Here is a 72089-nt window from a genome sequence, read left to right as displayed (position 1 = left end):
AGGTTATATTCAGTTTTCGCGAAGTTTAGGTGGCATGTTTCGGAGTCATTGCTTATTAAATTCTACTCTACGAAATCAAGTTCGTGGTACATTTTAATGGACATAGATACTGGAAAACGAAAACCACCTTCGCTTCCATGCACTCCAGGCACGCGGTACGAGCCTAAGACAGGGTTTCCAGTACGTGGAGCTGGAACAACGGTTCTACTCGCGTGGTCCGCTGTATTGTGAAGACAAAAATAAATAAATAAAGGAAACCGCGGAAGAGAAGACTTGATGTGGCGTCAAGGCTGTTTAATAGAACGACTCACTTAGTGGCGTACCAACAAATTCTTTGGCAGGGGGGGGGGGGGGGGAGATCAAGCAAACCCCATTTGCTGATTTCGTCTTTCAGCCAAACCGTTAAGAATACATAGATACCGACCGTGTGGGAAGGTGTTAGCTACGCAGCGCTCGTCTACAGAAACAACTCGTTAATAATAATAATAATAATAATAATATGGACGAGATTTTAAGGTTAGTCATCTGTAAAATTGTCTCGTTGCATTAATTTTTATAAGGCGTTTATCTGGAAAGACATTGGTCCAAATTCGTTTTAAGACCTTTTACGAAAAGGAATACCTATTTATTATATTATAGACGTGGATAACAATCGTGTAGAGAAATCTTTGATTAGTGTTATTATTTTAGAGATACTGTGCATCACATCATAATAGAAAAAGAAAAACGTAATTTGAAATGAGGCATTTGTTTTGTTTTTATTTAGACTACAAATATTTAGGTACAATTTCCAAATGTACAGTTCTGGAAACAAATTTTTTCATGACATCGACAAGATTAATTTTTCCAGTCGTGTCTTGATGAATATGGAAGACGAGTAATGGGGTGAGTCATCGCTGATGTGAAGCAAGTTTTAAATCGTATCAAAGCGCTGTATGACCTCTGATGATGATGACGGTACTGGAACTGTCAGAACCAGAATGATGAGGCAAATAACTTCCTGGAGGAGTTGTTTAACCCTAACAGGTTCAGCGATAAGTTTTCTTCCAATAGAGGGTACGTTACATGGTTGTATACCAGTCGCAATGGTTCGCCTCATTTCGAGCTGTGCAGAAAACCTGTCCAGTTTGAAGTCTGTTGTATTTACTCAAAGCAATATTGCCAAACGTCGTGTATATAGTGGACTGGACATCTTTGGGAGAACTTAATAACCATCGCTTCAAGATGGGATAGTCTCTCTAAATCCTCTTGGTTGCCCCTCGATAATTTTTTCAGAATGAGATCAAGAATTTCGAACGAATCCTTTCTAAAATTTCGTTCTGAAGACAATGTTTTGGGAACAGATGGTGTTTCTGTGTGCTGCAATTTCGTCGGAATTTTTCTTGGCTTCGAGATATTTGTGTGTTTCATATTTTGGTCTTTAGAATAATTTTTTGGTTTTCTCTAACAGCACGTCATATGGTTCTGTAGTTGGACTTGCAGGAGCCAGTTTCAGAACCTCTACAAAATGTTTCACTCTGGCTGCATTAAAATTTGTATTCCGTGGGGATCTGACCAGTTCTCACACAATCCAGACGCTTCAGTTGCTACTGTTACACAGCGTGATTAAAAATACCTTGACACCTGCCTGAAAAGGACTTTAAAGTTCGTGGGGTCCTCCATCGGTAATGGTGGAATTCAGTGTAGTGTTGGCTCAGCCTTAGCCTTGATGACAGCTTCCACTCCCGTAGCCATAAGTTCAGTCAGGTGCTAGAAGGTTTTTTGGGGAATGGTTGCCCATTCTTCACGGAGTGCTGCACTGAAGAGGTGTATCGATGTGGGTCGGTGAGGCCTGGCACGAAGTCGGCGTTCCAAAACGTCCCAGAGGTGTTCTGTAGGATTCAGGTCAGGACTCTGTGCAGGCCAGTCCATAACAGGGATGTTATTGTCGTGTAACAACTCCGCCACCGGCCGTGTTCGATCGTGTTGAAAGATGCAATCGCCATCCCCGAATTGCCCTTCAATAGTGGGAGGCAAGAAGGTGCTCAAAAGACAATGTAGGGGTGTTCTGTGATAGCGCCACGCAAAACAAGGGGTGCGAGCCCCCTCCATGAGAAACACGACCACACAACACCACCGCCTCCGAATTTCACTGTCGGCACTACACACGCTGGCAGATGACGTCCACCGGGCGTTCGCCATACCCACACCCTGCTATCGGAACGCCTCATAGTGTACCGTGATTCGTCACTCCGCACAACGTTTTACCCCTGTTAAATCGTCCAATGTTTACACTCCTCAACACCAAGCGAGGCGTCGTTTAGCATTTACCGGTGTCATGCGTGGCCTATGAGCAGCAGCTCGACCGTGAAATCCTAGTTCTCTCACCTCCCGCCTGTCATAGTACTTGCAGTGGATCCTGATGCAGTTCGGAATTCCTTTGTGATGGTCTGATAGATGTCTGCCTGTTACACATTATGACCCTCTACAACTGTCGGCGGTCTGTCAGTCGACAGAAGAGGTCGGCCTGTACGCTTTTGTGCTGTCTGTCCCTTCACGTTTCCACTTCACAATCGCACCGGAAACAGTGGACCTAGGGAGTGTAGAAATCTCGCGTGCAGACGTATGAGACAAGTGGTAACCAATCCCCTGACCACGTTCGAAGTCCGTGAGTTCCTCGGAGCGCGCATTCTGCTCTCACAATGTCTGATGACGACTGAGGTCGCTGATACGGAGTACCTGGCGGTAGGTGGCAGCACAGTGCGCCTAACATGAACGACGTATGTTTTGGGTGTGTCCGGATGCTTCTGATCATTGTGTATATAAAAAATAGTTTCAAACTCTTCGGGCCGCTTCGCATAGCCCCGCAGGACTGATCTTTTGTCTCTTAAGTGAGCTCGGTACATTCAATATTTCGGTCACTGTCTTCTGGACTCGCTGATAGTTTTCCCTCAAATATGTGAAAAATTTGACTCTTACAGCCCATTGGGTGGGACACATGGGAATCAGACGTTGACAACATGTGCATACACGTCTTTCGGCTTTGCTGATTTTAGAATTGTATTTGAGGCGTCTTTCACAGTTACCGGTACATGACACAATGGACGACAACTTCTTCAAACAATGAATGCTGCAGTGGATGTAACAACGCTTTGGCCGGTCTTGAAGGGTTTTCTTCACCCCTTGTTCCGCCCAGACATATTAGCTGCACAATCGTAGCAGTGGGCGCGTAAAAACTCAATTTTAGTGACAGCCCTAGAAGGATGTCTGTAATCGTAGTTACCAGCGTTTTTGCCTTGGAGTCCGACGGAGTGCATAAACCCAGGAAAAGTTTTTATTTCAAGCGTCTCAGGGTCAACACTATGTACACGAAGAGTGCCAGCCAAGTTCGTCGTTGAATGTTCTAATTGTGTAGAAAGGCGAATTTTTTATTTGCTGCACATTTCCTCGCTGGATTGTGTGATCCATAATTTCCACTACTTCGTTTTGTACCGCCGGCGGCAACCAAGGGTTATGACGTTTTCAGAAATATCTTCAGTTCTGGCACATCGTTCTTCTTATCAAGAAATGTCGTGAAGTTTCCCAGAGACTGTTTCAAGACCTCTGTGTGTTTCCCATTCGACCCAGGAACCTGAGTGAGCTGATAATTACTAGCAGAGCGGTTCTAGCTTCATCCTGATCGGTCAGCAGACATCTGACACGACCAGTAACAGGTGTCCTGTTTTCATGTTGCCGAGTAATTGCTCGAGACCCTCGGTGGAAAAGACTCTTTTCGTGTATCTCGAATTTTTCTCCGGTTTTTTCCAGTTACAGAAGACTAAGAAGTTTTTAAGAAAAGCTCTCCCTTTCTTTGGTCTTCTATTGTTGACTAAGTGGATGGACCGAATGCAGTCATAGCAGATACCACTGCCACTATTTTCTTTGTAATGTAGCCACGGATAAGCCACAGACCATTCCGATTTACAGTATCTTTTATTGCTTCGTGCAAACTTACGCTTGTTTGCTGGGTGAAATTTTGTTTAAAGAACAGGTATACTTGAAGCAGAACCCACTGTTTCCATGTGAGAGTGCATGTTTGGCAGTCCTGCGCCACAACTGTAATGTCCATCGCCTCTACCTCGTTGTATGTGTCACAAGTAAGAGGGATCATTGTAAACGTTATTCAACATCTTCACTAGTGTCCAAAATCAAAGCAAGGAACGGAAATTTTTCAAGGTTGCGTTTATTTTGCCACAAAGCTGTGAAAAAAGACAGTAAAATGGAAACAGTGCAAAGAACGCAGGACGTAGTCAACTGCAACATGCGTAGTAGAGAGAAATGATTTTCGTTTTTTCCAACTTGACGGATTTGCTCACATTCTGACAACTGGTTAGCGTGCTCGGTAGGGCGTGTGACCTCCTGTGGCACAAATACGGGCCTCACAACGACGGACCTCTGTGAATGACGTCACCAATCTCGTGTTGAGGCGACAACGCCCTTTCTGCCTGCAGAGCTGCTCCCGAGTCTCCCAGAGCGGCCAGTGGACGCAGCCTGTTTCCTTACTGCGTCCCAGACTCGAGTCGGGAGAGCGAACTGGCCGCGGCACGCGTGCAGCATCTTCAGTTTCCGTGAGGAACTCCAACCGCGTGTGCTCAGAGAGGTCGGCCATCACCGCTCACCGAGACAGTCTGGGCACACCGCAGCTCGCAGCAGCCGCGCCTGAGATTCCGAGCTCTCCTCACAGCAGTTAAGCCGTGCTGGTTCAGCCGTACGAGTTCCTGAAGACGTGCTGGAATGGTCAACACAGTCCCTGCCCACACCACCAGGGATCTCTCTCCGCAAGGTTTGGGCCCCAGCACCGTGTCCCACGCGCCCCCCACATGCGAATCCGCCGAGAATCTCTCTCCACCAAATCGGGACTCGTGTGTGAAAAGAACATTGGCCCACTGTTCTACGTCTAGGTGGCGTGTTGACGGCTCCACTCTAGACGTTCCCTTCTGTGAAGACACGCAGGAGGAAACTCACGCGGTAAATAACATGTTTTCTGTGTGTTCAATGAGGAACTGCCGAGTAAAGCACTGTATTTGTGTGTTTCACATTCAGCTTTCAGTTGTTAAATCAATTCAAGATAAACTGGACAATGTTCGTACCGTTAAATGTAACGTTTGTCATGAAACGGGTATGAAATTACAGAGAACTCAAATCTCGGCTTCTATGTACGAATGCTTCTCAATGGCTGTTGAACGTGCAAGAATGAAGCCGCTTCGCAGTGTGTTAGGACTTCTTGCAGGAAGCGACTGTATATTAATTGCTTCTGTTTTTGCGACAAGTTTTATTGTCAACTTTGACTTGCATTACAGCAAAAAACTTTCTCATCAACATCGTTTGGTTGCAGATGACAAGCTACCAGTAGTAATTAACACAAATGTGATCCAGACAGTTCGTGCACACCAAACGTAAAGGTATCTACAAAAAGAAATGATCTGTTGTTTGGACTAAAAACGCACACAATTTTATAATCATTAAACAAAAATGTTCACGTAGCAGAATAAATAAAAACGAAAACCCACTGATGATGGCCCAGTGATGCCGAAACATGTTTGGGTACTGAGAAAAACGGTGTTTTGCTTAACTGGCGGACCTCACAGCCAAAAAATTTTACGACACTTTCACTGCTCATGCCTTCAACCTTGGCATCAGTCATGGCGTTTTACTGCTTCATTAGTACCGACGCTATTGGCAACACAGTTTGCAGTTAGTACCCACAGACACCATTGAAAGTATCGGCCAAATTATATCATTGTACGCCAAACGCGTCGGGAGATATGACGTCATAAACATTTACACGCGCGGAAAACCAGTTTTTGCTTAAAACGGAGCGCAAATTAACCAGACCGTACTCACACAGCGTTTCATGGCCAGAGCACTTGGAGGCTTCGAAGGCACGTCAGGAATAATTCCAAACCGTTCTGAATCTTTCTCTCGCTTGCGCGTTTGACGTCAGATATTACACACGTCAGCTCACTTGTAAAGTAATGAGACGTCGAAAGTTGTTCCTGTGACCGACTCGTGGCGCCATGCCGACGTGCTTGCGTGTGTTTCAGTATTTTTACAATTTCCTGGAATCGGGGCTGTGGTGGACGAGAAATCTGTTGCGTTCCCCAATATCTTAGTTAGACTGAGGCGACGATTTGGTTAGAAGTTGGCGAACGTCCGTGCCTCGTAAAATAAAACCTTTCGCATTCTTTAGTATCGTTGTGTGACGTCACGTCTCCTCTTTTGAGATTTGCTGATGAAACGGAAGCAGTCACACGCCACACTTTTCTTGTTCTGTTCCACGCTGCAGCGCTTCGTTTGGCTGTTCTCGTGTTAAAAATTTGCGTGATGAGAGAGCATATGATGTGCTGAGAGAGCAAAGCATCAGAGATCTCTTGCAGACGCGTCGAGTTGTGTGCGGCTTGTTGTGCAGAAAAGTTGTTGCAGTCGTGTCTCAAGAAAGAGTGAATCTTACCGGGTCTGACGCAGCCACTGGCCAACTTCTTTACTCGAGGTTCAGTAGACGAGATTAAATAGCGGCGTAAATTTTTACATGCAGCCTATAACGACGGTAGAATATAGATTTAAATTCTGTCATTTCCACTGCAATAACTGCGAGAGTCGAGGTGATTTGTTACTAGTTTGCGCCAGAGGACTGAATCATGTCAGAATGATAACATTTGTGGAGACATACTAATTATGTTTGACAGACAGGTATGGCACATTTTATTTCGTTTGGCCACATACTGCTACAGAAGACTTACCCGTTGTTGACGGTAAGCCACTGCTTTGCAGACATGGCAGTCTCTGACATCACATTTACCGACACTTAAGCGAGACAAAAATTACTGACAATGGCCCCGTTTTGAAGAGGTCAGAAGTGTCGTGATCAGACAAACTGCACGTCGTCATAACTGGCAAGTGTGAGAACCGAAACTATAGAATTACTGATGAGTATATTAGTGAGTACGAACGGCAATCACAAATAGAAGTGCAACAAATGGTACATGTAATGAGAAACTACGCGAAATCGGAGGGAACTGCTGTACAGATTGCAGAATACAACCAGATTCCCATTTCTGAAATTAATAAGTGCACAATAGTAATTAGAAAATAATTATAAGGAAGCCCAGTGTGTCATACATAGTCTAAACTGAATTACATAGGAAAGTGTAAGGTGTGAAGAGAGCATTAAGCTGTCAGTGCGCCCGAGAGCCGCCATCAGCACTGAGGATGGAAAAGAAAAGAAAACTGCATCTGACGCAATGCAGCTGGACTGGTGGAGGGGGGGCCTCGCTGGCCCGAGTACCCTCCACCACACACCGCCAAGTGGCCGGGAGCAGCCGCTTTTATTTGTAGAGCGCAGTCTGGCTCAGTACTAATTGTGTGCTACTAGGTTTAGCACACCTTATCGGAATCAAAGTTAATCGTTAAATCGTGTTCGTCCTCAGTGATAGTGAAACAATAACAATATTACGAGGAGGAAAGTAACTACTCACCATACAGTGGAGATGCTGAGTCACAGATAGGAACAATAAAAGGATTATTTTCACAGTTAAAGCTTTCGGCCAATGGCCATTCTCTAAACACACACACACACACACACACACACACACACACACACACAGGCCGGCCCGAGTGGCCGAGCGGTTAAAGGCGCCACAGTCTGGAACCGCACGACCACTACGGTCGCAGGTTCGAATCTTGCCTCGGGCATGGATGTGTGTGATGTCCTTAGGTTAGTTAGGTTTAAGTAGTTCTAAGTTCTAGGGGTCTTATGACCACAGCAGTTGAGTCCAATACTGCTCGGAGCCAGAGCTACACACACACACACACACACACACACACACACAAGACTGCAGTCTCAGGCAACTGAAACCACACTGCAATTCGCCGAAAGCTTTAAGTGTGGAAATCTTTTTGTTGTGCCTGTCTGCGTCTCAGCTATATGCTGAGTAGCTACTTTGCCTCTCTTAATATTGTTACATTCGATCTTGCACTTTCCATTGTTTGATTGAATAAAATTGTGACTGTTTAAGGGGGGGGGGGGGGGGGGCAGTACGACAAACGGGCCGATTTGGAGTACGAGAGACACCGCAGGACATTTTAATTTCCACTGCCTTTACTTTTACAAATTTATCAAACTTTCTCAGCATCGCCAGGAAGGATTCAGGATTCACACTTGTAGCAGTGGAAGTTCAAAAACATAACAAAATAATTTTTTATATGTGAAATTTTATCGTTTTTTCACTTACTGTTGGTTGCGTTTGTTGCTATAGGTACACTCTGCTTCATAAGACACTCTCTTTGATGAATTTTGCACAGCATACAAACCATACTCGATGGTGTATGAAACTCTAGAATATTCCAGATCTATTAAACTGTGGTAAAAATTGAGGTAATGAACTATACTGCAGCAATGTGTGAATGCTCACAATCTTGATAACCCACTGAATGTGCTATTCCAACTTTAGCCAAAGATTCAAATCCCACTGGAAAAGTATACTTCAACTCAGATGGTCTTTTTCCTCCTCTACTGTCATTGAAAACGATGACAACGAAATTAAGTACAGGAATCCAACGAAACCCTCGAGTTCATGCTGCAGTGCTGTGCAAATGAAAAAAATTAGTTTTCCACAATTATCAGATGCCAGATGGAGTTTGCAGATCGCACTAATTATGACTGGTTCACAGACGCTTTTCTGATGCTTACTGTAACTATTTTTTGAATGTAAGCGCTGCAAGAATAGAAAAATCAGATTTTCGCCGTTCGGAATATTCGAATTCACCTCGAGTCTTCACGTTTCGAGCAACGGCAGAATATCCGTGCAAGGAGAGCTGGCGACACAGAAGCCACGTCACGCCTGCCTTACGGCGGCTTCGTCAGAGACAGTCACCTCGGTAACAGTGTAGTACAGCGAAGATACGTTGCCAACCGAACCGCTGGAGAAGCTCCAAAGTTGTGAATAGCGTGTGGTGAACACGGGTTCAAGGTTTTGGTCCGATTAAGGCAGTAAAACACAAATAATTGTCGCAGTTATTAATGTACGACGTTTCGTTCGCACTCGGTGCATCGATGTATTGCAAGTAATTACACTCCAGATCCTAAACCTAGCTTCAGAAATGCGATTAAGACATCTAATGAGGATATTCCGGCCCTTGCCAAACACAACTTGGAGACGAAGCTGTAGTCACTTCACTCACAGAACAAGCCAGCTGGTATCCTTCCTGGAACTTGGCAACAACGCAGAATGGTTGGCAACTCTGCGACCGACGAGTTACTTCCTTGACGGCACAGAACTATACTGCTACATTCACTCGATGTTTTCGTGTCGTGTTTCAGTTGAATAATGCGAGTGATTTTCTCTTGAGGTGTCATATAAGGATATCAGTTAATGCTTTCCACACGGGAAATACGCCCACCCACGCCTCTTAACGTAGCGATTTCCTGTCACAGCGGCCACTGGGCCAGTCAGTAAGGCACACACGCCGCACCTCTGAGGTAGCGTGCGCGCCTGCCAGCTGCAAAGCTGCATTCGTTAGCCATTCGAGAATCGCTGAAAGCCACATTTTTAATTGTTTTGTGGCGGAGCTGCAAGCAGGCAGACGGAAACTAAATAAGGCAATCGTAAGACAACGCTCGACCAAAATTCGTCTTGCTACTTTCCGTACCCCACAGTGTCAGAGCGAAAACCTTAACGGTACTGAGAAATTCATAACGCCACTTTTCTGCCGACGTATTTTTTGTTATGCATACATAATTTCGTCTATGAACTGCCACATTCTCATAATACTTGAGTATGATACAGGACATGAAGTAAATACAGACTAATTCGCGTTAAAATAGGCATAATGGTCTTACAGACACTTGATGCTTCATTAAGATAGACTGCAGTCGTGATGTTTCTGGTAGCAAGTTCAACTTAATTTGTATTAGTACAGTCAGTATTTTGAGTTTTCCATTCGTTTATTGAACACAAGACTAATCGGTAAGAGAAATTAATCAGCAACAGAATATTCTTTCACAATATCTGAAACAATCTGACAATGTTAAAGTAGTTTACAAATTGTACGCCTGCAGAAATCTACTGGTCCTAACGATGTCATTAAACCAGTGTAGTTTGAAGAGCATTTTCGTCCAGAAATGAATAACCTTGACTGTTGATCGATCAAGAGCGGGAACGGTAAAAGTTTACGCGTACACTATGAAGGACAGGCGCCTGAGAGATGACTTCCCTATCAATCTCCTGGATAGTTTTGTTCCTCAGATCAACAGAATGCGTTATCATGTAGCAGCACGTGTGATGTAGTTTCGTCGGTCGACTTTCTTACACGGCGACCGAAAGGTGTCTCAATTCTCGGCAACAAATTCCAGCTGTGATGGACACACCCTTGGGGGAAGAATTCGTAGTGCAAAACACACAGTTGGAGCTATCAGATGGAAAATATTATGTTCACACTACTCTTTGCTCGAGTTTACGCCGTTTGGTAGGGCTCAGCCCTTCATAGGAAGTTCACGTTACCAGGAGTATTGCTTAGGAATGCTCATTGAACGACCTGATGATGTTGAAGCAAAACTGCAATAATTGTCACTGTGTTGATTTTTGTTGTTTCTCGAATTAGAGCATGCAGCACCCCTACACGAGAGTGCTGAACTTTGCCTGTTGAATGGAAACGTCGAATGACAGTTAAATAGTAATCCGTCTCATCAGTATTCGAGACTTGCCTGATTTGGAAAATCATTCATGTCAGAACGATCTTTGTTGTAACAAGAAAGTATTATTCTGTCGTATTTTGCCGGCCTGGGTGGCCGTGCGGTTCTAGGCGCTACAGTCTGGAGCCGAGCGAACGCTACGGTCGCAGGTTCGAATCCTGCCTCGGCCATGGATGTGTGTGATGTCCTTAGGTTAGTTACGTTTAATTAGTTCTAAGTTCTAAGCGACTGATGACCTCAGAAGTTAAGTCCCATTGTGATCAGGGCCATTTGAACCATTTTTTTCTGGCGTATTTTCCCCCAAAAACAGTCTCTCCACATACAGTTCAAATCTTTCGAGTTGCCTCCTCTGCATTCACCCATCTATTATACCAAAAGTAAATATTGTTGCAGATGACTTTTTCCACTTCCGACCCAATTGTGCAATGGACGCGAACACGGGCCTATAAGTTCAGAATGCACGACGATTACACCTAGCCCACGGTCTCGCACAACACATCACGGAAGCAGACAAAACTTCCTCCTGAGACTTCGGCATCTTACAGTGTTAACAGATTGTGCAGATCGCTGAACTCCGCGTTCTTAGGGACGGTCGGTTTTATTGGTCACCTTAAGTGAGAGAGACTGACTTCGTCTTAGTTTTTATGTCCAAGACTGTGTACGTACATGTAACCGAACGCAATTTCGCATCTGATTGTCGTATACATAGACAAAGACACACGCCCTTATAGGTTGCAGGTAAGTGTTTGAATTGTGAAATTAGGCTAAATCTAGAAGTTCATTCTGTGGAGACTCCAGTACTACTAAAAGCCAATACACTAACGACTTTATTCTTCCTGCAAAATAATGCTGAAAAATTGATCGATGTTATTGTCCAGTATCGTCGTCGTTGTTGTTGTTGTTGTCTTCAGTCCAGAGACTTGTTTTATGCAGCTCTCCATGATACTCTATCCTGTGCAAGCTTCATCTGCAGTGCGTACTGCAACCTACATCCTTCTGAATCTGCTTAATGTATTCATCTCTCGGTCTCCCACTACGATTTTTATCCTCCACGCCGCCCTCCAATACTAAATTACCGATACATTGATGTCTCTGAACGTATCCCACCAACCGATCCCTTCTTCTAGTCACGTTGTGCCACAAATTCCTCATCTTCCCAATTCTGTTCAATACCTCCTTATTAGTTATGTGATCTACCCATCTGTTCTTAACCATTCTACTGTAGCACTACATATCGAAAGCTTTTGTTCTATTCTTGTCAAAACTATTTATCGTCAGTTTCACTTCCATACATGGCTAAACTCGGTACACATACTTCCAGAACAGACTTCCTGACCCATATATACTCGATGTTAACGAATTTCTCTTTTTCAGAAACGCTTTCCTTCCCATTGCCAGTCTGCATTTTATATCCTCTCTACTTCGACCATCATCAGTTATTTTGCTCCCCAGATAGCAAAACTCTTTTACTACTTTGTCTCATTTCCTAATCTAATTCCCTCAGCATCACCTGATTTAATTCGACTACATTTCATTATCTTCATTTTGCTTTTGTTGATGTTCATCTTATATCCTCCTCTCAAGACACTGTCCATTCCATTCAACTGCTCTTCCAGGCCCTTTGCTGTCTGTGACAGAATTACAATGTCATCGGCGAACCTCAAAGTTTTCATTTTTGCTTCATGGATTTTAATCCCTACGCCAAATTTTTCTTTTGTTTCCTTTTCTGCAAACTCAGTATACAGATTAACATTACCCTGTCTCACTCCTTTCCCAACCACTGCTTCCCTTTAATGATGCTCAACTCTTACAACTGCCATCTGGTTTCTGTACAAATTGTGAATTTCCTTTCGCTCCCTGAATTTGACTCCCGCCACATTGAGAATTTGTGAGAGAGTATGCCAGTGAACATTGTCAAAAGCTTTCTCTAAGTCTACAGATGCTAGAAACATAGGTTAGCCTTTCCTTGATCTATCTTCTAAGATAATTCGTAGGGTCAGTATTGCCTCACGTGTTCCAGCATTTCTACGGAATCCGGACGGGTCTTTCCCAAGGTCGGCATGTACCAGTTTTTCCTTTCGTCTGTAAAGAATTCGTGTCAGGATATTGCAGCCGGGACTTCAGCTAATAATTCCGTAATTTTCACACCTGTCAACACCTGCTTTCTTTGGGATTGGAATTATTATATTCTTCTTGAAGTCTTGGGGGTATTTAGCCCGTCTCTTAAATCTTGCTCTTAAATCTGGCTCTCCCAAGGTTATCAGTAGTTCTAATGGAATGTTGTCTGCTACCGCGGCCTTGTTTCGAAGTAGGTGTTTCACTGCTCTGTCAAACTCTTCATGCAGTATCGTATCTCCCATTTCATCTTCACCTGCGTCCTCTTCCATTTCTATAATATTGCTCTCGAGTACGTCGTCCTTGTATAGACCCTCTACATACTCCTGCCACCTTTCTGCATTCCCTTCTTTGTTTAGAACTGGTTTTCGATCTGAGCTCTTGATATTCCTACAAGTGGTTCTCTTTCCTCCAAAGATCTCTTTAATTTTCCTGTAGGCAGTATATTAACCCTTAGTGAAATATGCCTCTACATACTTACTTCTTTCTCCTCTAGCCGTCCCTGGTTAGCCATTTTGCACTTCCTGTCGATCTCATTTTTGAGACGTTGTTATTCCTTTTTGCCTGTTTCATTTATTGCATTTTTATATTTTCTCTCATCAGTTAAATTCAATATCTGTTCTGTTACCCAAGGATTTCTCAGCATATTTCATAATAATTTTAATGCTCTGAAAACTCAAATACCCTGCAGTCTAATTTTTTCTGTTGGCTATATACTACTGGCCATTAAAATTGCTACACCACGAAGATGACATGCTACAGACGCGAAATTTAACCGACAGGAAGATGCTGTGATATGCAAATGATAGCTTTTCAGAGCATTCACACAAGGTTGGCGCCGGTAGCGACACCTACAACGTGCTGACCCAAGGAAAGGTCCCAACCGATTTCTCATACACAAACAGCAGTTGACCGGCGTTACCTGGTGAAACGTTGTTGTGATGCCTCGTGTAAGGAGGAGAAATGCGTATCCTCGCGCTTCCGACTTTGATAAAGGGCGGATTGTAGCCTATCGCGATTGCGGTTTATCGTATCGCGACATGGCTGCTCGCGTTGGTCGTCATCCAATGACTGTTAGCAGAATATTAAATCGGTGGGTTCAGGAGGGTAATACGAAACGCCGTGCTGGATCCCAACGGCCTCGTATCACTAGCAGTCGAGATGACAGGCATCTTATCCGCGTCGCTGTAACGGATCGTGCAGCCACGTCTCGATCCCTGAGTCAACAGATGGGGACGTTTGCAAGACGACAACCGTCTGCAAGAACAGTTCGACGACGTTTGCAGCAGCACAGACTATCATCTCAGAGACCATGGCTGCGGTAACCCTTGTCGCTGCATCAAATACAGGAGCGCCTGCGGTGGTGTACTCAACGACGAACCTGGGTGCACGAATAGCAAAACGTCTTTTTTTTTCGGATGAATCCAGGTTCTGTTTACAGCATCGTGATGGTCGCATCCGTGTTTGGCGACATCGCGGTGAACGGACATTGGAAGCGTGCATTCGTCATCGCCATACTGGCGTATCACCCGGCGTGATGGTAAGGGGTGCCATTGGTTACACGTCTCGGTCACCTCTTGTTCGCATTGACGGCACTTTGAACAGTGGACGTTACATTTCAGATGTGTTACGACCCGTGGCTCTACCCTTCATTCGATTCCCGCGAAACCCTACATTTCAGCAGGATAATGCACGACCGCATGTTGCAGGTCCTGTACGGGCCTTTCTGGATAAGGAAAGTCCTGGCCAGCTCATTCTTCAGATCTCTCACCAATTGAAAACGTCTGGTGGCCGAGCAACTGGCTCGTCACAATACGTGACTCACTATTCTTGATGAACTGTGGTATCGTGTTGAAGCTGCATGGGCAGCTGTACCTGTACACGCCATCCAAGCTCTGTTTGAGTCAATGCCTAGGCGTATCAAGGCCGTTATTACGGCCATAGGTGGTTGTTGTGGGTACTGACTTCTCAGGATCTATGCACCCAAATTGCGTGAGAGTGTAATCACATGTGAGTTCTAGTATAATATATTTGTCCAATGAGTACCCGTTTATCATCTGCATTTCTTCTTGGTGTAGCAATTTTAATGGCCAGTATCGTTTTTTATCATCATGTAACAAGACATTAAAAACCTTATTAACATTAAAAAACTACACTACTAATTAACAGGTTTTAATTTTCTTCTCAGAGGTTTCCTGTGGACTAGCTGGAATTTTTTCGGAGAAATCTAGCTAGAGTGGCTTCTTGCAGCAATGGCAAACATAAGAATCTTTCTCTTCTTTTTTGGGTGGCAGATGGAGCGTGTTTTGCGTTTCTCCAACCGTTGTACCACTACTTCTACCTCCGGTTCTGGTAGGCGCAAAACAAGATGAATCGACCCACAAAGTTCGCGGGCTATGCGGTAATGGTTGACTCGCTCTTTATTGTGCCGTGAGCAACGAGTTTGCAGGATTCATCAAAAAATCAAAGCGGCTCATCTGAGTATAGTTTCTGTAGGAATTGTGAAGGACAAACGTGTTCACACCACTTACGCCCAACACGCGGAAAAGTATTATCGTCTGCCATCGCTGGAAGAGGCTTCGGTCACCTTCGACATTTGTTTCAATGCAGGACCTTTAGCTAAAGATGGGGCTCTACCACGTCGATAACTGTCATCATTTAAGGATGTCCCAGGTGGCGAAACAAATTCGTCTGCGCTGTTCCTCTAGCGAAATATATCTTCCCTTTCAATTTCGTTGTGACTATCTAATCAAACACGATAAAACAGTATTCTCAAAGTGAAGGAGCGTAACACGGACAGCAGAGGGAGACTCGGCCACTGAATCCGTAGCGCAGAGTCCACAGGGGTGGCCTCGGAGAGCGCTGGCACGAAAGCAGCAGCGGTGGTGTAGCTTCAGGTCAGACTGCAGACAACAGCCCCGCCCGTACGCATCAGCAGCAGAGTGGCGGCAAACGCTGGGACGTTACGGCGTAGCTGTCAAAATGGTGGTGAGAGGGGCTGAGCGGACGTACAGGGAGTTGGTTTATTCGGAATGCAGTGTTCTGTCGCGGGAAGCGTGGAGGCTGCTCCGTTCTTGGAGAGAGAGAGAGAGAGAGAGAGAGAATAGTGCACGAGGGGCGGACGTGACTGCTCCCTGCGTCAGCTGATGGAGTTAAGGGGGGGGGTCACGTGACGTCGCAGCCGCCGCCCCTCCTCTTCTAGAACAGTCTCCTGCGAGGCGGCGCTCAGTCGCTTTCCTACAGCAGGGCAGGCGTGTTCGTGGACGCAACAGGTAGGACTAGTTACGTAAACATCGATAAACTAACGATCAATTATTAGCCTCTGCACTATCGTCATTATCGGGTCGTTTATAATGAAATCGTTTTCTATAGACGCGCGAATGTTTTCGGATGTTGTTTTACTGGATTCCTGATATTCACGGTACACTCGTGAAATTGTCGTTCGGGGAAAACCCCACTTGATCGCTACCTCGGAGATGCTTTGTCCCGTGGCTACTCCGACGACTGTCACACCACGTTCCAACTTACTTGACTGTTGTTAACCTGCCGTTGTAGCAGCAGTGACCGATGTGAGGCTAAGCGCAAAGTGACTTCCTGTTTTTTCACTCCAGTCACTAATTTTTTAAGAGTTATCGACAGCCATATTGCGCGTCAGAAAACTTTATCAACTCACACAAAGACTGCCAATTCTGTTGGAATTTTGGTTGAATCCCCATAACCCATCGGTATTTTTGACACTGAGCGACTGGAATGGATACTTGCCAAAGGATTTTATTCCTTCTCTTGATCTGAGCATGATTTAAATTAATCACGAGCGTTCTTTCAGGCGGAATGATAGGAACATGCCAGATGCTGGTTACTCACATCCGGCTTGCAAAACTCACAATGTGCAGTTCGCGAATAAAATAGTTCTTACTGAGAAAAATAAAAAAAATGATCTGTCGCACAACACAATGGTCAGTGCATTGTCAGCAGTTGAGCATAATGCGTACGAAAGTAATGCGGGAGGTAGCCATTTGTGCCTTGTGAGCGATAGTTCGAAAAACATGTCATGAAAGTAGAGGTGCCTTAGTCAGCAATACATTTCAACAAATTAAATATACTTAATTACCACACTCTTTCAGGAAACTCCTACTTTCGTAATAACACCGACATTTTTTTTATTTGTGTAGCCTGTTGCATAATTAGTTTATTAATGCTCACACTGTGTATGCAACAATTGAAATCGTTTCTCTCAACATGGCGAGCCAATTAAAACATGATTATTTGTGACTGTTTTTCGACTGTTTCTAGCTTACAATGGAAATGTGATGTCCACCTGTACATAGTGTAATGTCTCGTATTACATCAATATCCAAATAACGATAGTGAAACTTGCGAACTACATTCCTTTGGACGATTTTTTCCAGATGCACAAAGGGATCATATCTGTGGAAATTCCACGTTTTCGGCTTTTTGCAACAGATCGTAGAGATACGTCAGCATAACAGGCAACAAGTAGATAACCGTGTTTTACTTTCCTGCCTTGCCGCTAAATCACGTGATTTTATAATATTCCTTACTTTCTTAATTACCACATTCACGATGAATCGTCTGTCCGTTCTTCCGATCTGAAAACATTGTGGAGGCAGAAAATATAATCAGAATTGCTAATGGCCCACCAGTTATTGAACTGTGCATTGTTCTTGACGAAAGAATAAACAAAAGGAAAGAACTGTACAGATATATGTAACTGAAAACTATTATGTACTAACGAAAATAGATGGAGCGCTTAAGTGGCGAAAAACGAAACATAACTCAGTGGCAGTAAAATACAGTATACAGCAAGGCCGTATTTTTCGGATGGGCAGTACTTTCTCTGGCCATATGCGCCACGCCAAGTGGACATACGGCAGGACTGCCTCCCCGCCCCATCCCTGCCTCAGTGCTCGCGCGGCGCGAGAAACTGTGCCGCAACCAGAGCGCCGCGCGACCTGGCGCAGACGCGCGTCGCGTCGCAGTTTGAGCGGTCCCATTTGAACCTGTGGAGTTACGAAAACGCGCGCTGCACTGGGTCGCGCTATACGCGTCTTAATTTGCGTCTAGCCTAACAACTGCGCCACACTTGTGTTATATAGGCGTTGCCTACCGCAGCGCCATATTCTGCATGTTTATATCTGTGTCTGCGGCTGTGGCCGGCCCGCCTCCCCCACTTCCGCCCCCGCCGCTCACACAGCGGCAGGGCGGCGCGCCTCCCACGCTGGCCTTCTGCCCTAGTGTGAACCACTGCAGACGTGACCGCGTGCGTGAATTACGTCACCCGGTCGCGACTGACGTGAGATGGCCATTCCGTGCCGCCACAGAGTCGAGGACAACTTTTCCGCTACTGGAGACCTGCCAGTTCAGCAGTGCGGAAGTACACTACTCGTCGAATTGCTCTGACGAATTCTTCCGAGAAAGTCTGCCGAGTAATGTGTGTCACGTCGCCAGAAGACGGCGTACAAGTGTTGCCGGAACATCGCTCCGAGACGAACGCATTACTCTGGGACTTCCACGTCGAGAAGCCGTGAGAGTCTGTTCCTTACTTTCTGTCGCCCAGTGTTTTCAGCCAACGTGCAAAGTACGCTAGATGGCGCTGCCATTGGTCAAACGGATATCAATTGCGTTTTTTAAATAGGAACACTCATTTTTATTACGTATTCGTGTAGTACATAGAGAAATTTGAATGTTTTAGTTGGACCACTTTTTCCGCTTTCTGATTCATGGCGCTATAATGGTCACAAACGTGTAAGTGGTATCACGTAACAGTCCGCCAGTGCGGACGGTATTTGCTTCGTGATACATTACCCGTGTTAAAATGGACCGTTTACCAATTGCGGAAAAGGTCGATATCGTGTTGATGTATGGCTATTGTCATCAAAATGCCCAACGGGCGTGTCTTAAGTATGCTGCACGGTATCCTGGACGACATCATCCAAGTGTCCGGGCCGTTCGCCGGATAATTACGTTATTTAAGGAAGCAGGAAGTTTTGAGCCACATGTGAAACGTCAACCACAACCAGCAACAAATGATGATGCCCAAGTAGATGTTGCAGCTGCTGTCGCGGCTAATCCGCACGTCAGTAACAAATTGCGCGGGAATCGGGAATCTCAAAAACGTCGGTGTTGAGAATGTTACATCAACATCGATTGCAAAAAAATGGCTCTGAGCACTATCGGACTCAACTGCTGAGGTCATAAGTCCCCTAGAACTACTTAAACCTAACTAACCTAAGGACATCACACACATCCATGCCCGAAGCAGGATTCGAACTTCAGACTGTAGCGCTTAGAACCGCACGGCCACTCCGGCCGGCAACATCAATTGCACCCGTACCATATTTCTGCGCACCGGGAATTGCATGGCGATGACTTTGAACGTCATGTACAGATCTGCCACTGGGCACAAGAGAAATTACGGGACGATGACAGATTTTTTGCACGCGTTCTACTTAGCGTCATTCACCGACAGCGGTAACGTAAACCGGCATAGTATGCACTACTGGGCAACGGAAAATCCACGATGGCTGCTACAAGTGGAACATGAGCGACCTTGGCGGGTTAATGTACGGTGCGGCATTATGGGAGGAAGGATAATTGGCCCCCATTTTATGGATGGCAATCTAAATTGTGCGATGTATACTGATTTCCTACGTGATATTCTACCGATGTTACTACAAGATATTTCACTGCATGACAGAATGGCGATGCACTTCCAACACGATGGATGTCCGGCACATAGCTCAGCGTGCGGTTGAAGCGGTATTGAATAGCATATTTCATGACAGGTGGATTGGTCGTCGAAGCACCATACCGTGGCCCGCACGTTCACCGGATCTGACGTCCCCGGATTTATTTCTGTTGGGAAAGTTGAAGGATATTTGCTATCGTGATCCACCGACAACGCCTGACAACATGCGTCAGTGGATTGTCAATGCATGTGCGAACATTGCGGAAGGCGAACTACTCGCTGTTGAGAGGAATGTCCTTACACGTGTTGCCAAATGCATTGAGGTTGACGGACATGATTTTGAGCATTAATTGCATTCATGTAGTATTTACAGGTAATCACACTGTACCAGCATGCATTCTCAGAAATAAGTTCACAAAGGTAGATGTATCACATTAGAACAACCGAAATAAAATGTTCAAACGTACATACGTTCTGTATTTTAATTTAAAAATCCTACCTGTTACGAACTTTTCGCCTCAAATTGTGAGCCATATGTTTGTGGCTATTACAGCGCCATCTATCACAGAGCGAGAAAAGTGGTACAACTGAAACATTCATATCTCTTTACGTACTACACGAATATGTAATAAGAATGGGGGTTCCTTTTTAGAAAAAGCAGTAGATATCAGTTTGACCTATGGCAGCGCCATCTGTTTTCCTCCTTCAGGCTAGACGAGTTTCGTTTTTTTTTGTGGTTTTTTTCCTTTGTCACTTATTTCGTGAGATATTTGGCCCGGTCTCGATCAATGGACCACTCTCTCTGTCTGTCTGTCTGTCTGTGTGTGTGTGTGTCGCAATCACAGTTACCTTTTAATTATTTTCCTTAGTTATGCTTCGCATTTTCGTAATACATGCAACGTAATTCGTGGAATTTGGGTCTAAGAATGTAGGCGCCGTCTGACGTACGTCATGCACACCTTAGGCCGTAAAATGCTGCGTAATGTGCCGCTGAGGTGTCGAAATCTTTCTTAACGCTGAAGATACCGTCGTGTTGTATTTACAGTCTAGTCTAAACGTGCTCGGAGCTGCAGACACGGAATATCGGCTATCCGGTGACACAGTGACTCCGCAAAGTGTTCGTCTAATACGTGATCGTATGTTTAAGGGTGTATAAAGGGCCGAAAACTGGCGGATTGAAACGAAGCAGGTACAAGCACGTCCTTATTGATCAGTGAAAATGAGTATGCTATAAAGAAACACAGGTCGCTATGTGAATAAACACGGTTAAGCATTCAGAAATACAGATAGGCAATGTAAGACGCAAAATCAGTATTCGTCTGCAGTACTGTAGATCACACTTTGAACATAGAATGTTGTTAGTAGGGCCTCCTTTCCTCCTATAATCGCTGGCATTCTTGCTTGGAGTGGATTTCACCAGAGATTCTGTTGCTTGCACTGTAATTTTACGGCATTCCTCTTGGAGAGCGGTCTGTCGATCAATTCTATTGGATATCTGACGTGATGATTTCGTCGAGCAAACGCCACAAATTGTCGATAGGATTAGTGTCTGGGCTGTCTCCATGCAGTGGGGCCTGTCATACAACAGCCACAGTTGGAGCTGTACGTTTTGAATGAATGTCTTGTGTGAAAATATAATACCCATATGATTCACAGTACTGTTTTTAGGGTATTTATGGTACATCTTGTGGTCCATAATGCCATCAATGAGCACCCTCACACATGTACTGAAACCATGTGTAACTGGGGCCGTTACATTTCTCTGTTCAAATTCAGAATTCTTTTTTCTCCACGCTGTTACGCGCCCTTTACACGTAAACAGCTCACATCCATTCTCGCCAGTAAATACAACCTTCCTGCAGAAATCAAACGCACCTGATTTACGTTCCCTTTGAAATGCAACTCGCTTTCTTCTATTCACTTTACTGACGTACGGTTTTCTGCGGGCTGTTCGTGCAGAAACAGGCCTTCCTGTACGCACACGAAAACCAGTAGCGAGGTGTGGGGCGCACAGTTTCGAATTTTTGATGACTTCTCTCGAAGTAGCTGTCGTTTCTCCATCTCGGACAGAACTGCAGCACGACCGCTTCGCGATTTGTTTTCGTACTTTCTGCTCCGATTGAACCTGTGTATAATACTCGTAACTGTACTGCTGTGTGTACCGGCGGTTTCTCCAAAACATTTTCCCCGTCGAAACAACCTGAGGCACGTCTCTCTTCGTTTATAGTGTAGCAACGCTCTCGACCTACATGGTGTGAGTATGACTGAACGGCTCCCAGACCGGAGGGGCGGCTGTTCGCTGGGCTGCAGGGAACACGGACGAGCGCGGGAGGCCGTGTGTCGGCCCAGGGGGGGGGGGACTCGTCTGGCGGTCTTACGTAGCGTGTATGTGGTCGCAAATAGAGGTGAAGACCGGTTTATTGCCAAGTGTAGAAATCAGCCGACGTAAGGAAATAGTTACTATTCGTTTCGCAGCAATATTTGTATGGCTGTGTTACAGTCTATGCGCCACGGTCGGTCGAATAGTTTGTGGAGTGACTGTACTTGTGGTCGCAACACGTTCCACGAACGACGCCCTGTTCTCCGAACTGTGGTACCTTTGTTTACAAAAAGATGTTGCAACTTTTCCCGGTAGCAATACGTCACATTCAGTGTAAAGAGCGGTGAAGTGCATACTATTCTAATTACCAATATGTGCTCAGTTTACTCTGAAAAAAAAAGTTGCTCTAGTGACCCGAAAAGGCGGCAACGTGTATCTCACACTGTTACTCGGGCTATGCAGGCAGAATAGATCCAGCTTGCTACTAAATGGCCGAATAGAAATGAAAGAAAATTAAGAGTTCGCTCAGAAGTGCTCAGTTACGAAACAAATGTTACTCCTGTTTAGAAGTGAAACCGTGAAAGAAAGTACAGCCGAAGAAATAGGTAGCATACTTCGGACTTGGTCTTCTTCTCAATAAAATTGCCTCGTGTTTAATGTACGGAGCCCTGGAATGCAACCGATGTGATACTGTCCTAATTACCGACGGATGGTACCGCGGAGGACATTAGTATCAACTAAAATACCATGCTCAACACGATGTTTCGGCTCTTATGCAGTTTATAGTGTCCATGCGCTGATCACCAGAAAAGTGCCTATTTTTGAAGGGAACGCGTATTTCTCAAGATATAAGCATAAATATGCACGGAATACCAAAAAAGTACTTATTTTCATATGAATGCAAAAAAAAGATCAATTAACTGTCTGATTTGACCAACTTACCAATATGCTGCAGACTCTTCAATATATTTCTTCACAGACTTTACCCATAGGTAAAGCTTATAGTTTCATACATCCTAACCATGATAGCTGTAGTTGGCTTTGCATATTGTTGCATATGGTATATGTCCCTGTTGCTCACAGTTATATATCTTGATCAGCGCGCCCAACAACCTATATTTTTCTGTTGAGGCTGTCTGTTTTGAAGTATCATATATCACTGTGTGTGCCAAAATGGCGAGAAATTTTCGAGATGTGACTTTGTAATGGAAGATTTATACCATGTTACGGAGAACACCTAAAGCTCTATACAATGGGCTAGGCAACAAGGTCTTTCGAAGAACGATATGGTGTGTGAAAATGGGAATTGTGTTGGATACACAGGAGAAAACTATAGGGAAAGATGGCGAAATTTGGCGCTGCTCCGTTGGCAGGGCCTGCAGAATGAAATGTTCTGTCAGAAAAATGTCATTTTTTGCTGGCAGTCATTTAGACATTTCTAAAGTTTTGCGACTGTCTTACATGTGGGCTTTCGAACTCAATAAGCAAAAATTTTTAATGAGGGAGCTCAAAATTGGCAGTGAGCAGACTGTGGTCGATTGGTGCCAATTTTGTAGGGATATCTGCCATGAATATTTCGTAATTGAGCCAATAGTTTTGGGCGGCCCTGGCCGTACTGTTGAAATAGACGAGAGCTGCTTCTTCAGGAGAAAGTAAAGGTCATAGTGTGCGGGAGCAATGGGTCGACGTTGAGGGAAAGCAAAGCTTTATGGTTGCTGTGCCACGTCGTGATGCTACCCATTTGCTGCAACAGTATGTTTTGCCCGGAACCACAGTAGTTTCCGATTTGTGGCAAGCTCACACCACCGCAGGGAACATGGGCTTAGAATCATCTGTCAATCTTTCGCTTTATTTTGTCGATCCCTTTACAAACGATACCACAAATCACGTGGAGTCAGTCTGGCAAAAAGCTGAAGAAAAAAATAAAAGTCAGTTTCGGAACTGACCGTGCTCTGCTGAGTAAGTACCCGGCGGAATTTCTCTGGCGTCAACGTTTTGGGGAAAATCCATTCCACAGTCTCATTGAGCGTGTTCGAAAAATCTGTCGCAATGTCGCAAATTAACTTGAGGTAGCTGTTTTTATCTAATCTGTGATTCGAGCTTTAATGTATACCTGTGCAAAATAAACAAATACGATTTTTTGAGAATTTTGTTATTAATTCCATCTTTTTTGCAAAAAAACAATACATCATTTCTGATAAAAAAAAAGTTTTTGAGACAGTTAATTGATCTATATAAACGCATCAGATATGATTGTAACACACAATTTTTGAAATAAAAAAATGTTTTGGTATTCCGTGCATATATGTGCAGATACGCGTTTCCTCGAAAAATAGGTACTTTGCTCGTGATCAGCGCATGTACCCCCTAAACTGCAGAAGTGCCTATTTTTCTTCATAATACTACCCGTTTATGCCTGTTCCGCTCGCGAATGGCGAATGGGTAAGGTGGTGGTCTGTAAGCGTCTGTATTGGCTGCAGTTTCCGGATTTCGTGCTCGCGCTCATTTCGCTGCAAGCCCGCAAGTCTGGAGGAGGCGCGCTGGCGCTGCGAAGCAGCAGTCTGGCCGCAGGAAGCGGGCGTCCGTGTCCGCGCACCGCGGGTCAGGTAACTGCGTGTCGGCAGCTCAGGGTCAGCCGGTGACGTCAGCGGCCGCGCCGGCAGAGAAGTGCGCAGCGGCGAGGCCGAGAGTGCGCCAAGTACCCTCCTCCACACACCGCAACGTGATGCAGGCGGTTACTCAGTTTTACTGCACTCCCCATCACAGTATTAATTCGGTACCACTTCCCGTTTAGATTTGGTTGTTGCACGAGACATGTGTTGCAATAGAGCAATTAACGAATTACGGTTGCGCGGATGAGAGTATACTATTGGATTCACAATGGTAGATTCCGTACGCTTCATATCTTCGAGAGCGATGTTTCACACTGGTGCGGAAAACACCGGGCCATAAAAAAATGTGTAAGCCACATGAAGTTTTCAGGTGGAAGAATGTTTCCTTCAGCTCATATGAAAGATGTGATTGTTCGTATGTTGGCATAGTTTGACAACACAAATTGTATCGTTTTTCGTTCCGGTTATAAAAGTGGTTCGTCGATTGCGAGTCAGCCTCTCCTCTCCTTCCCTGTCCTGCACTGCTCCCTCGCCACTGAGTTCACGACGCTCCCAGTAAAGTCCCCCCCCCCCCCGGTGGAGATGAGCTGAGGTGACCAAGAGAAGCAAGTAGCAGACTCGGCCGGGAATCGAACCCGGCTACGCCGACCGCGAGAGCACGGGCTGGTGCGCGCTGCTCGCTGCTGGCCCTGCGCTGCGCCCCCCCCCCCCCCCCCCCCGTGCTGCACGTACTCACCCTCCCGGGATTCTAGTTCGTTACTCGTGTAGCGATGTCTGGACGAACGCCGGACATTTGCCACTCCTGCCCCTTCGCCAGGTAGCGACCCCTCAGGTTAAGGGTCGCCCTTCCTCGTACTTCTTCTGTTCGCTTTCAAACCGCCGTCTCCACATCTTACTCGATTCAACCAGTACGTAAGGGACCTTCTTCTTCGACATCTTGGCCGAATACAGAGCTTCTTTTCCGAAATCGAAATGTTTATAACTTTTGGGAAACGAAGGCAATTCCGACGCTTATGTAGTATGTAATTCGTTCTGCCAAGTATAAATACAGATTCCTCCGTCTGTACGGTAGCTTCCTTTCGCGCTTACCGATTGCGATAGAAACAGTGCGTCGCCATGGGAGCAACAAGAAAGGAACGACGTAATGTAAGGTCAGTATTGCCTCACGTGTTCCAATATTTCTACGGAAATACTACTACACACGTAGTAACTAGAGCTATAACAAACTTCCCGCAGTTCAGCTGCCTATCTGTCTCCTCAACGCAATTTTGGGCCAAGAACTTGAGAAGGATGTGGAACGAATGCGCCGCTGTCGGGCAGCAGTTGGGACCCCGCGGCTGTGCGCCCTGCACACGCCGCAGTCACGTCTCGCCGCCCGTCGCCAGCTCAGCGTTACACTGCGTGGCGTGCGGCGGACTCCTGGGAAACTTCCCTGACGTAGCCGCTGCCAAGAACGGACGACGTGTCCGGTCAGCGGTCTGGAATGGCGATTTGGTAACTGGCGTTTCTGTCCGGTAACACCTCGACCTGTGTACATCAGTATACTTTCACAGGAGAACATGGAATACACAGCCTTTACGTGATGAAATCGCGCAGTTTTTTATAACTTGCTGAAACACTTCATTACAGTGCCAAGTACAGCTTTTCTCTGGCGAAATCTCTGGTCCAGGCGTAAAAGAACCTCGCGTCATGTCCTCCCAGTTGATCGTTTTGTGCGGCAATCCGCAGTCTCGAACACCGTGTGGTTAGCGGCAGCTGCAAAAGCTAAGCTCGGAAGTTTGCCAGCGCTAACTGATACTTGCAGAGGTAACGCTCTCGTATGCCGCCATGACATTTTGCGCCATTACATTACGGCACATCGAACAGACAAGTGCGACTTTTCACGAATATTTTTTGTTCGCACGTAATTTCAAACGCAAACCCGCCACATCCGACACAGCTTGTTCGGGAAGGTGAGAGTAAACGCCGTCCACTCCTGTGTTTCCTCTCTGTTAAGCCAGCCGAGCTGACTGCCACTTGGCAGAGACGATTACAGGTTCGTGCCATTGAGGAACGAGACCTGTCGTAAAGCCGCCACAGAGCAGCTGTTTCGACCCCCTCGGCACGGCTGGAAACCCGCAGCGCTGGCCGCGCCACGAGGGAACCGACCCAGAATTCAGAGCGCTGTCAGCAGCGGGCAGCAGGCGCTCCGAGCCACCGCTACATAGGGATCCGTTACAGTACTCAGCTGCATAGTTGTTTGCAAGGTTTTAATTCGAGTTAAAAGTACTTGTGGAAGGAAATCCAAATCCTTTAACGATACCTTCTAACACGAAGATATTATCGAACACGGCAGCCCTATTCCGTCTTCGTGTGTGATGTTACACAGAAATTTTTATATGGAAGAAAAGGGAGAGGTAAATATTACATCCTTCCCCTCGAAGTGCAAGGCGGCTGTCGAGAATTGCGGTAAGCTTTCTTGCCCGGGCGAGGGGGGGGGATTGAAAGTGCTGGCAGGAGGGGGGGGGTCACGTGACGTCAGAGCCGCGTCCGGTTCTGGAACAGTGGCTGGATCATGGGGGCGGAATGAGTGGAGACGGACGGCGCTGCAGACTGACGCTGTAAGTTGTTCGAAGTCAGTGGGCGGGGCTGCCGCCATCTTGGATCCCACAAAACGTTAGCAGACGTTCACAATTGCTTCTTGTTCGTCATTTCTGTCTTGTACACGCGATATTTATTTTGTGCAGTAAATGTTACACTGTTTTAGTGAACGACACAGCATAAGATACGCAACCTCAAACGTTTTTTGGTCTTAAATGCGTATTCGATACAGTAATACGACACGAAAATATTACGCTTCTGGCCGCAGTACTGTAATTCCTTTTTGTTTATACACTTCGAATAACCGAGAAGACAAGTATGTGCTCTGAAAAGCGTGCTTTTGTAATCCATTTCTATTCACTTTCATTGTGTTTGTGTCGATAATTGATAAAACGAGAACTCCGAAAGCAATGATTGATAGTTTAGAGATACCGATTTGTATTCGTTGCATTTTCAAGTCAAATGCAAATTTTAAATGTTCAAGTTTGCAAGAAACTTAGCTTATTTCCTTTGGTGTGCCATAGATGTATGCAAGGATGATTGAAACAAGCCAGCTGTCGTGTCAACAGAGTGAAAGATTCGTTAAATTGCGAAGGCAGTGAACGGAATTAAAGATTGTCAGGCCCATTGTAATTTACACGTCTGCTTTGTTCTTAAATTGTACGTACCAACTGACATTCCGTGTGGCGAATAACAGCAATTTACAGGGTAACACGACAGCACAGTGCTTAATGTAATGACCTAAGTAGCCTGGACTTAGATAGGGAACTTTGCTGTAACAAATATCCAACCCTTTAAATACTTATAATTCAACCACTGTAACAGGTGTTCCACACATTTCACTGAAGATTCAATTAACTACTTGTAGTTACATTACTTTAGTATTAAACTATCCCATTTAAAACATTGGTGTCTATTTTCAGGATATTTCCTGCCAGCACTTTCCAGTTACTTGGGAGTAAGCAAACACTGAAGACCAAGTGCATCGCTCACTTCCAGAGCTGTTCGCGTTGGATTGACAGGAAGTCTAAAGTCAAATCACGGAAATAAAACCATACTGTAAAACTTTACAGTTCATCAGAATTTCAGGTATATATAAGAAAATAGCACTTAAATAAGTCCACTTACGAATGAAATGTGATTTGTTTAGACTTTAGACTACAATCAGAACGATGCAAGCCGGCATTTTTCCTCTTATTTTTACCTCCATGGGCAGCGGCAAGTGCCCTCTCCACAGCAGAGCAGGTTGTGTGTGTGTGTGTGTGTGTGTGTGTGTGTGTGTGTGTGTGTGTGTGTGTGAGCGCACGCAGCAGCAAGGAACGTACCTCTGTCGTGGACACAGATTTTTGTAAGACGTGAAATTATTAACCTGCTACAATAGGTTTTAAAATCTTTTAATGCGTATCTATTTCAGATGATGGTTTCCAGCCTGAGATCAGTTTGAAACTGTAATGTTTGCAAGATACAGGTTGGCTGGTTGGTTTGCGGGAGGGACCAGACGAGGTCATCGCTCCCATCTGATTTGCGGAGGAAGGGGAACGAAGTCGGCCGCGCCCTTTCAAAGGAACCGTCCCGACATTTGCCTGAAGCGATTTAGGGGAATGGCGGAAAACCTCAATCAGGATGGCCGTGCGCGGGTTTGAACCGTCGTCCTTCCGAATACGAGAACATACAGGGCGTCCGGAAGTGCGCAGCTTAATACACTATTTCTCTCTTCTGAAGCATAACAAACAGTCGTTGAAACGTGGACAATGAAAGAAACGTAAACTCAATTTGAAGAAACTGGCGTCCAAATTCTCTATTTACCCTTCGATTTAATAACTGAGTAATACATTTTTGCCAGCGACGAAAAGTTTCACAAACAGTAATGAAAACATAGCACAAATGTAGGTTACGGTATATTTATAACTGTCGAGAAACTGTCTTCAATCGTAGAGAATACTGTCGTTTTCAGATGACACTTTTCCCTTGCACACAGGAGCACTTACTCAGAATTTCTCTTGCACAGATGGTAACCGTAGCTTCCACACGTTAAGTCGCTTTCTGTGGTCTTTATCCCTGGCTCTCTGCTTAACTGCGTTCTTGAAGCATGTGTGGCATCTGGCTTTCTCCTAGCTGGTTCTTCGTTTGGAACAGGAGTAACTTGAATAACCTCTAGCTTCTTTGCAGGTGTGCCTCTTACAGCGTAAATGTTCGGCAAATGCAGTCCTTTCAAGTCCTCGAATCGTTCTTCGAAAGCTAGAATCCTGATTCGCGCGTCTGCAGTTCTCTGCCGTTCGTTGCGCCGAGGCACACCCACGCTGGGCGTTGTGTTAAGAGCTGAGCGCAGCCACGGCAAGCAGACTGCAGAACACACGCCTCCCGTCCCTGGCGTTTGGTCTGCAGCACCCACTCCTCCCTAAGGTTTTACCGGGTTTCCTTCTTCCGTGCGTCAAGTTGTCATTCCTGGCAGCAAATTTTTCTTCACTTTCTCCTTTGTGATTCAAGTATAACTCTTACTGGAGGCTTACTGGTCGGTAAATCTGCGAATGCAAACCTGGAGGAATACACCTCTTTGCCTGCTGCCGTCTAAGCTCTTTCGGTGTGCGTTTCGTGTTGCATTAGGAAGTCCCAGCTGAGAGAAGCCTGTAGTCGTGTGACAGAGACGGTGGGTTGTGGTGTCGCAGCCTGTATTCCTTTCCTTGCCGGCTCCACCGGTGCCTCCAAACTCTCTCTCAGCACGGCGTCCGCAGGCGCGCCCGCTCTCCCTTCGTTTCTGTTGTGTATCACTCAGCTGCACTACCGAACGTGCTAACGTGTGCGCCAGGTTTGCCTTTGGGGAAAGCGTTAAATGGCAAGACACAACATCCCGTCAATTGTATTGTGACGCCCACCTTGCGAATATACCGTTCACTTCTTCGAAGACTGTGGCAAATATCCAGGTAAGCTCTCATTTTAATTAAAATTCAGAACAAAGCGTCTATTTCAGAATCGGTAACGGGAGATTCATTTCCTCATTCAGATTCTTCTGTTGTAGGACCGCAGTTTTCCTAACAATTTCGAGAGTGAAATTTTTTTGAATGGTTCACACACACATTCCTCTCGCAGCTGTAGTTACTCGCTGAGGTTCGTGGACCAAGTTGACAAACTCACTTTTCACAGACTCCGGGATGCTTCTTCGGGATGCGCTCTACCAGAGCTTGTAGCGTATTTGGAGTGTTACCTGTGTGAATTGTTTCTTCGTTGTCCTCCATTTCTTTTTCATTTGCATTCTATCCAACTTGTATGTAATGTGACTCGTAATCTCGTAACGCTCATAATTTTTCGACTGCTGAAAAGTTAAGCGTGAATTTCTGCCTCATCGAGGCAAATCTATCTTAGAAGAAACACGTTTGGTTTATTGTGACAAACTGCTGCTATTAATGGTCAGTAATAAATCAGGTACGAAAATGAAAGTAAACAATTACATGTTCAAAAAGGCGTTGCAGAACTTAGATTTTAGGTTGCCGAATGAAATTAAGACCTAATTGGAGTTGTCACAGGTGCAAACACTGTGCAAAATACGTCCTTGAGCACAACTTACGTTTTTGTCGTTGTTATTCGACATTGTCAAATCGGAAGGCAGGGTGATATGTTAAAATGTGTCTTTAAGAACCGTAGTTCAAGGTCGTTAAAACTCCTTCATTCACTAATAGTTTCAGAACATTGACCAACCATCGTCAGATCTAAAATGCAGAAAATAGCATAAGAGGTGAAGAATAACATACACATTTTATGTTTAAACTTCCATTGTTTCATACGTACAAAAAAAAAAAAATTGCTGCTTAAGGCCTGGCCACACAGAATCCGTCAGCGGCCAGGGACGTTGGTCAGCTGTTACAGGGTGGAAGGGGCCGAACCCCATTATTAAGCTTGCATGCGTAGCGCGATTGTCTTGGCGTTAAGACGGTTTGGTATCTTCACGCGGGACACGTTATCTCTGTGCGAGGAAATGAGTAGCTCGCACTAGCGATACGAAATGGCACCAAGAAGACGAGATGTTGAGTGCACGACATTCATAGCGAGAGAGAAAGCTTAGGAGAATAGCATCATCTGTGTGTTAATCTAGAGTCTGACGAAGATAGGTTCTTCAAATATTTTCGTACGTCGCGAGGATGTTTCGAGGAAATGCATCGCCTGATAAAAAGGTAGCACCTAGAAGTGCTCAACGAACTGAAGAAAGCCAATTGATACAAGGCACAGACTAGCCATTTGTTTGAGGTAAGTTTTACCATTTGTGACCTCTTTGTGCTTCAAACAGAAATCATATAATTTATTCCATTTCAGTTTTGCTGTATGATATGAAATGTTCGGCGGAAGAAATTGCTGTCCCACAACGTAGTTACGAGTGGAGTGATAAATTTATCTGCAGTGTTTACGAATACAGCAAACGATAGTAACATCTGGTTCCATATGTGCCGCTAGAGAGAACTTTCTACTTAATAAATTGCTTTGTTTCATTGTATTCATAACATTGTCATTGAATTTAAACGAACATATCTTTGGTCGGTAACTTATCTATTCGTTCTATCGGCATAATTTATTTTAATCTTTTCAACATACTCGACTACAGGCGACAGTCACCAGACTGTAGCTTTTTCTTCTCAGTTAGGACGTTCGACAGTCTCAGAAATTGTGAAACAAGTGAGCCAGGCAATATGGACTGTTCTACAACCCAAGTATTTACCGACTCCTACAACAGAGATGTGCAAGATCGGGTATTCTGTGTATGATAAATTTATTAAAAGTGCGTAACTGTGTTTTATTCTGACGGTGTATCAATTCTGTAAATATTAGTAGTTACTGTAATATATTGACATATTTTGACAATCTCCTGACAAATGATGAGGATAATAATTATTATATTCAACTGTATTATGTTATACTTTCTGACGTGTTATTTGTCATTCGCGATGGCCAGCAGCTATTTCCGAAGAAGTACGTAACGTAAATATTTGTTAGCTCCAGTAACTATCGTCTCTGAAATGTCACCGGTGTCTAAGACTGGAGTCACTGTGCCAGGAACACGGACACACAGTTATTTTCCGTTACCAACTTCCAGGTTACCTGTAGTGGTAGCCCGATAACTGCCGGAGGTGAATACCGATCTCTGACAGTTATTTCCATAGTTGCTCGAATTCCTTATGGTAACTCTCCTTGTACTACCCGTGCAAACTAAATTAACACATAAGGCGGTGGCTCAAGGGATCGACTGTGCTTGTTGATGCCTGTACTGCAGCTCCTATCAGCCGCCGCTCGGACATTAACTTTATTTGTTTGTGCTAAAAGTAACGAAGGCCCACGAAATAGTACACAGTTCTTATCAACAGATGGCGTGCAGTCTCACAGTTATATAATTCCCATGGCCTATAGAACGCCTTCCAAAAGCGCAGTACGATCTTCGGTCAACAGATGGCGCGAGGCACTGTTGACAGTAGACAGTTACTGAAATAACTGCCAAAATCAAGAGGAACGGTTATCGCAGTAACCGTTACTTTGCAGTAACCGTTACTTTGCAGTAACTGTTACTTTGCAGTAACCGTTACTTTGCAGTGACCGTTACTTTGCAGTGACCGTTACTTTGCAGTGACCGTTACTTTGCAGTGACCGTTACTTTGCAGTGACCGTTACTTTGCCGTTACTTTGCAGTGACCGTTACTTCTCAGTGACCGTTACTTCTCAGTGACCGGTTACTTCTCAGTGACCGGTTACTTCTCAGTGACCGGTTACTTCTATCAGTTGCGTTATTTTTTGCCACCTCTATGCAGTGAAAGGCAGAGGGGCAGGCGGCGCTGGTGGGCAATGGAGCCGTGGCTCTGTAGGAACACTAAGGACTGCAACGTAACCAACTCCCTACCAGGTCTGCCTTACAAGGGGTGCGAGAAACTGGCCGGTTTCCACAATCTGTAGTAACCAATTCACCGAAGCTGTTTGTAAATTTGTACAAAACAAGGACGTTATAAAAAAGGAAATTTATACAGTCACAGTGGAAAGCAGTGCAATATTTTAAGATACAGGAAAAGTAGAATGAGGGCTATCGACAAAGTACATTACGTTTTGGAATAAAAAATAAATAATGTATTTGAATTTTTTAATTATATACATATGAAAGCCACACTGAAATACTACTTTTCTACATAGTTGCCATTTAAATTAAGGCACTTACCGTAGCGATGGACGAGCTTGGAAATTCCTTCGTCGTAAATTTCGGCCGCCTGCGCCTTCAACCATGTGGTGATCACCTCTTCTCGGAGCTGTGCGTCGTCATCAAAACGCTGCATAGCCAACCACTCAGCAAGATCTTTGAGCCCAACTTTTCCCTGCACTTGTTTTGTATCGCTCTTCTGAGGTTGTGCAGAGTTTGGCAATACCTTTGAGAGTTTATTGTAGTGCCTCTTTCCAGGAAATCCACAAAAATCACACCGTTTCTGTCTCAAAAGAAGAGGTAACCACGTGGTTGAAGGCGCAGGCGGCCGAATTTTACGACGAAGGAATTTCCAAGCTCGTCCATCGCTACGCTAAGTGCCTTAATTTAAATGGCAACCATGTAGAAAAGTAGTATTTAAGTGTGGCTTTCATCTCTATATAATAAAAAAAATTCCAATACTTTATTTATTTTTAATTCCAAAACGTAATGTACTTTGTGGATAGCCCTCGTATATGCAATACTACTGGTAAAAAATTTTCATCCACAACTTGAGTATTAAAGCGAGTATTAACATAACCTGAAGTTTAGATGCCAGTTACAATCTGCGTTGTAAATGGCTTCAATCAGAAGCGAGTAAACAGATGGATAAAGCCTCATGGCTAAAATTGAGACATTATACGATGCATTTATGACGGTTACCACTTCATGAATGTAATCATGCTACCTCACATCTAGGTATTTGCTATAAATTATACACCAAAACCGAGACATACATTGCGTGTCAAAAACACTAGTCAACTGATAAACTATAAGCCTTTTCTGTTGGTCATGCAGAGGACGAACGCGTGTGTATAACCCAAATGAGTCTTAAGGTCCAGGTGTTGAGTCCACAGTACTTACATGTCGAGTTTCAGTGTTCCACACACAAACGAACAGCTCGAGTTGGGTGGTGGTGTGAGCTGAGGTGCAGCAGCCGTGTGCTTTGTATGCGGCTGACGTCACGAAGCCCGACACACGTCGCCTCCTGCCAGCCAGTGATGGGACGGCGGGGTGCGGCGACTCGAGCGCACCGAGAATATCTCGAGCCTCTAGTTCTCGAGCAATTCTCGAGAAGCTCACGAGAAACGGATCGGCGGCGTGCGCCGCTGCGCGCCAGTTGGCTGCGATAACATTCGCCGCGCCGTTTTATGAATTGAACGCCGCCGCTAGACTTCGTTTCTTTGGCAACGTGTAGATATACAAACCAAATTAGAAGAGACAAATTGAACACACAACGGTTACGACTCTAGATCACTTTTTACCAAAATATGCGTAGCTGTTGACACAAGAATAATTGTGCTGTACACCAATTAGCGCAAGGAACATTAAAATTGTGAAGTAAAAAGTTTCTAACGTGAAAATGTGCTTATGTCTTGCGATTTTATAGTGCGATCTGCAGCCCGCGACCAAGTGAGAGGAAACGCAAATGCCAGCCAAACATTCGAATAATTAAGTGGCCACTTGTTCAGGCAAAAAAGATGATGATGTGTTTCATAACTTACAATTGAGAGTCCACTGGGAGTGCCTTCAAGTAAAAGGCGAAAAGCGTCTTTGACAAATAAAATAAATCACACAAAGAAAATGGCGTTTGTTATTTACAAAACGAATATTTCTGTGCTTGCTGCAGGTGATGGCCACGTTAACAAACTACTTGTTAATTATTTCGTTTTGCCTTAAGACATTTTATTTGCAACGTTTAGTATTTATAATTACCTATAATATCACCAGATTGCCAATTACTCTTTCCAGCATCGCTAAAATTGTCTTCACAGGCAGGCTGTATACGCTGTAATTAGTCGATTTCTTTTACCGAAAGATTTTACATCCCTGATCGAATCTTTGTGTCAAACACCTTGGGACAAAGTACCAAATACACTACTGGCCATTAAAAGTGCTACGCCAAGAAGAAATGCAGAAGATAAAAATGGATATTCATTGGACAAATATATTATGCTAGAACTGACACGTGAGTACATTTTCACGCAGTTTAGGTGCATAGATCCTGAGAGATCAGTATCCAGAACCACCACCTCTGGCCGTAGTAGCGGCCTTGATACGCCTGGGCATTGAGTCAAACAGAGCTTGGATGGCGTGTACAGGTACAGCTGCCCATGCAGCTTCAACACGATACCACAGTTCATCAAGAGTAGTGACTGACGTATTGTGACGAGCCAGTTGCTCGGCCACCATCGACCAGGCGTTTTCAGTTGGTGAGAGATCTGGAGAATGTGCTGGCCAGGGCAGCAGTCGAACATTTTCTGTATCCAGAAAGGCCCGTACAGGACCTGCAACATGCGGTCATGTATTGTCCTGCTGAAATGTGGGATTTCACAGGGATCGAATGAAGGGTAGGGCCACGGGTCGTAACACATCTGAAATGTAACGTCCACTGTCAAAGTGCCGTCAAAGCGAACAAGAGGTGGCAGAGATGTGTAACCAATGGCACCCCAAACCGTCACGCCGGGTGATACGCCAGTATGGCGATGACGAATACACGCTTTCAATGTGCGTTCACCGCGATGTCGCCAAACACAGATGCGACCATCACGATGCTGTAAACAGAACCTGGATTCATCCGTAAAAACGAGCTGTTCACCAGTGTCAGCTATCTCGGTGTCGTAATTGACACGCATGGACAGGTTTCGCAAACTGTCGACCGATGCAGGTACACTCGTCGACGGTGCTGCGTAACGATAAAGAGCTGCGCCGTAACGCCGTGTTTCAGAATCGACTACGATGGCGGCCGGCAACGAAGCTCAGCAAAGCACACCGGTGTACCTGGGCGCCCTGCTGGATGACGGGGAGGGCGCCACCGTGACTCTGGTGGCGGGGCAGACGCGGCTGGTGGTGCACAGGGCGGTCCTCGTGGCCGGGAGCCCCGTGTTCGCGGCAATGTTCCGCCACGACACGGCGGAGTCGCGCGGCGGCCTCGTCGACGTCGCAGACGTGGACGGGCTGGTGCTGAGGGAGCTGCTGACGTACCTGTACACCCTCCGTGCCCCGCAGCTGGCGAGCCTGGCCCCCCGTCTGCTCGCCGCCGCTGACAAGTACGGCATGGCGAGCCTGAAGGCGCAGTGTGAGCAGCAGCTGGCCGCTGGGCTGACGGTGGACAACGCGGTGGCCACAGCTGTTCTCGCGGTGCGACACTGCTGCCCCGGCCTCCGGCAGACAGCCGTCTCCTACATAAAGGGCCACACACACCGAGTGATGGCGACGCAGGCCTGGGCTGACGCAGTGCGCACCCAGCCAGAAGACGTCGTCGAACTCGGCAAGATGCTGGCGGAGACGCCACCGGAATCCAGGTGAGCACGAGGTGATCACCGATGATCCACTGTGTGTGAAACTTCCTGGCAGATTAAAACTGTGTGCCGGACTGAGACTCGAAATCGGGACCTTTGCAGATTTCCCGAGTTTGAGTGTCGGTCCGGCACGCAGTTTTAATCTGCCAGGAAGTTTCGTGTCAGCGCACACTCTGCTGCAGAGTGAAAGTCTCGTTCAACTTGTGTGTGTGTGTGTGTGTGTGTGTGTGTGTACAGGTATACTTTATTATAATTTGAAGAAGATGAAATAGTTTACTTTGCAGAACAATGAATTTATTGTTGTCAGTTTGCTAAAGATATTTGGCTTCATTAATCTTTCCCACTGAGGCAGTCAATTTATTTGAAACAAAGTGTTTCATTCCACAGTTGTTCGTTGAATGTAAAATGCATATCTTATGCCATGTGTGAGATTATGTGATAATGAAGAACCAGACATGAGATAGTACAGTACAGTACTAATATTCCAGGAAAATTTACGCTCAAAAAACCGTACTGAAAAGCTTAATGTCAGGTGGGACATACTTCATTGTAAATCTGCACAAACCAATGTGCACTTCAGGCCGAATTATGCATTTTAGTATAGTTTACGAAATTCCTATGCTCACGGAGTATCCTCTCGTGTCCTGTTTCTTTTATGCCGTAATCTAAGCTCTCTTTATGCTGTATACACACAAACATGCGGCCTTCCTACATCACTGCAGCTGTGCACGCACAGTAATGCCTGTTTTGTGGCGCTCTGGCTACTGCTAAGCCGAAGATATTTCTGACAGTCTCGGGGTAGTACTGCGAATGGTGGTTTGAAAAGTGTTACTTTCAAAGTAAATTTGCTTCTACGCAAGATGAATTGTTACGTGTGAGAAAGTGGGTTGGATTTCTTAAATAACAGAGTGTTTGACTCTCGTTTAAAAGTGAACACTTTCAGGACCAGCCACATAGAATAATTTCTAGCCCAGAAAACGAGACATTCACGTCAATGTTTTAAATGTACTGGCACATTTGTGTGAAGTACCTTAAGTGTAACACACGCAAAAAAGATCAATATTAGATGTGAAAGCTTAGCTTCCCTTGTATGTTATTAATCTCAGGGACCAATATTATATGTGAAAGGTTAGCTTTTTTTTTTTTTTTTTTTTTTTTTTTTTTTTTTTTTTTTTTTTTTTTTTTTTGTTGCGACGCTATGCATATTAATGTAAACCATTAACTTTTCCTCTTTGTGTCCGTGCGCTATGTAAGTAATGTTGCTATTGGCTTACCACATCACATGTCCTATGCTCTGAATATCTGCTGCCATCGGCTGGTGAGATCACGTGACATGGGATAAGATTGGCTGATAAAAGGACATCGCAGTCTCGATTTCGAAGCTCCGGAAACTGAGGTGCTGTGTATATTCGGTGCAATTTGAATTTACACTTTCGTAATACGAAAATATGCAGCGTACATATTGCTGACATCAAAGGTCTTTCCAAAACTTCTCTCCCTTGTTCCCTTTTTTTCCGCGAACTTCTGCTCCAGTGTACAAAATGTTAACCGTTCAAAGCATTGATAAGTTTTACACTTGGGAGCTAAAATCTATGGATAACTGTCACTTAGCACGGAAAAAGTGTATTTTCGCCCGGGTAAGAGTGCATTCTTTAAGCGGGATATCTGGGAAAATCCGGGAATTTTTTCCTTGTCTGTTTATACACCCTGATTTCAGGAATTGCGACTGCCTCACAGCAAGTGCATTCTACAATGCGGTGTTTTGCAGACATTTTATTTATTCTAGTACATTTTGGGACTCGGAAAGTAATTTATGTATTAGCTGTGTTGCTGTGAGACATGTGACTGACTCCACACTTGTCGTACATTTATGGTATCACTAAGAAGCCAAAAGTTTGTTTTATTGGTACTACTTTACATTTATGTAAGGGTTGTGCCATCTGCAATGGTTCACTTGGGTTGCAGTCATTAAAGATGTTCAGTGACACATCCTGCACGTGGCATGTACTGTTGTGTGATTGATGTACAACTACGTACAAACAGCATGTATCTCTCTGTGCGGCCCTTTGACAGCCATTAATTTTGTTTACTCTGGCCGGTGGTCATCGGCATTTCGTCGCCGTTATGTGCACTGTATTACTGTCAAAAGCTCAATGAAGCACATACGAATAAACCGTGTCTCTGTTTATATTGCGGGTGACTGGACATCTGGATGTTTCCCAGGCCGCGTACTAACAGTGTACACAGCAGTACATAAATACAGCGTTGGTTGTATTGTAGTACATCAATCACATTGCAATTTCGAGCTGCGTGCAGGTCAATCTTGTATCGCAAAAACTACAATAATGTCGTGTTCCACCCATTTCACATGCCAAATTCGTGTACGAATTTCTCGGGATGTAACTGACATATTGCGATGCAGTCAGTCCCATTACTACGAGTATTATGATTTCTCATGTTACTGTGTATGGAATAATATGGTGTGTCCTTTTTGAAAAATCTTAAGATCGTGCTGAAACCAGTATTTGCACACGGTTCAGAATGTCTCGCAGTTCTGGCTTCCGTGAGCCCCTGCCGTACATTCGTACCCGTGAAAGCTGAGAGTCAGTATCTGTTGGTGGTTCCAGAGATTTTGATGGTGAAATGTAGGTTGACACCCGTTATCAGTAGAATTCTGCAAGTCGTCAACATTTTGACAGTTCACTTGTATACTTCGACACACAAAAATGTTGTTAGAAATAATTTACAGAAGCTGCAGTTTTCCAGGTAAAAGTTTTTAAGTCATTTTATGTTCTTTTCAACACGTGAAAACCCTCCCGAGGCCATTTTTGCCTCTGTAGTACCACTTCGCTTGTATTTGTATACACGTGAAGTGCCTGTTATACAAAGGTAGCGCCTCATAGGGTTTTATTCATGGAAAAATGCTGGCTAAAAGCGATGTTTGGTGATTTCAGAACCTATGCAATGGCCCTAAAACCCTTGGCATGTTTTCATTACATCAGTTAAAACTATATTAATACTTTGCCTGCATATACAGGGTGTAAATTTTCAGTTGACAAAGCAGCATAACTCGAAACATAAGCTTCACATGAAATAATGTGTAAAATGCAAAGTTGATTATTTTTGAGGGGGATATCTGCTGGTGCTAAAATTAGCCCGCCTGCGGGTGGGGCGTAAGCCAACTTTAAAATTTCAAATGGTAACCACCATTTTTTACTGCAGAACCAGATTCTACATAAAAAACTACGTACATTTTGTCTTAAACATGTGTTTTGATTCTTGGTAGTTGGCACTGTTATTCAAGAAAATCCATGTTCTCATGTTTACATGGAAAATGGTTACGGATAAATAAAAAGTAGGATGTTTGGTTAGTTAGTTAGTTAGATAGTCAGATGATTTGTTTGATAATTAAAAGTTGTGTGGCCTCATGACCACGAAACAAACAAAACTTACCAGAATCTGCAGAAAAATTAATACAGTATTTCGGTCAACATTTCCTCTCTCAAACCCCACCCTATGGGGGGAGAGGGAGAGTTTTAGTTTCAGTGAATAAAAATTTATGAAGTAAAGTGTTTTTTATTTATCTGTAACCATTTTACACGCAAAAATGAGAATATGGGATTTCTTGATTTACTGCGACAACTAATAAGAATCAAAACAAATGTTCAAGAAAAATGTACATAGTTATTATGTAGAATCTGAAGCTTATTTTTAGAGTTATTCTGGTTTGCCAGCTAAAAAGTTACACCCTGTATATGCCAAACATGAACATGATATCGAAAAAAAAAAAATCAGTTATGCAAGAATGTAGTCTTAAGAAGACATGGCAAAGACGATTTCATGACTAGAAATGACCGTCCGCACTTGGCCTACCTAAAAATCGTCTTTGTCCTTGGCTTTCACAGGAACCGCCCATGAACAATTAGTGCTTTTATAAGCCGCCTAAGGTGCTGCGTTGGCCACACCTTACGCGAAAGAACCAGCCGATTTGCTCAGTTTGCCTGGGCCCTAGGAAGTGTGAGGTGTTCAAGCTTTGACCGTGTACTGAAGGATAGCTACAGTATGGCATCTCTCGCGACAGGTGTACAGATGGTCTTCAGGCTAAGGGCAATCTGAAACACTAGACGCCTTGTTTCTGCCACCAGCAGAACGCAGTTTGTGACCCCCCCTGAAAAACTGCATTTGTGGGCGCAGCGTAACGGTACCTTGCAGTGTGGTCAACGGGCCAACTGAAACACAGTGTCCTACTCGCTCAGAAGTGTGATACGTCAGTGAGTGTAAAGACCAGCTGGCGTTCCGTACGCTCTTGCCACTGAATGCTTCTGCTGTAGTGCAGACAGTACCGGGTGACCAAAAAGTCAGTATACATTTGAAAACTTAATAAACAACGGAATAATGTAGATAGAGAGGTAAAAATTGACACACGTGCTTAGAATGACATGGGATTTTATTAGAACCAAAAGAAAGAGAAAAAAAAAACACACACCCCATATTCCTAGAGGCGTGAAAGATCTCTTGTGCGCGTCGTTTGGTGATGATCGTGTGCTCAGCCGCCACTTTCGCCGTGCTTGGCCTGCCAGGTCCCCAGACCTCAGTCCTTGTGATTATTGGCTTTGGGGTTACCTGAAGTCGCAAGTGTATCGTGATTGACCGACATCTCTAGGGATGCTGAAAGACGACATCCGACGCCAATGCCTCACCCTAACTCCGGACATGCTTTACAGTGCTGTTCACAACATTATTCCTCGACTACAGCTATTGTTGAGGAATTATGGTGGACATATTGAGCATTTTCTTTATAGAACATCATCTTTGCTTTGTTTTACTTTGTTATGCTAATTATTGCTATTCTGATCAGATGAAGCGCCATCTGTTGGACATTTTTTGAACGTTTGTATTTTTTTGGTTCTGATAAAACCCCATGTCATTCCAAGCATGTGTGTCAATTTGTACCTCTCTGTCTACATTATTCCGTGATTTATTCAGTTCTCAAATTTATACTGACATTTTGATCACCCGGTACTTTGTGTAATTTGCTTTAATTTCCTTGGCACTTGTATCCATTATGCCAGCAGTTTCTGTAGCCAACGTATTTTATTACCCCCAAGCAGCAACAAATCTTGTTACTCTGATATTCAGTACATGTAAATATAGTTCTGATTGCCGTTCAGCAATTAGCTTCCTAAACTCCTCAAAGCCTAAAGTCACAGCCAGCTGATGTTACAACTAGTTCCTTGATTATTTTAGGTAACATTTTAGGAAATCAGCGATATTTCACTTCAGAAAATTTGTAAAAAACAGTGTCGATCACTCACTTGTATATTAAAGATATGACCATTTTCCAACTCTAGAAGTAGGCCATTTCCACATAATGCTGTGTAGAGGTAAGTACCAAAAATTCTCATTTGCACAGGGAAGTCTGCAAACATTGAGCAGAGTGTGCGTTAAAACCACGTATCGTTAACCACGGGGCTGGCAGGGAGGTCGCTGGCAACAGCTGTGCTCGCCTCAGCTGAGGAACTACAGCCGCGCGTCAGACAGCGTGCAAGAGGGCGCGTCACACCAGTGTTAAGTCAGTGGCAAGCGATTCACGTTTACAGACCTGAAACTCTGTTTTTAAAAATGAACAAAAGTTTAACCCAAAACAGGGCTTCCTACACCCTACGCATATCGTGTATCTGAAAAACAGTTTTGTAAAACAAATAGTAAGCGAACGTGATAGGTGGTACTGTAACCCAGAACCCCATTTTTAGGCGATTGTTCGGAATGCGAAGACGCCTTTCCCGTAGCAACTAACTTATCTCACATATTCGTAATAGCACAGTGGCCTGGAGACTCAGGGGGCCACCGGCGATGAAGTTCATCCCCCCTCCCAACCCAGCAGCTCAGGCCTGAAACTTTGACCCTCGTGTCTGTGCGGTTACGTGAAACGTGGCGCTCGTACCCCACCTGTGCGTGACACTCTTCAAAGTCTGCGACACCGCGCTGTTGAAGCTGCGAATTCTGTAACGAGACACCAGCTGCTTCGTGTGTGGCAGGAAATGAGCCAGTGGTTTGGCACTTTTCGTGTAACACATGGTGCTCACACTGAATGCACAAAAATTACTGTTTAAACCATCACGTTGGCTTGTTATTGTTTTATAAACTTTTTAACATACACGATATCCGTAGGGTATAGAAATACCTGTTTTTTGTGTTTACGGTGTAATTTTTGTACATTTGTAAAAATGGACATTCGTTTTTGATATACGACACGTAAATCGCTTCCCGGTGGCTGACACTGGTGTGACGCGCCCTGTTCCACACTGTCTGATGCGCAGCTGACGTGAGCGTCCTCCCTGCCAGCCCCATGGTTAACGATACGTGGTTTCAACGCACACTCTACTTAATGTTAGCTGACTTCCCTGTGCAAATGAGAATTTTTAGTGTTTACCTCTACACAGCGTTATGTGAAAATTATCAAACACCACAGGCAGAAACCATTCGTATCTTCAATAAATAAACGTGCACTTGAGGCCGTTGTTTATTAATTTTACTTCCACCATGCAATCGTTATTCCTCGAGCCGTCACAGAAATCCATTTTCTTAGATTCTATTTAAAGTGAATACAATCAAATTCAAACTTTTAATTCTGGTACAGTGGGAGCCTCTTACCATATGTCAGGCAGTAACATACTACGTTGTCATTATGTACACCAATTCGGCTTTGTAGTTGGATTGTGTTTAGGATGGGCCTACCTGAGTCGAGTGTGTCGTTAACGTGTGTGTATTGACCGTATTTAGTGGACAGCATTTAGATGTTATGATATTTTCAATGACTGTAAAATTTTCCACTGGCCTAGCTCCATTGTCTCACGTCTTGCAGTCTTTCTGCACTGCTGCTTTCTCTGAGGTACCTTCCCTGCAAAGTTAATAATCCGGTTTCTTAACGTTTATTGCCTGTGCCTGTTACAGTCAAGTCCCTGATAAATGAGCTAGTGGTTTATTTGCAGTGTCCTGTTCAACAACCCTCCTATCCGTCCAGCTGTGCTGAGCCCTTACATTCATCTTCGATTTGGTAAACTCAGCTGCTGTTACGGAGGAACTTGGGAGAACCGACCTGTAAACTGATGGAACGGTGAGTCGTCGAACTCGGGAGACCCACCAGCGTGACAGGCAGTGTGTGTTGCATAAGCGGCCCCCCACCCCCAGCACTGTGCACACGCCCGCCCACACAGCACCTCTTGTTTGCAGCGCCTCTTGTTTGCAGCGCCTCTTGTTTGCAGCGCCTCTTGTTTGCAGCGCCTCTTGTTTGCAGCGCCTCTTGTTTGCAGCGCCTCTTGTTTGCAGCGCCTCTTGTTTTCAGCTCGCCCGCCAGCCCCGGCCCCGGTGCCGCCACTCAGCCTCCCAGCGGCGCGGCTGCCCGCCACACTCCGCCGCCTCCTGACGACGCGGCCGTCTCTCGCCTGCGGTGAGTGCTGCCGCTGCACACGCGCGACTTGCTCACCCACAGTAATGCTCAGCACCTTGCCGCATGAACCGAGTGTCACGCTAAAAAGATCTAATTTGAATTTTTCTGAAATTTTCGATAAAGCTGAGCTTACAGCTATCAGGAACAATTATTTCTACATTTCATTGGTATGTTCAATGTAACTGCTGCTCTGGATGTTCCTTGCGAATATTAGAAATTAGTTCTGAAGGAAGTGGGTATAAAGCCAGCCTGTCGGTGCACTGTCATTCAACGAAACCTACGTGTCACGGCAATGAATGTAGAACTGTTTGGAAGTACTCACGAGGAACCTCTTTGAGTGCGAGATCACAAATTCAGTCTTTTGCTCATTTGAAAGTGTTAACGTTTCTAACTTGGAAAAATATCACCTGCTAATGACTCACCATCTTGATGAGGAGGGCGACAGAAAATGAGTGTCCGCAAGGTACAGAGACCCACCTCCTGTGGGACACACGTAACACACTTAACAAAATAGACGTCGTCCACATTTCAGAAATGTTCAGGACAGATCATCAACTTGAACCGCGAGCACCAAATGCAAAACCGTGAGTCACAGTGGTCGCAAAGGTGCGCACCCTCGAGATCGAATCAAAGACCTTGGGAGCTACAAACCGTTCAGAACGATCGGCTAACCATCCACTCTTTTATATGAAGCATACATGTGCAATGGTGTGAGGGCAACTGCTGGAATGTGATGGCGCACGGCAAACGAATGCGAAACTGTGTGTCGTGGTGTTCGTCATGAAACTGGCTCTCCTGCAAGGCGTACATGCAGTTTGTGCGATAGTACGTTTTATAGGCACGAAACAAACAAATATTTTCCAGCGATAAAAATCGCATCAGACACCATTCAGGAGGTACAGTTCGCTCTGAGACAGTATGGTTTTTATACGCAGACCAGGAATTAGTGGCCAGCTATCGATCAAAAGTGGTGCTCGTACCGTACGTCCTCTTACGCCCATTTCCCTGTTCTTGCTCAGTTTGGCGTAACTACTCCCTACTGCCCTTGCAAGATCACGCACACGACAAAGAATCGTAGGGGGAGCAGCACCCCCAACTTGTGCCAGCACAATAACTTTGCAGCCACTCTACCATCCAGATTAACGGTCGGCTCAGTTGTATACGGCTGCATTAAGGCATTGATATTAGTTCATCTTGACAGAACTTTTGCGGTACCTCTAGTCCCCTGTTACATGCATTTTCTCTTGAGGTTCCGAATAGCTAAAGTTCAAAAAAAGTTCCGTACTGAATGATGCGACAAGTTTATCTCATCTACAAATGTTCAAGTGGCTCCTGCAGTTCGCTGTCCATTATCGACTTCAGGCCTTATTTGGAATTTCGTTACCTGTTTTTTCAATTTTGTAGCACTTCCTGGAGCTATGCCCATCCACTGCTTCCCCACAGATGACTGTAACCTATGTCACACGCAGTTTGATGTGCATAACGTAGGAGGTCACTATCGTGCAACCCTGTAAACTGTCGGGCATCCTCGAAATGCACAAACACCACTTTTTGTAACGAGTGTGTCTCGTCCTCCCTCGAGGACGGACGACACGGTCATATTGCTGTGCTTCTTGGACAGAGATAGTCCTTCACTTCATTTCAATGGAGGCGGGATTTGTGGATCCCTGTCTGACAAGAACGATGAACTACGTGGCTCGACAACTGTTTCAGTATCACTTCCACTCGTTAAGCACATATCGCCATCATTGCATTCCTTATGTACATTGTCTGCACTGTCAAACACATGAGACTGTACATTCTGCTTATTCACCCTCTAGAAACACCAATATTTCATCTGCCATTCCTTTCTTCTTCTTCTTCTTTCTTTTTTTTTTTTTTCTTTTTTTTGTCATCAGCCTACTGACTGGTTTGATGCGGCCCGCCACGAATTCCTTTCCTGTGCTAACCTCTTCATCTCAGAGTAGCACTTGCAACCTACGTCCTCAATTATTTGCTTGACGTATTCCAATCTCTGTCTTCCTCTACAGTTTTTGCCCTCTACAACTCCCTCTAGTACCATGGAAGTCATTCCCTCATGTCTTAGCAGATGTCCTATCATCCTGTCCCTTCTCCTTATCAGTGTTTTCCACATATTCCTTTCCTCTCCGATTCTGCGTAGAACCTCCTCATTCCTTACCTTATCAGTCCACCTAATTTTCAACATTCGTCTATAGCACCACATCGCAAATGCCTCGATTCTCTTCTGTTCCGGTTTTCCCACAGTCCACATTTCACTACCATACAATGCTGTACTCCAGACGTACATCCTCAGAAATTTCTTCCTCAAATTAAGGCCGGTATTTGATATTAGTAGACTTCTCTTGGCCAGAAATGCCTTTTTTGCCATAGCGAGTCTGCTTTTGATGTCCTCCTTGCTCCGTCCGTCATTGGTTATTTTACTGCCTAGGTAGCAGAATTCCTTAACTTCATTGACTTCGTGACCATCAATCCTGATGTTGAGTTTTTCGCTGTTCTCATTTCTACTACTTCTCATTACCTTCATCTTTCTCCGATTTACTCTCGAACCATACTGTGTACTCATTACACTGTTCATTCCGTTCATCAGATCATTTAATTCTTCTTCACTTTCACTGAGGATAGCAATGTCATCAGCGAATTGTATCAGTGATATCCTTTCACCTTGTACACTCCTGGAAATTGAAATAAGAACACCGTGAATTCATTGTCCCAGGAAGAGGAAACTTTATTGACACATTCCTGGGGTCAGATACATCACATGATCACACTGACAGAACCACAGGCACATAGACACAGGCAACAGAGCATGCACAATGTCAGCACTAGTACAATGTATATCCACCTTTCGCAGCAATGCAGGCTGCTATTCTCCCATGGAGACGATCGTAGAGATGCTGGATGTAGTCCTGTGGAACGGCTTGCCATGCCATTTCCACCTGGTGCCTCAGTTGGACCAGCGTTCATGCTGGACGTGCAGACCGCGTGAGACGACGCTTCATCCAGTCCCAAACATGCTCAATGGGGGACAGATCCGGAGATCTTGCTGGCCAGGGTAGTTGACTTACACCTTCTAGAGCACGTTGGGTGGCACGGGATACATGCGGACGTGCATTGTCCTGTTGGAACAGCAAGTTCCCTTGCCGGTCTAGGAATGGTAGAACGATGGGTTCGATGACGGTTTGGATGTACCGTGCACTATTCAGTGTTCCCTCGACGATCACCAGTGGTGTACGGCCAGTGTAGGAGATCGCTCCCCACACCATGGTGCCGGGTGTTGGCCCTGTGTGCCTCGGTCGTATGCAGTCCTGATTGTGGCGCTCACCTGCACGGCGCCAAACACGCATACGACCATCATTGGCACCAAGGCAGAAGCGACTCTCATCGCTGAAGACGACATGTCTCCATTCGTCCCTCCATTCACGCCTGTCGCGACACCACTGGAGGCGGGCTGCACGATGTTGGGGCGTGAGCGGAAGACGGCCTAACGGTGTGCGGGACCGTAGCCCAGCTTCATGGAGACGGTTGCGAATGGTCCTCGCCGATACCCCAGGAGCAACAGTGTCCCTAATTTGCTGGGAAGTGGCGGTGCGGTCCCCTACGGCACTGCGTAGGATCCTACAGTCTTGGCGTGCATCCGTGCGTCGCTGTGGTCCGGTCCCAGGTCGACGGGCACGTGCACCTTCCGCCGACCACTGGCGACAACATCGATGTACTGTGGAGACCTCACGCCCCACATGTTGAGCAATTCGGCGGTACGTCCACCCGGCCTCCCGCATGCCCACTATACGCCCTCGCTCAAAGTCCGTCAACTGCACATACGGTTCACGTCCACGCTGTCGCGGCATGCTACCAGTGTTAAAGACTGCGATGGAGCTCCGTATGCCACAGCAAACTGACTGACACTGACGGCGACGGTGCACAAATGCTGCGCAGCTAGCGCCATTCGACGGCCAACACCGCGGTTCCTGGTGTGTCCGCTGTGCCGTGCGTGCGATCATTGCTTGTACAGCCCTCTCGTAGTGTCCGGAGCAAGTATGGTGGGTCTGACACACCGGTGTCAATGTGTTCTTTTTTCCATTTCCAGGAGTGTATTTTAATTCCACTACTGAACCTTTCTTTTATTTCCATCATTGCTTCCTCGATGTACAGATTGAATAGTAGGGGCGAAAGGCTACAGCCTTGTCTTACACCCTTCTTAATTGGAGTACTTCGTTCTTGATCGTCCACTCTTATTATTCCCTCTTGGTTGTTGTACATATTGTATATGACCCGTCTCTCCCTATAGCTTACCCCTACTTTTTTCAGAATCTCGAACAGCTTGCACCATTTTATATTGTCGAACGCTTTTTCCAGGTCGACAAATCCTATGAAAGTGTCTTGATTTTTCTTTAGCCTTGCTTCCATTATTAGCCGTAACGTCAGAATTGCCTCTCTTGTCCCTTTACTTTTCCTAAAGCCAAACTGATCGTCACGTAGCGCATTCTCAATTTTCTTTTCCATTCTTCTGTATATTATTCTTGTAAGCAGCTTCGATGCATTTGCTGTTAAGCTGATTGTGCGATAATTCTCGCACTTGTCAGCTCTTGCCATCTTCGGCATTGTGTGGATGATGCTTTTCTGAAAGTCAGATGGTATATCGCCAGACTCATATATTGTACACACCAATATGAAAAGTCGTTTTGTTGCCACTTCCCCCAATGATTTTAGAAATTCTGATGGAATGTTATCTATCCCTTCTGCCTTATTTGACTGTAAGTTCTCCAAAGCTCTTTTAAATTCCGATTCTAATACTGGATCCCCTGTCCCTTCTAAATCGACTCCTGTTTCTTCTTCTGTCACATCAGACAAATCTTCACCCTCGTAGAGGGTTTCAATGTATTCTTTCCACCTATCTGCTCTCTCCTCTGCATTTAACAGTGGAATTCCCGTTGCACTCTTAATGTTACCACCGTTGCTTTTAATGTCACCAAAGGTTGTTTTGACTTTCCTGTATGCTGAGTCTGTCCTTCCGACAATCATATCTTTTTCGATGTCTTCACATTTTTCCTGCAGCCATTTCGTCTTAGCTTCCCTGCACTTCGTATTTATTTCATTCCTCAGCGACTTGTATTTCTGTATTCCTGATTTTCACGGAACATGTTTGTACTTCCTCCTTTCATCAATCAACTGAAGTATTTCTTCTGTTACCCATGGTTTCTTCGCAGCTACCTTCTTTGTACCTATGTTTTCTTTCCCAACTTCTGTGATGGCCCTTTTTAGAGATGTCCATTCCTCTTCAACTGTACTGCCTACTGTGCTATTCCTTATTGCTGTATCTATAGCGTTAGAGAACTTCAAACGTATCTCATCATTCCTTAGCACATCCGTATTCCACTTCTTTGCGTATTGATTCTTCCTGACTAATGTCTTGAACTTCAGCCTACTCTTCATCATTACTATTTTGTGATCTGAGTCTATATCTGCCCCTGGGTACGGCTTACAATCCAGTATCTGATTTCGGAATCTCTGTCTGACCATGATGTAATCTAATTGAAATCTTCCCGTATCTCCCGGCCTTTTCCAATTATACCTCCTCCTCTTGTGATTCTTGAACAGGGTATTCACTATTACTAGCTGAAACTTGTTACAGAACTCAATTAGTCTTTCTCCTCTTTCATTCCTCGTCCCAAGCCCATATTCTCCTGTAACCTTTTCTTCTGCTCCTTCCCTACAACTGCATTCCAGTCGCCCATGACTATTAGATTTTCGTCCCCCTTTGCATACTGCATTACCCTTTCAATATCCTCATACACTTTCTCTATCTGTTCATCTTCAGCTTGCGACATCGGCATGTATACCTGAACTATCGTTGTCTGTGTTGGTCTGTTGTTGATTCTGATTAGAACAACCCGGTCACTGAACTGTTCACAGTAACACACCCTCTGCCCTACCTTCCTTCCTATCCTACACTTGTTATACCATTTTCTGCTGCTGTTGATATTACCCGATACTCATCTGACCAGAAATCCTTGTCTTCCTTCCACTTCACTTCACTGACCCCTACTATATCTAGATTGAGCCTTTGCATTTCCCTTTTCAGATTTTCTAGTTTCCCTACCACGTTCAAGCTTCTGACATTCCACACCCTGACTCGTAGAACGTTATCCTTTCGTTGATTATTCAATCTTTTCCTCATCGTAACCTCCCCCTTGACCGTCCCCTCCCGGAGATCCGAATGGGGTACTATTCCGGAATCCTTTGACAATGGAGAGATCATCGTGACTCTTCTTCAATTACAGGCCACATGTCCTGTGGATACACGTTACGTGTCTTTAATGCAGTGGTTTCCATTGCCTTCTGCATCCTCATGTCGTTGATCATTGCTGATTCGTCCGCCTTTAGGGGCAATTTCCCACCCCTAGGACAAGAGAGTGCCCTGAACCTCTATCCGCTCCTCCGCCCTCTTTGACAAGGCCGTTGGCAGAATGAGGCTGACTTCTTATGCCGGAAGTCTTCGGCCGCCAATGCTGATTACTTATCAAAATTTAGGCGTGTCGGGGATCGAACACGGGACTGAAGACATTTTGATTATGAATCAAAGACACTACCCCTAGACCACGGAATTCCTCGGTTTACTTTCTGACGAAATGTCAACTTCGATAACTGTTGTAGAGATAATGCAATGTCTGCTTTGTTTATCATTGTCATCACTCTGCCTCGTATCAACAGCACTAGTGGTGTAGCACTGTTGTGAATTGCTTGTCAACTGATCAGTTAAACTATGGTCCACAGCCACATGCTGTGCTCACCATTGGCTACTTCCAGTGGCGACCACCATTGCCATTAACAGGCCGTATTATGGGGAACCAAATGTCGTAAAGGTCATTGGCCTTTTGTGACCTCTCACGCAAGTGGTTCCTTGTCGGGGGGGGGGGGGGTATGAAAGAAGGGAAAGTAGAATTAGAAGTACGACGGCCAATTAACTGCAGGAATGTGAATACGGCTTGTTTAGTCTGAGTGAGTGTTCTTTGAATTTCCTTTAATTGGCATTTATTGACACTTTCATTTGTAGCAACTATTGAAAACTTTAATACAAAGGTGTATATGAGGAGCTCTGGAAATGGTGCATAAAGGTCGGAGTGAAAACAACAGCCATAATGAAAGTTGAGTTCAGGTGTGAAGGCATGCTCAGCTGTGATGCTCGTTCACAATAAGCAGGAAATGAGGTCAGTTCCGTTGTGGGTGTGGCAGGCTGGAGGCGTGTTAAACCACGCCCTGCAGCTGGTGGGATTCGGCACGTCTCTTCAGTGTTGGTTTTTCTTTCACCGTGGAGCAGTTTCTCCCCAATACCTTTCTAATACTCACTTTGCTTATTGCATATCAGCGACCGATGGTAGCCGACATGGACAGTTTGCTTTATGAAAACAAAAATTTATATCTGACACTGAATTGAAAGGTTTACGAGATGGCTTCATTGAGACTCCCTTGACTTTGCTTAATGTCCTAGAATAGTACTTGCTCAGGCCTCAGACTAGCAACAGTGCGACTATTCAGCATGAAACTGATCGGAGCAGAATGCAGCAAGATGCTATACAGAGAGGTGTGTCCTAAGTTTCAACTGGGAAAGTGGGTGGGAAACGTATGTTGTACCTTTCACGGGACAGGATATGTATGAACTGATTTTAGAAAACACATTACTCCTCCCTATACAGAGATTCAAGGGCTTCATTGCTCAATTACCCGTGGTGGTCAGCCGCACACGTGTGGAATGTGTGGATCTATCTGTGATGGGTCGCACGGCTTCCTATTGTTACAATCCAATTTCGTTATTCTGTTCCCTGAAACTGACTGTGCTAGTCTCTGTGTTCCACCGCCCAGAACCCTATCAGACTCACTTATTGATTTGGGTCTTTTCTCCTAGTTCAGTGTATTGAAACGTCTGTTCACTTTCGTACGTTGGCGCGTTTGTCACGCACATCACGATTCTCAGCCGTCTTCGACGGAAACGCAGCCCGACTGTATGCCACGCCCACCTGCATAGCTCCATAAATGTGCGAACTTCAGGTACATTAACTTCTTACACAGGAAACAGCCTCTTCACGCTCTACACAGTATCACCGTGGGCAACTGGGAAAATAGCAACGCTAGACTAACAACCCTCACCCCATAGGAGTGAAGCTCAGCTTGCTTACAGACTAATAGTGAAAGCTACTCACAGCTACTAGTGGACTTTACACTACCATTATTGTCGAGGGTAAAACTAATGAGAGTAATTAGGGGCTCCACCGCAAACTGGATCGTCCCAGTGGCAGGGCTTGGCCAGGGTTTAACGTGGCGTGAGCGGCCACTTGCATTTTGTACGCTGGTGGGTGCAGCTATCAGTGCGGCGACGTCAGGCCGTGTCCTGCCTGCCCCTCGCTGATGCTGCAGGCAAGTTTCAATGACAAAGCGTTCAGGTTTGGAGCTGAGAATATTTTGTGCATCAGTGAAATAAGACAGCAAATCCAGTGAGCAACTGCAAACTCTGAATTCCCCATTAACTGACACCACAGTTCTGAACCAATGTGGTACACTGCTGCTGGCCGCTGTTGTTTGACGTTCCAGTAAGTCTCTGGAGTTAGCTCCCTGCCCCAGTGAGAGAAAGTGGTGGTGCAACTGATGCCGACACCTTCACGGATCGGACTGCTCCCTGGACAGCATATATGCCGAGAGCCGATTTCTGTCGTTCTTGTGGCTACAGTATCCCTACCTCTCAAGAAAAATGATGTAGAGGTCCTTTGCACACAAACACATGTCCGAAGGAAGAGGCACAGTGACAACAACAGCTGTTAAGAAGATACAATCAACAACAGGCAAGGAATTATAGTCTTCATCCTCCAGCATCCGGCAATCAGAGTATCCTCCCCTGCACGGTGATTGATGTGTTGTTGTGTTCATTGTTCCACGTAGTCAGCGTGTACACAACTTTCCCACTAGAGTGCGCCCCGCTAAGCACAACAGCGCAGTCCGTCTCCGCACTACGAGATGGCGCTGTCTTAGAGATGGACTAAATTCTGCTTCCGCCAATCCGGGTATTAATATGAAACGGAGCCAATGAGATTGCTGCTAACACAGAACCTTTTCTCCTTGCGGATCACACTCGTGCAGCGATACCTGAACGCGCGAGGTATTATAACGAGTGTATAGACCTCCGATTAGTCAGTCTGCATCAGTCTGTAGTCAAGTTTCAGTCTGCGCCTAATAAGGTTTATCATATTCCTGTACATAGCCATGAAGATAAATGAAAAGACACTTTGTCAGGTATCAGAGATATGTGAGAATAAGATTAACGTACCAAGACCATAGGAACATCAGATTGTCAGTTGTAAACAGCATCCAGAATCAAGTTACGTAATGTCTATGATTTTTTATTATTTCAATAAATGTGTGTGAAAATTAATCAACTTCTGTTTAAAGTTGGTCACCGTCAATCTGCTACTCTAAGCGTGCAAGTGGCATTTCTATCGTCCGACCTAACGGCAGAAGATAAACACACCACGATAAGACCACGAGACATATTGCTGACACTCGCCTACTTCGTTAGAGCGACAAGCCAAATAATCTGACGGTGTGTGTACCGAAGGTCTTACAGTACGCGCATCACATGTGTGTACACGCGTACAGACTGTGATGGAGTAACAACGACATTTGGGAGTTCGGGCCTGGCCGTGAGTCGTGCACGGATAGTCGAAGTGGTTAAGGCGTGCGCTCGCGCAAGGAGAGAAATCCGGGGCTGAGTCCTTGTCCGGCACAAATCTTCATTGCCTTCCGTCCCTCACACAGCTGACGGTTGTCCGCATTCGCATGTGTGAGGACATTTCAAGCTCTTCACGACAGCTGCGGCCACTACAGTGCCTTCTTCCTCGGACGTGCATGCGTGTCAAAAGGAACGTTGCTTCGTTTGTCTTAAAAGCACAGACGCGGCAATATCGTCAGTGACAACACACTGGCGTGACAAACGTCGTGGGATACCTCCTGCTAATGTGGCGGGCATCCCTTTGCTCGACGTAGCGTAGCAGCTGGACACGGCGCGGGCCCAGCAAGTCGTCAGAGGTCGCCTGCACAGATACTCAGCCGTGCTGCCCCTGCAGCGCTCCATAACTGCGAAAGTGTAGCCGGTGCAGGATTTTGTGCACTAACAGATCTCTCACTTATGTCCATAAATAGTCGGTGAGGTTCATATCGGGCGAGTTGGGCGGCTAAATCATTCGCTCGAGTTGTCCAGATCATTACTCAAACCAGTCGCAAATACTTGTCGCCCGGTGACAGGGCGCACTGCCATCCACAAACATTCCGTCATCGTTCAGGAACTCGAGGTCCTCGAGTCGCTCCACGTGCCCCCAAAGTGGCCGACCTCAACTGATTCCCAGTCAGTGTTGGGTTCAGCTCGACCACTGGACCCAGTCCATTCCGTACAGACGCAGCCCTCGCCACTGCCGGGCCACCACCGGCCTGCACAGTGCCTCGTCGGCATCTCTCCTCCGGGGCTTCACGGGGTCCACGTCGCAGCCGAACCCCACTGCCAGCCCTCACCACCTGAACTCTGGACCCGCCTGACCGGCCCACAGTTCTCCAGGCGCCTAGTCTCCAGCCACGGACCCCAGTGAGGCGATGCAGGCGATGTCGCACTGTTCGCAAAGGCACTCGCATCAGAAATCTGCTGCCGTAACGCATTAGCGCCAAATTTCGCAGCACAGCCCCAACACATATGTTCGTCGTAATGTCCCACGTAGATTTCTGCTGTTATTTCACGCAGTGTTGCTTGTCTGTCAGCAATGACGACTCTTCGCAAAAATTTTAGTTTCGAAGGAAATGCGCCACATACAACAACAAAACACAGTGCTCATACAAGCTTCTGCCAACAGCAAAGTATGTCGAAAGCTTCAGTAACACTGTGCAGTGCTCGATAACAACAAATTGCCTCCGACGAGCGTGATGTGACGACTGTTTGACTTGGATTCGTCTGAACAGTTGCGGGCTGCCTCTCGCGCATGCGCAGTTGAGTGGCATGTGAGCACTCCCTCCTCCCTGTTGTGGTTACAGAAGTGTGGCTGGGAGCCGCCATCTGACGTCGCCGCCCTTGGGAAATGCGGTGGATCCGGGGCTGGTGCTCAGGGCAGCCCGAGCTGTAGTGGGCGGGTGGGTCGCCTCCACGTGGCCTGTGTATACGTTCAGCGGTTTCACTGTTTCCTCTTCGTTTATTGCTCTAGGGTTAAATTAAAGCAAAACGAATTTTTGTGACTGGGAGCTGTCAAATGAATTAAAATACGTTCGCATTATTACGGAGGGCTAAAATATGTTGTCAGTTTCAGATTTTATTTCCACCTTTGACAGTCAACCATTAATCACCTTGCAGAAGAATGAAGCTATTTTTCGCTAAAGAGAAGTGGCTTCTATTAATCTTTGCCGCTGAGGCAGTCAGTTTATTTCACACAAAGTATTTAATTTCACACTATTGCCTAGTTTCAACTGTTCGCTGCGTTTCAGGTGCACTTATGGTATTATACCATGATAAAGAACCAAACATGATGTAATGCAGTACTGCTGCTGCAAGAAAATTGAAATCCAAATCTCGATTTAGGAATGCGCACTTTAAGGCGAATTGTGCATTTTAGTGTGGTGCACGAAATCCGGATGCTCTTGAAGTAATCCTGTGATGTCTTGTTTCTTTCGTGACATGATGTAAGATCCTTTGTTTTACACGTACGAACATAAGGGCCTCCTGCGTCATCATAACACCAGGGAAAGAAATGGGGAATTTTTTTCCTTGTACATGCAGGCTATACACCCTGTTAGCTTGTTGGTGTACAGGACATGTAATAATAAATCGATACTTGTACAGCTCCAAAAGCAGCAGTCCATTTACAATGTGCAGCCAATATTTTTATATGCAGGAGTGTCCCGATATTTTGTCCGCCGATGCACAGTTTTTTCAATATGTCGAGAGTCGGTATCGACATTTCAGTAAATATTGATGTATTTGATGCTCCACGTTATTAAAAATACCCTGGTTTACCGCCGACTGCCGTTCCGCAGCCGAAGTCTGTCAATTGCAGCGGTGCGGCCATTGGAGAAGACGGCGGCAGCCCTAGCAGGCGAGTCAGCCGAGTACAAGGGGCAGCCCGGCCGACGCTCGGCCCTCCCTGCAGCTCGCGTGCGCCACGCCGCAGCTGCCTGCGTGTCCAGACACGGCTGTCACACGACTTCCGCCGGCTCAGCCTAACATTCGACCTGGTCTCTGCTGGAAGGCACGTTGTTACTTCCTGACGGTGAAACACCTGGTCTCAGGTCGAAATTACAAACTACTCGCAATTGTACGTAGACGGAATATACTTTATTCAAATACTTTCAGCACATACTGAAATGTGTTCGACAGTCGCTGACAGGTGGTAGGGGGCGTCGCTTGCGAGGGCCGCCTGCAGACGGCGCAGCCTGCCCTGGCCGCCCTCTGCCCTGGACGCGGTACAGTGTGTCCGTCAAGTCGTGCGCCCTCTCCGCTCCACAGTGCTGTCCCGGCGACCCAGTCTGGCCACACAGCCTGGCGGCGCTCACTCCCAGCTCGGCGACTGCCCCGTCCAGGAAAACACGACATTGCGGAGTAAATTGCACCAACACGGGAACAAGAATCTAATGTCAGCGTTCCAGTATCTGTTAGAAATATAAAAGCGGATGCCTGTTCGTGTGAATGCGTGTTCGTGTTCAACTTCGTCCACAAGTGGCGCATACATTCCGTCAGATACTGTTTTTAAACAAAACACAGTGCAGCTGTACTGGAGAATTTAAGCCTTTCCTTTGATGGGGTGCTCTGAAACGCGACAACTCTTGTGACACGAGTAGTGCTCAAAAGTAACGGGGAACTCGCCATTTGGCGTTTTTTATAACAGATTCGCAAGACTTTTTTGTCGTTCTGTAGGTAAAAATGTCTGAAAAGTATGTCTCCACCAGGTAAATGGGATATTTTGTCTGATGTCACATCTCGGAAAGGTTATTGGTGTGTTAGTAGAAGTGGCGATTGTTTCTTTCATGTAAAAGCGGACTATCGCATTTGAATTAAATTTGGCTGTGAGAACGGAGTGAAAGTCATCAAGATTTTAGAGACATTAGATTTTGCTTTTGTCGAATCTACTATCAGTACGGGAAGTGTTTACGACTGATGTAAATATTTTTAGATTTCAACAGTTTGGTGCACCACGAATTCCTGTCACAAGGTGAAACGGTCAGGAAGCAGTAAAACCTACAAACTCAACGCCAGCGGCATGACGCAATCCGAAAAAAAAAAAGTCCAGATGTGTGGCGGAACAGTTGATGATTTCTGCACTGCGATAACGCATCTGCTTACAATTCGTTGCGTGTTCTTGCATGTTTCGCTACAAACCATGCTGTGCTGACGCCCTTGGCTGCACCATCACCCGATGTGAAATTTTGTTCCTAAAAATTACGACGAACCGTAAAGGGCTGTCTTTTTCATACACAGATGAGATTTGAAATGCACTGCTGAGAGAACTACAGGGTATCACAACAAAACTTGCAGATTTGTTTGACACAGCGGAACAAACACTGGAATGAATGTATTGTCACGTAGTGGAAAATATTTTGATGAAGACAACGTTGATATAGAGTAATACATAAACCCAGCAATGGATGCAGTATTCACCGCTCTCGCTTTCACTAATATTGTCCGTGTTGCGACCTACGTTTTGTTAACAGACGAGGAAGTTGTATTTCTGTAGTTAGAGATGCCATTAGTTACCTATGTTTTCTTCGCCAGAGTCGGAAGGGATTGTTCCACACACAAGTAACCGTTAGAGGTGTGTTTCTCTGAAGCTCAAAGATCGGTTACCAACAGGATGCTGAGGTCACAGGAGGTGACTCCTCGGAGTGAATTAGGAGGAAAAGTTAAAACAGCTGGTAATGAGATGACAGCTGGTAATGAGATGCAGTGCACCAATTTTTAACGGGAAGCGGCTGCAGATTTCGATAATGGGATACTGGTATGTGTCTGTGATACGCTGGTTGATCTGTATCGTAGAGGGGAGATTTCTAGATTTGTAACTCGTGGCTGGGCAGAAGTGTATTGAGGGCTGCTCGCAGTGTGCCGTCTGTGATGGTTTCTTTGATTTGGTGTGTGTGTGTGTGTGTGTGTGTCTGTCTGTGTAGTAGAGTGAGAGAGTGTCGATGTTTTTTGCAGGAGCCTCTCTCAACAGGAGAGAGGGAGGAGGCTGATAGAGGCGGCCAAGCAGGGCGCGGTGGAGCAGCTGCGCGAGTTGCTGGCGGCGGTGGCGGACGTGGGGGCGAGGGAGGAGGGGTTGTTGGGGAGCATCCGGACCGCCCTGCACTGGGCAGCACGCGGGGGTCACGTGGCGGCGGCCAGCTGCCTCATCGGCGCCGGCGCGGAGGTCGACGCCAGGACCAGCCTGCAGCAGAGCACGCCCCTGCACTCGGCTGCACAGAGTGGCCACGCTGGTGTGGTGCGGCTGCTGGTCGGCGCCTCTGCTGACCCCAACGCCAGGGATTGTCGGGGGCGGACGCCGCTGCACAGGGCGGCAGCGGGGGGCCACGCAGAGGCGGCGGCTGAGCTCCTCCTGGCGGGCGCGGACAGGAGGGCCAGGGATGGTGGTGGCAGGATCCCGCTGGACTTCGCCAGGACGATCAGAAAGCAGCAGCTGGTGGATATGCTGACACAACGCTGACATACGGCATTCAGGAAGCACAATCAGTTACATCATATGTGTTGGTCTTTCAAATAAAGAATACAAAAATGAATCCTTTGTTCATTTATTTGTACATATCATTTTGTGCTGCGTATGACAACTCTGGTAACACCGTGACAACTGTAACGACCTGTAAACTAATGTGAGGAGCCGTTCAGTCTGTAAAATACTTCACGATCAGTTTTTGAAAAAGCTGAGTAACAACTGTAAAACACTCCACTATTACTAAGCACCACTTGTCTCTCCCAAGATTGTCTTCCTCACGGTATACAACATATGCAAGAAACTTACAAGAACACAGCCGACATCTATCACGACTGCCTGCATTTGAAAACATCAGCACTCAATCTCTTTGAAGACACGAATGGCGCAATATTGTTGGTTGTCTACATCATGCAGCTGCATTAACGTTCGTTTTTCGAACCAGTCCACTACATTACCCGATTACTGGAAACTATATGCTGTTAGCATGTGAGGTGCTATGTTACACCAGCATATACTCCACCATACTCAAATTACTGGTACAAAAGTCGTTCAGTCAGAATGTGTCTTCAGTTGCTTTCTCACGCCGAGTATTCTTATGTATCTACAGTCTGCAAGTGCTTGCCGTCTTTAATTGCAGCCTCACATTGGTAGCAAGAGTTACACCACATACTTGACAACACTGCACACCGAACGAGTCACACATCATGCAGATTCGTAGAGGTCACACTATCATGAAAAGTAAAACAAATAAAATTCTCTACTTTGGCCCGCGAATCGAGGAAGTGCTTCCAACTGTTGGTGAGATTCTAATGAGCCACTTGCTGTTACGTTAATTCAAATGTAGATGTGACTGCCGATGTAAATTATACAGTTTGCCATACTGTCGCCATCTGTAAATGTGCGTGTCGTTATTTCGTAACTTTCGTCACCTGAGTCTACGACGTTTAATAAAAATGACGGAACGAGCAGCGGGGATGTCAAAAACGAAACTCACTACGACAACTAACTTTCAAAAGACGGTTCCCCTGACAACAGTGCTAGACTGAAGCAAATACCTGTTGGTTACAGAGGGAAGAGATACATGTCCACTGTGCACAGAAGAGGTTCTTATAAAGTGTCAAGCCATGTGAAAGACTCATAAAATGTTGACGTCGAAAGTGAACTGGCCGGATTGAGTGTGGGAGCTTCCTTTCCCTGTCGACAGCAACAACTTATTTTTCCACATTTTACGTTTCAATGGGACGCTGCAGCTAAGGGAACAGTGCAGAACACAGCAGCGGCGGCGGCGAGCGAGAAGGCGATCCCCGCGCATGCGCCGGCAGCGGATTCGCTGCGCGGCGTGACGGTGAGTGGCTGGGGTGAGGGCTCGCGAGCCAGCGTGGGGCCGCCAGAGAGACTCGCGCCCGCCAGCCTCCAGCACTCGGCTGCGAGGCGGACCTGCAACTTCCCCTCAGCCAGCATCGGCTGCCAGGGCCCACCTGTGGCACAGCAGGCAGTCACGTGTGGAACCGGCACACGACGAAACAAACTCAGGGTGTATACGGGGACAAGGAAAAAAAATTCCCGGATTTCTCCCGGATACCCCGTTTAAAAAATATGATTTTTCCCGGGCGAAAATACACTTTTTATGTGCTAAGTGACAGTAGGTTTTCCGTAGATTTATGAATCCTTTGAATGGTTAACATTTTATACAATCGCATAGAACTTCCCGGAAAAAAAAGAAATGATGGGGCAAAGAAGGTTTTGGAGAGACCTTTAATTAAAAAAAGGGAGAGAAATTTTGGAAAGACCTTTCATTTGCAGCAACATATACGCTGCATATTTTCGTATTACGAAAGTATAAATTCGAATTTCACCAAACACAGCGCGTTAGTTTCCGGAGCGTTGAAAACGAGGTTGCGATGTCCTTTTGTAAGCGAGTCATATCTCAAGCCACGAGATCTCGTCAGCTGATGACAGCGGCTATTCAAAACATTATAGTCAGCCAACAGCAAGATCACTGGTCACATAGCGCGAACACGCAAGAGGAAAAGTTAACGGTTTACATTAATGTATGTCGCACCATATATCTACTAGAAAAGCTAAGCTTTCACATATAATGTTAGTCTCTAAGATTAACACGCTACAACAGAAGCTAAGCTTTCACATCTAATGTTGATATTTTTTTGCGTGTGTTATACTTTAAGACACATCACACAAATGTGCCAGTAAATTTAAAATTATGACATAAATGTCTCGGCTCGAAATTCTTGTAAGTGGCTGGTCCTCAAACTGTTCTGTTTCGAACGCTCTGTGATTTAGATATCCATTCCACTTTCTCACACGTAACATAATTCATCTTGCGTAAAAAGAAATTTACTTTGAAAGTAACGCTTTTCTAACCACCGTTCGAAATACTATTCGGAGACTGTTAGAAATAGGTTCGATTTACCAGTTGCCAGAGAGCACCAGAAAACAGGCATAATTGTGCGTGTGCAACTGCGGTGGTGTAGGAAGCCCGTATGTTCGTGTGTATAAAGCACTAAGAGAGCTTACATTACACCATAAAAGAAACAGTGCATCAGAGGATACTCCAAGAGCATCGGAATTTCGTAAACCATACTAAAATGCATAATTCAGCTTGATGTGCAAATTGGCTTTTTCCAGACTCACAATGAAGTAGGTCCCATCTGATATTAAGCTTTCCAGTGTGGTTTTAGGGATGTAAATTTTCTTGGAGTACCAGTACTCTACGATCTCATTCTTGGTTCTTTATTATGGCATAATGCCATATATGGCAGAAGATGATAACGTGCACTTGAAATTCAGCGAACAGTTGGAAGTAGCCAATACTGTAAAATGATCGCCTCGGCGGAAAGATTAATAAAGCCAAATTTCTTTAGCAAACTTGCAAAAATAACTTCACTGTTCTGCAAGGCGATTAATGCTTGACCGCTACTAACTTGGAAATAAAATAAAATCAGAAAACTGAAATTGATAGTATATTTTTGCCCTCCATAATTATGTGAATGTATTTTAATTCACTTGATAGCTCCCAGCCACAGAAATCCGTTTTGTTTTCATTTGATGTGGAAGCAGTACACGAAGAGAAGCAGCGAATTCACTTTACGTAAACACGGGTCATGTGGAGGTTAACCCCCTCCCCACTACAACTCAGACAACTCTGTGCAATCGTGAATCTGGCAGCTAGCGCGCGCGAGAAAAAAATTTCTCGTTTGCATCTGGCTGCTTGCTGCTACTACCGATACAGCTAACAGCCAAACTTCAAGTAGCGGGAGAAGGTACTGCTTATACGCGAGTCAAATGCGCATGTGAACAGATCGCTGGCAATTGGTCAAACGAACCTAATGTGAACAATTGTGACATTATGCTCATAGCAAGCAGTTTATTGTTACGAAGAATTACAGTCTTTGCCCTACGTCCTTTGACATATTTTTGCTATTTGCAGACACTTGTGCGTGCACGGTTGTTTGTTGTTGTAAATTGCACATTTCCTTTGCCACTAAAGTTTTATTTTTATCCCTCTCGTTTATATTTTATTGCTGCAGTATCATTCTCCAGTAGCAGGATACAATAACATTCTTTGCTAGAGAATCAATTCTGCAGTCAAAATTACAAGAATTTAACTTAAAGCTAAAACAATGAAAAATTCCCGGAATTCCGAAAAATTCCCAGGTTTTTCCCGGTTTTCTCCCGGATGAAAAAATTCCCGGGGTTTTCCCGGATTTCCCGTTTGTCCCGGGTCGTATACACCCTGAAACTACTTACACCCACACATTCACACCACGTTACGATCGGAAACAGAAAACGCCCCCCCTGCGGGTCCGGGGATTAGAATAGGCCCAAGGTATTCCTGCCTGTCGTAAGAGGCGACTAAAAGGAGTCCATCCCCCTCACGGGGGTAGTTAGCGCCTGCGTCCGGAGACGGACGGTTCCTCGACCTATTATTGTGGTCTTTTTGGTTTTTCACTTCTCGTTTCTTCCTTCCTTTTGTTGGTTCCTTTCTTTGCTCTTCTCCACCTCACTGTCTTCCTTACTCTTTCCCTTGACTTCTCCTTGCCTTCTCATTGCCTTCTTCTCCTTGCCTTCTCATTGCCTTCTTCTCCTTGCCTTCTCATTGCCTTCTTCTCCTTGCCTTCTCATTGCCTTCTTCTCCTTGCCTTCTCATTGCCTTCTTCTCCTTGCCTTCTCTGGTGTCCGCCTCGGCGTTTGAGACAGTCTGTCCTCTTTCTCCCTCTCTCTTCTTTTTCCTCTTCTTCCTTCCTCCCTGTGCGTGCCTGAAGGCCGACCCACGCGTTCGCACACGTAGCCGGTGACGGGGTAACGCGTAAGTCCCCGCCCTGGGTAGACATGTAAGGCACGCGCGTACCCCCTGGTAAAGGCCAGGCCCGGGGAGGGGTGATTGCCTGAGCTGATACCTTCTGACCATGTCGATTGGTCCCTCCGTCTGTTTCTCGGGAGGTGTGACCTGAGGTGTAAACATTCACCTAAGGCGGGAGTGCCCTCTGAGAGGGTCCCCACAAGGAAGGAGTGCGCCATCGGAGACGCTGGCAATCATGGGGGATTCTTCCGCAATGGATTCTACTCCATCTCTCTCGACTTCGACCCAAAAACAGAAACGTGACCAGCCAACAGTGACAAAAGTACTACCGCCTGCCCCACAGTTCCTCGTAGTTTCTCGATCTGAGGACGGAAAGGATTTTTCCTCTGTCAACCCTTTCGTTATTCAGAAGGGCGTAGATGCCATGGCTGGATATGTCAAATCTTGTACCAGGTTGCGTAACAGTACCTTATTACTAGAAACTGAGAGTGCCTTTCAGGCACAAAAACTGCTTCGGGCCACACTCCTGTACACGTTCCCTGTCCGGGTGGAGGCCCACCGAACTTTGAATTCGTCTCGTGGTGTAGTCTATACTAGCTCCCTCGACGGATTGACTGACGAGGTGCTTCAGTCTTTCCTCGCTGAGCAGGGCGTGACGGCTGTCCATAGGGTCATGAAAAAGGTCAAGAATGACCTTGTACCAACCCGGACACTTTTCTTGACCTTCGATAGTGTTAAGCTGCCATCGCACATCAAGGCGGGCTACGAGGTTATTTCTGTTCACCCCTATGTCCCGACACCTACGCGCTGCTACCATGTCAGCGTTTCAATCACACTCGACAGTCTTGTTCCAATGCGGCTAAATGTGTCACTTGTGGCAGGGATGCCCATGAGGGTGACTGTCCACCTCCGTCTCCTCGTTGTGTGAACTGTCAGGGTGACCATGCCGCATCCTCCCGCGACTGTCCTGTCTATAAGGAAGAACGCTGTATCCAAGAAATTCGGGTCAAAGAAAAAGTGTCCACCTCGGCTGCTCGCAAGCTATTGGCTAGTAGGAAGCCCACGCTGCTCCCAGCGGGGAAATACAGTACTGTCCTCGCCTCTCCTCGGACTACCCGGGAGGTAGCAACCGAGACATGCGATCTGACCTTCAGCACCACGGTCGTCCGTTCGGCCAGTGCTAAGATCGCGCGGTCGACGTCTCCTCTTCCTCCCATCACCCCACAGACACCAGCCTCTTCCTCAGCTTCTGCTAAGACGAAGACCCCGAAGTCAGATGCACGGGCCTTCAAGAAGGAACCATCCCGTGCAGACTTCCTCCGTACCTCGACCTCCCAGCCTTCGACCGGTACTTCCATCAAACGTCCTTCCAAAAAGGCGCATAGGAAGCACAGTTCTCCTTCTCCGCCACGGCGCATTTCTTCTCCTGCGCCACCCAGCGGTTGCCGCCCCAGGCCGTCATCCGTTTCGCCTGGCTGCACCGCTGGTAGCCGTACATCTGGCCGTTCACCGGCGGAGGAAGCTCCCCCTCCCGGCCATCCTCCCGAGATGGCCGATGATCCTATAGACCCAATGGACGATGACTGTCCGCCTACTGATAGCGGCGGCAGTGCTCGCTCGAAGCCAGGCCCTAAGCGGCCTTCGAGGTGACCCCTTCTTTCATCTTCCTTTTCTTACGATGGCACTTATTCACTGGAATATTCGCAGCATTCGCTCCAACCGAGAGGACTTGAAGTTGCTGCTCCTCTTGCACCGTCCGCTCGTCGTAGCCCTCCAGGAAACGAAGCTACGCCCATGCGATCAAATTGCCTTGGCACACTACACCTCTGTGCGTTTTGACCTACCCCCTGTGGTAGGTATCCCAGCTCATGGAGGGGTTATGTTGCTGGTCCGGGATGATATTTACTACGATCCCATCACGTTGCACACCGGCCTGCAGGCAGTTGCCATCCGCATTACTCTCCCCACTTTTACGTTTTCCTTTAGTACCGTTTACACTCCATCGTCATCTGCCGTTACCAGGGCAGACGTGATGCAACTTATTGCTCAGCTACCTGCACCATTTTTGTTAACTGGAGACTTCAATGCCCACCATCTTCTTTGGGGCTCTCCAGCATCCTGCCCGAGGGGCTCCCTGTTAGCAGACCTTTTCAACCAGCTCAATCTTGTCTGCCTCAATACTGGCGCCCCTACTTTTCTTTCGGACACATCTCACACCTATTCCCATTTAGACCTCTCTATATGTACTCCCCAACTTGCACGCCGGTTTGAGTGGTATGCACTTTCCGATACATATTCGAGCGACCACTTCCCGTGTGTTATCCATCTCCTGCAGCATACCCCCTCTCCGTGCTTCTCTAATTGGACCATCTCCAAGGCAGACTGGGGGCTCTTCTCTTCCAGGGCGACCTTTCAGGATCAAACCTTCACAAGCTGCGAAAGCTCGCACACCTCACGGAAGTCATTCTCGCTGCTGCTGAATATTCCATCCCTCACCCTCCTCCTTCTCCACGTCGCGTACCAGTTCCCTGGTGGACCGCAGCATGTAGAGACGCTTTACGTGCTCATCGACGTGCAATACGCACATTTAAACGCCACCCTACGGTGGCGAATTGTATCAATTATAAACGATTACGTGCTCAGTGTTGTCGTATTATCAAAGAAAGCAAGAAAGCCAGCTGGGCTGCTTTCACAAGCACCTCCAACAGTTTTACTCCTTCTTCTGTTGTCTGGGGTAGCCTACGCCGGCTATCTGGCACTAAGGTCCACTCACCAGTTTCTGGCTTGAAGGTCGCGAATGACGTCCTTGTGGCCCCTGAGGATGTCTCCAATGCCTTCGGCCGCTTTTTCGCAGAGGTTTCAAGCTCCGCTCATTACCACCCTGCCTTCCTCCCCCGCAAACAGGCAGAGGAGGCTAGGCCACCTAACTTCCGCTCCTCGAATTGTGAAAGTTATAATGCCCCATTCACCATGCGGGAACTCGAAAACGCACTTGGCCGATCACGGTCCTCTGCTCCAGGGCCAGATTCTATTCATATTCAGATGCTGAAGAACCTTTCTCCTGCGGGTAAAGGTTTTCTTCTTCGTACATACAATCGCATCTGGATTGAGGGACATGTTCCCGCATGCTGGCGCGAGTCTATTGTTGTCCCGATTCCTAAGCCGGGGAAGGACAAGCACTTGCCTTCCAGTTATCGACCTATCTCGCTTACCAGCTGTGTCTGTAAAGTGATGGAGCGAATGGTTAACTCTCGATTGGTTTCGCTGCTCGAGTCTCGACGCCTACTTACCAATGTACAATGTGGATTTCGTAGGCGCCGCTCTGCTGTTGACCATCTGGTTACCTTGTCGACCTTCATTATGAATAACTTCTTGTGGAAGCGCCTGACCACGGCTGTGTTCTTTGATTTGGAGAAGGCTTACGACACCTGTTGGAGGGCGGGCATTCTCCGCACCATGCATACATGGGGCCTTCGCGGTCGCCTCCCTCTTTTTATTCGTTCCTTTTTAATGGATCGACAGTTCAGGGTACGTGTGGGTTCTGTCCTGTCCGACACCTTTCGCCAGGAGAATGGGGTGCCACAGGGCTCAGTTTTGAGCGTCGCTCTCTTCGCCATCGCGATCAATCCAATAATGGATTGCCTCCCAGCTGATGTATCAGGCTCCCTTTTCGTGGACGATTTTACCATCTATTGCAGCGCGCAGTGTACACGTGTCCTGGAGCGCTGTCTTCAGCGTTCTCTTGACCGTCTTTACTCCTGGAGTGTCGCCAGTGGCTTCCGTTTTTCTGCCGAGAAGACGGTCTGTATTAACTTCTGGCGCTACAAAGAGTTTCTCCCACCGTCCTTACGACTCGGTCCCGTTGCTCTCCCAATCGTGGAGACAACCAAATTTTTAGGCCTTACCTTTGACAGGAAACTTAGCTGGTCTCCACATGTGTCATATTTGGCCGCCCGTTGTACCCGTTCTTTAAATGTCCTCCGTGTTCTCAGTGGTATGTCGTGGGGAGCGGATCGAACCGTCCTACTTCGTCTATATCGGTCGATCGTCCGCTCCAAGCTGGATTATGGGAGCTTCGTATACTCCTCTGCACGGCCATCCATCTTACGCCGCCTCAACTCCATACAACATCGGGGTTTACGACTTGCGATCGGAGCATTTTATAACAGTCCCGTAGAGAGTCTTCATGCTGACGCTGGCGAATTGCCACTCACCTACCGGCGCGATATACTGCTTTGTCGGTATGCCTGTCGGCTACTGTCAATGCCCGACCATCCGTCTTATCGTTCCTTTTTTGACGACTCTCTCGACCGTCAATACGGGTTGTATGTCTCTGCCCTGCTACCCCCTGGAGTTCGCTTTCGTCGCCTCCTTCAACACCTTAATTTTTCACTCCCTGCAACCTTTCGAGTGGGCGAGAGCCACACGCCACCTTGGCTCCAGGCTCAGGTCCGCGTTCACCTTGACCTCAGCTCGCTCCCAAAAGAGGTCACCCCCAGTTCGGTCTACCACTCCCGTTTTTTGGAACTTCGTTCGAAGTTCATCAACATGACTTTCATTTATACAGATGGCTCTAAGACCAATGACAGGGTCGGGTGTTCCTTTATTGTCGGGGCACACAGTTTCAAATACCGGCTCCATGGCCTTTGTTCGGTCTTCACAGCTGAGCTCTTTGCCCTCTACCAGGCTGTTCTTTACATCTGCCGCCACCGACATTCTGCTTATGTCATCTGCTCAGATTCCCTGAGCGCCATCCAGAGCCTCAGTGATCCGTACCCGGTTCACCCTTTCGTACACCGGATCCAACGCTCTCTTCAGCAGCTGGTGGACGTCGGTTCTCCGGTTAGCTTTATGTGGGTTCCTGGCGATGTCGGTATCCCTGGGAACGAAGCTGCAGATGCCGCGGCCAAGGCTGCGGTCCTCCAGCCTCGGACAGCTTCTTGTTGTGTCCCTTCGTCTGATTTTAGCAGGGTCATTTGTCGGCGCATTTTATCGCTGTGGCATGCCGATTGGGCTGCACTTACCGACAACAAGCTTCGGGCCTTAAAACCTCTTCCCGTGGCTTGGACGTCCTCCTCACGCCCTTCTCGGCGGGAGGAGGTCGTTTTAGCCCGGTTAAGAATTGGACACTGCCGGTTCAGCCATCGCCATCTGCTGACGGCTGCGCCGGCGCCGTTCTGCCCATGTGGGCACTTGCTGACGGTTAGACACATTTTAATGTCCTGTCCAGATCTTAACACACTGCGCCTAGATCTTAACCTGCCTAATACTTTCGATGCCATTTTAGCGGATGACCCACGAGCAGCTGCTCGTGTTCTTCGTTTTATCAATTTGACAAACCTCGCTAAGGACATTTGATGATGCTGTTTTTTAATCCTATGCCTGTCAGTCTGTCTTTTATCGTGTTTTCCCTTTTAGTTGTTGTTGTCAACTTGTGCCTCGCGGTGCATTCTTAGAGTAGTCAGGGCGCTAATGACCATTGAAGTTGTGCGCCCTAAAACCACAAAAAAAAAACAGAAAACGCACTAAATATTCTGAATATCGCAGTATAATAAAGGAACAGCACCCATGGCTTCACAATATTCGGGAAACCGACAGCCACGAAGCATCGCCGTTCACAAACTGCCGAATCACCCGGTGGCGCACGGGCTTCAGATTCGGACTCCACAGATTGAACAGAACATCCGTAGGCAAACACCATTACACAAAGCAGCTGCACACAATAAAACATATACCAGAGGAAAATAGTGGCAAGTCCCATACGATCAAGAAATTAAACCAACAAATTAGTAGAGAGAAAAGAAACACACACACACACAGAGGGAGAGAGAGAGAGAGAGAGAGAGAGAGAGAGAGAGAGACCGATAGTGTAAACAAAATTCAAATTCGTCACCAAATACTCTCGAGAAGAATTGAACGCTAACAGCGTTAGCAAACACAAGAATGTGTGTGTGTGTGTGTGTGTGTGTGTGTGTGTGTGTGTGTGTGTGTGTGTGTGCAGTGTCCTCAGAACGCAAAAGAATATCGCAAAAAACTTGAGCAATTACAGTATACACTAAATGTTTTGACGCCAAAATGACGTCGCTGAATAATCAAGAGGTGAGCAGTGCAGGACACCATACAGATAGTCCTGCAAAACTGTGTAATGTATAAATCACGGTAAGAAAAAAAAGAATGAACAAAAACTTTCTTTAGGCCTGTGTTTGTTAGATCAATTAAAACAAAATATGTTCACTTTCTACAGCTTACAATAATCAGATGTCCGCTGGGGATGGCACAGAGGTGCCTAAACATGTTTTGGTAACAAGAGAAATTACTCTTTCTGCATAAAAGGGCAACCTGTTTTCAATAATATATGTATATATTCGCCATTTACTGTAAGAGTTATTTTGACAACTGCAATGTCGCCTTTGGGCTCTGAACAAGATTTCATCTCGGCACATGTCAGACTTTAAACTCCTCCGACATACACACACGTCCTGATTTTTGTAACTTCATGTGGTGAACCGTTTCACCTATTTAAATGCTAACTGTTTTACTGCATTTTTTAATAAATGTACTGTGATAGCGTCTTGGAATTTACTTCAATGGGTTAGCTACTCTCACCACCAAATTACACACGCAGATAGCCTGCTTGCATCTAAATAGCTGTCCGTTCTGCTGCAAGAACTGCCCAAGTGGCCATATCAGCGAGAGACGTACGGAGAACAAGCAGGAGGGATTGCGGTGCGTCGGCTCACTAACACCGTACAGGAAATACACTCCTGGAAATTGAAATAAGAACACCGTGAATTCATTGTCCCAGGAAGGGGAAACTTTATTGACACATTCCTGGGGTCAGATACATCACATGATCACACTGACAGAACCACAGGCACATTGACACAGGCAACACAGCATGCACAATGTCGGCACTAGTACAGTGTATATCCACCTTTCGCAGCAATGCAGGCTGCTATTCTCCCATGGAGACGATCGTAGAGCTGCTGGATGTAGTCCTGTGGAACGGCTTGCCATGCCATTTCCACCTGGCGCCTCAGTTGCACCAGCGTTCGTGCTGGACGTGCAGACCGCGTGAGACGACACTTCATCCAGTCCCAAACATGCTCAATGGGGGACAGATCCGGAGATCTTGCTGGCCAGGGTAGTTGACTTACACCTTCTAGAGCACGTTGGGTGGCACAGGATACATGCGGACGTGCATTGTCCTGTTTGAACAGCAAGTTCCCTTGCCGGTCTAGGAATGGTAGAACGATGGGTTCGATGACGGTTTGGATGTACTGTGCACTATTCTGTGTCCCCTCGACGATCACTAGTGGTGTACGGCCAGTGTAGGAGATCGCTCCCCACACCATGATGCCGGGTGTTGGCCCTGTGTGCCTCGGTCTTGGCGTGCATCCGTGCGTCGCTGCGGTCCGGTCCCAGGTCGACGGGCACGTGCACCTTCCGCCGACCACTGGCGACAACATCGATGTACTGTGGAGACCTCACGCCCCACGTGTTGAGCAATTCGGCGGTACGTCCACCCGGCCTCCCGCATGCCCAGTATACGCCCTCGCTCAAAGTCCGTCAACGGCACATACGGTTCACGTCCACGCTGTCGCGGCATGCTACGAGTGTTAAAGACTGCGATGGAGCTCCGTATGCCACGGCAAACTGGCTGACACTGACGGCGGCGGTGCACAAATGCTGCGCAGCTAGCGCCATTCGACGGCCAACACCGCGGTTCCTGGTGTGTCCGCTGTGCCGTGCGTGTGATCATTGCTTGTACAGCCCTCTCGCAGTGTCCGGAGCAAGTATGGTGGGTCTGACACACCGGTGTCAATGTGTTCTTTTTTCCATTTCCTGGAGTGTAGTTAAGTGTAGCAGTCTCGGGTGGGAAGTTACGGTGTGTTTATTGTTGCCTTTGGAGTCGTGGCTACATTCAGAAACATGTACGGAGATATCGTACCAAATGGGGGTCTTGCGTGTGAAAAAGCGTTCGGAAGAAAAGTAAGGAGTAAATATTTGTACAAAGATAGGATGTTGAAAAATTACAGGTTGTCTACAACCCAGGACAACCGGAAATCTGGGAAGAACCCGGGAATTTTTTCATCGTTTTAGTTTTCAAATAAATTTTTGTAATTTTGGCTGCTAGGAACTGATTCTGTGGCAGAGAATGCTACTGTATCCCGCTACTGGAGAATATTATTGCAGCAATGAAACAAAAACGAGAGGAAAAAATAAATCTTCAGTTGCAAAGGAAATGCGCCATTTACAACAAGAAACTACAGCTAAAAATATGTCAAAGGCCTTAGGGCGAAGATGATGTGATACTTCGTAACAATAAACTCCTTTCTGTGAGCGTGACGTCACAGCTGCTTACGTCAGGTTCATCTGGGCAGTCGCCAGCGGGCTGTTGCGCATGCGCAGTTGACTCGCCTGCGAGCAGTACCTTCCCCCGCCCCCCGCTGCTCGGACTGCACCGGCCGTTAGCTGTATCGCGCGCCCTGGCTGCCGCATTAGCGCATGCGCAGAGTTATGAGTTGTAGGGAAAGGGGGGGGGGTGTCCACGTGACCCGCATTCGCATTCAGTGATTTGGCTGCTTCCTCTTCGTATACAGCTCCCACGTCAAATGAACACAATACATATTTCTGTGGCCGGGAGCTATGAGGCGAATTAAAATACATTAACATATTTATTGAAGGCAAAAATATATTATTAGTTTCAGTTTTCTGGATTTTATTTCAAAGTTTTTGGCAGTCGAGCATTAATTGCTTTGCAGAACTATGAAGTTATTGTTGTCAGTTTGCTAAAGAAATCTGGCGTTACCATTCTCGCTAAGGCGGTCAATTTATTTGAAGCGAAGTGTTTCATTCCACAGCCGTTCGTTGAATGTAAAGTGCACGTTTTCATGTTCTGCCATGTATGGCAGTATGTCATAATGAAGAGAAAAAAACATGAGATGCTACAGTACTGCTACTCAAAGAAAACTTACGTCCCAAAAACCACACCGAAAAGCTTAATGTCAGGTGGGACCTACTTAATTGCGAAT

General features: G+C 46.1%; 1 protein-coding gene across 1 annotated transcript; it reads left to right on the top strand.

Annotated features, from left to right (window-relative positions):
- Positions 1-16037: 16037 nt before the first annotated feature.
- Positions 16038-58800, top strand: LOC126108934 (poly [ADP-ribose] polymerase tankyrase-1-like). The gene is made up of 4 exons (XM_049914303.1): positions 16038-16095; positions 35975-36551; positions 43894-43998; positions 58226-58800. The coding sequence occupies exons 2-4, from the start codon at positions 35986-35988 to the stop codon at positions 58725-58727; spliced, it is 1173 nt and encodes a 390-aa protein (XP_049770260.1). The 5' UTR covers positions 16038-16095; positions 35975-35985; the 3' UTR covers positions 58728-58800.
- The last annotated feature ends 13289 nt before the right edge of the window (positions 58801-72089 follow it).

The sequence above is a fragment of the Schistocerca cancellata genome, chromosome 11 (assembly GCF_023864275.1).
Source record: "Schistocerca cancellata isolate TAMUIC-IGC-003103 chromosome 11, iqSchCanc2.1, whole genome shotgun sequence".
Classification (NCBI taxonomy): domain Eukaryota; kingdom Metazoa; phylum Arthropoda; class Insecta; order Orthoptera; family Acrididae; genus Schistocerca; species Schistocerca cancellata.
The sequence above is the reverse complement of the archived record's forward strand: the minus strand, read 5'-3'. Positions and strand labels throughout refer to the sequence as shown.

Bases quoted from the DNA above. Each gene is read 5' to 3' on its own strand.
- LOC126108934 (XM_049914303.1), top strand. From the start codon at position 35,986: ATGGCGGCCGGCAACGAAGCTCAGCAAAGCACACCGGTGTACCTGGGC. The intron at 36,552-43,893 runs GTGAGCACGAGG...TCTTGTTTTCAG, and splicing joins GAGACGCCACCGGAATCCAG to CTCGCCCGCCAGCCCCGGCC. The intron at 43,999-58,225 runs GTGAGTGCTGCC...TGTTTTTTGCAG, and splicing joins GCGGCCGTCTCTCGCCTGCG to GAGCCTCTCTCAACAGGAGA.